The sequence below is a fragment of the Bidens hawaiensis genome, unplaced genomic scaffold (assembly GCF_021521415.1).
Source record: "Bidens hawaiensis isolate Kalapana, Puna unplaced genomic scaffold, B.hawaiensis_p1.1 tig00027067_1, whole genome shotgun sequence".
NCBI lineage: Eukaryota > Viridiplantae > Streptophyta > Magnoliopsida > Asterales > Asteraceae > Bidens > Bidens hawaiensis.
This window is the reverse complement of record NW_027494362.1, coordinates 124,661-182,952: the sequence shown is the minus strand read 5'-3', so window position 1 is coordinate 182,952 and position 58,292 is coordinate 124,661. Positions and strand designations below refer to the sequence as shown.

Genomic DNA, 58,292 nt, shown 5'->3' with positions numbered 1-58,292 from the left:
ACTGCCCAAGTCAGCCCACTTATTTCGATATTTAATTTATTTATTTCAGTAACTGACGAATTGAAAATTTTAAATTAGTTATTATTATGTCTAGAAGGTTAAAAGTGCACATTAAATTTTCCTTAGACGTTTCTAAAATAACGGAATATTTAGAATTAGTTAATGTATGATGTGATTTTAATTACAAGTGTGTTTACACTGCCGTGTAAGACAAAACCGAGCGTGCGTGAAACGAACCGACCGCTAATGATTCGGTTCGTTTCATGTTATCAAGTTTATGGGGCCTGGTTGTCTCTAATTAGGATCCTGATAATGGGATTAACTGGTTTCGACATGTCACGGTAAATATTTTCTGCCTAATCAATTAATGTTTCTTAATACAGTTCCTTTGGACTTTAGTTGGTTGGGACTGAACCGGCCATTGGTGGTAATTCCCGTCGAGGACCACGTCGGGTTGACTTAGGCCGGTCAATCTATTTTCTTGGGTTGAAAAGAGATGTCCACCCTTACGAGTTACGACTAACTCGTTACAATGGTGCATTAATAAATTCTAGTAGTGTGTCCAACTTTCAAGATTTGTAATTAGTTTTGATGTATGGTGATTGTAATGATGTGTTCAACCCATTAAAAAAATGTAATATTCATCCTATTTGAATTGAAACACTTGAATAATCATACCTAAGGTCGATACACCAAAAGATCAAAGTATCACATTTATTTTTAGTTTATTCGATACACCAAGCTCACTAAGGCCATGAACTGCCAAACACAACGTTTCATTATTACAAGTAATTATTCTAAATGACTTTGGTGCCAACTCTCATAATGTAACACTGCATCATCAAAAGATCACATGCAAACATTAACAGTTTATAAACTTTTTTTTTAATTAAATTTAGTTTAGTACTCACGTGGAACAGTCAACAGTAGGACTAATTGGTATGCTGAAATTAATTCTACATTTAGCAGCAAGGTCCTTGGCAAAACTCTCGTTAAATGCATACGCAATTGCTGTTTCCTTGGCACAACAGCATGCGGTTTGCCTATCAGCCTTACTCGGGGTAGCGTTTTGAATCCTCTGCAAATCGTTGCAGCAACTGAGCGGCGGGATCCCACCTTCCTTTAGGAAGTTGAAGCATGAATTAAGCAACTTGTCAACAGCAACACAAGTAATGGCTTCGTTTGGCTGCACCATGACTAGCATTGCCAACACAACTATCACAAGTCCTTTCATCTTTGATGGTGCACCACACTCGAGGCGGGTTATATGTTGTATATGCTATTAAAATTATAGCAGGTGGTTGGGGTGAAATTAGATTGCAACACACAAAGATAAGGATTCAATAAACGGTGTGACGTTACATTTATGTGTTTTACTCATGGAAACGTGACACGATCGCAATAAGTTTAATGTTGGTTCCATATGAAGTTGTATATCGATTGCGCACGTGACGTGTGTACCTAGTCTAAAAATAGTTAACTAGTGATTACGTACATTGTTGCATTAATTAGTATGGGCAAATGTTGGTATGTCGGGTTGACTTAGGCCGGTCCATCTATTTTAACATATTAGCTTCTTTCAAAATTCAAAATAACAAGTCCTAATACAAAACATCATAATAGCTAAATTCTATGCAAGCCTACTATCAAAACATTGCCCGTGTGAAATAAAATTAAGCCTACAATTAAACTACTTGAGTTCAAGCTTAAACTTTTAGCTCGGTATACTTTCGAGATCGAACCCAAACAGACTTCAGTTGGCGAATGACCCAAGTTAACTAAGAGGGTTATTGGTTATTGTCTTATTGAATATGGGAGTGAGAGCATGGATTTCATTACAACTTTAAACAAGTCGTTTGGGTCAAAATGAGTCATTTTATAAAATGGTCAATTTCGTTTGACTCAGAATAGGTTTCGACAAAAGATGGATATGAGTCAAAACGGGCTGTTTTAATAAATGATCCATTTGGTTAGGTCATATGAGGTTTAGACCAAAATGGCAAATACAAAAGTATATTTAGAAAATCAAATATTGGTCATAATTTAACAGATATAAACAACTAATATTTAGTATGATATGCAAATCCTATGCAAGAACAAAATAACAGATTTCAAGTAATGATATTCATTATATGCAGCCCCACTCTCAAAACAACGCCCGTATAAAATAAAAACCAAACACCACGTTAGCACAAGATCATGTTAGTAGCTATGAATTGATAAAATGACAGGTCAGTTGAACCAATCATGTTGGTCAACACCGAATGGACCAGCCTAAACGTTGAATGCAATCTAGCTTAAAGTTACAAAACCATTTCAACCCGAGGCATTATTGGTCGGAACCCGTTGACCAGAAACAATTAACACCTTTTTTTAAAACAAATCGTTTTGACCCAAACACATACCGTTTGACCCGTTACCCAGCACAACCACCCCCAGGCACCCACCCATTGATTAGTGCAAACGCCTGGTTATCCAACAACAGCACTGTTGGCCATGTTTATTTCAGTTTTTACATCCATGATCACCAGTTCTATTTCGGCAACTCGTGTTAATCATATTTCGTTTTGAGTCTAGCACTTGTTTAGCGACCATACTATCGGTCGGTCAGATTTCTTAAGTTTCGAACAATGGAATAAATGAGGGGTGGTGAATTAATGTTATCCACATTCCTATGCAAGTCTATTATCAAAACACCAATGATACCCAAACTCTGGTAAAAACAAAGCAGCAGTTTTCAAGTAATACTACTAATAGTATCAAAACAATACCCATAAGAACTAAAAACCGAACGCCACCTTAGCACAAGATCCTGTTAGTCATGCAAACAACTCTTATTCAAAAATTAGCAAATTGGTCTCATATTTTGTAAGACTGATCTAATTCTAAACCAAGAACAGAGAATGAAATGAAATTTAACTGCAAGAACAAATGTCAACTCCAAAACGAACATCTTTAGAATTTACCCAAGTTTTTCACTTTCAGATAGCAGATTATCCAAACAGGTCGTGAAATCCATCATCCACTAATAGTCATCATCATCAGAATCACAGGTTTCATATAAATCATAATGAATATATGGTAACCCGTCAAGAGGATCATCAGGAAGTTTGAGATGTTTAATCTGTCGTGAACATCTTTTCCCCAAGTCTCCCTTCAGATCAATGTACAAGCACCGACGCAGGTCAAGCAATTCAAGGTGACGACAACCATCCAGAATGGCCTGCAACCCAATGTTTGTCATGCAGTTCCCAACGAGTTCAAGGTGAGTCAACTCAGGTAAGTTTTTCCCAATTGATACAGCTAACTCATTCTGAATAACAAGAATTCTATCATCATTACTGCTCCATGAACTCGATATAACTGCGCCTTGGTTGACTTTGAGTGTTCTAAGTAAGGGGCAATATCGTCCAGCAGCTTCAATATCTTTTTTCCAAATTTTTGATGACACAATGTTGAGCTCCTCCAATAATGGCATTTTCTTGAAAGCGTCACTCCAGATTTCTTCAAAGAAATGAAAATACAGTACACATTCTAGACGTCTAAGCCGACTTGATCTGTTAATATCAATAATTTGATTGTTAAGAGACATATTTTTCCTAAATTAAACATAAACGAAAAGTCATAACATACCTATCAGCAACAAACTCAAGCAGATGGTTATCACAAAAACCAACGGTGGTTAAATCAACCAATTGGCCTTGGCTTCTATGCACAGCAACCTTACACATGTCGCGGATTTGCATCCTTCCATACCCACCTGTATATCTGTCCATATAAACCACCCTCCACATGGCAGGGTCCTTGATGATTTCACGCCATGCGGTGCAGACTAACTGTGCGTTATCAATTCGGTCAATCACATCAACTCTTTGGAGTATATTCCTTGTTATATCTGCTGGAAGCTCTAACCAGTTCCTTGTTGGTTGCTTCACTCGCCATTCCTGTTTGGGTTTTTGAACTGTCTCGCGCTTTCGTCGATTTGATTTTGATTTTTTTGGCATTGTCACTTTAGCATCAAAAAGCAAATCAAATCTTAAACCACTCCATTGAATTTATGCACATAAATATATGATGCTATAATCACCTATTTAACAAATCTAAAATCAAATGCCCTAACAAATTTGTAGTCATAACAAGAACACGCAATTGGCATAAAAGTAAAGCGGAAACATTAAATTAAGTGACAAAGTAGAGCAAATAATGTCACAATAGAAAAAAGAATATACAAGAAACTCTAGAACCACTGAAACTTGTAAAATCAAAGAAGTCATCTATATGTGTTAAACCACAGAACAACAGAATCGTGTTGTAGAAGTGGCGGTGGGGACGGGACTAGCGATTAATTGGGATTAATCGGAATGGAATCTTTATATATAATTTTCAATTTTAATATACTTGCACACACATTTTTTATATGTAATTTATACATATACACATTTTTTAATGTAATGTTAATATATACACACATTTATATAATTTTATATTTATGTATATGTATATGGAATCACCGGAAAATGGCCGGAACTGCCAGAGTTGGCGGAAATTGGCCGATTTTTACAACAGTGTCTGTATGATGTTGCAATCACTTGTTTAATAAAATTTCATGGAAAATCAATAAATGAGAGATTTTATAAAACCCTAACTAAAACTACTGAACATCGAAAATCAATCAATGAAAACATGTATGAACTTAATTATGAATCAAAGTAATTAGGGAAAGTTGAAACGCCGTAACAATTTGCAGGCTCCGATTGGCATAAGAGTAAATTAGATAAAATTATGAAGTGTTGGGAAAGAATAAACCCTAGAAATAGTAATAAAGCAATTTGAGCAGCAAAAGATAACTCACATTACAAGAGAGAATCGTCGTGGGAGATGATTGTGGAACAAATTGGTTTGAGATGGTGATCGGTGAGTGACTAATATCAATTTATATATTTATGCATACGCAGAGAATGTTTTCTATACGATATATTATTTAATTTAATAGTTAGTTTTAAATTAAACTAGTGATTTACCCACGCGCAGTGCGGTCGGTAAAGCCCGGGTGTTGTAGCGGTGAGTCAATATGAATTCAGTCGGTAATAGCTACGTTCATTACGGTACTTGAACTAAAACAAAATGAAAATAAAAAAAAAATAAAAATTGAGGGGAGCCAATTGGGTGGCGTGGATGACAGTGGCGAGTAAACGCGAATTCAGTCGGCATTAGCTACGTTCGTTAGGTACTGGAACTATGAAAACAAAAATTAAAAATAAAAATTGAGGTGGGCCAATGGGTGACGTCGGTTGATCCTAAGCGCTGAGGCCTGAGGCATTGGTTGAACCCAATCGTTGCAGCGGTGAATCGGCTCGTATTCAGGAGTTGTGGTATGAGTCGGTAAAACAGGGGTGCTTGTGAAAATCCGAGCGTTCCAGTGGTGGGTCAACGCTACTTTTGTCAATTTCGTTTACATTTGTTACGGTACTGTAACTAAAATAAAGTTCAGTAAAACCGGGTGTGGGTAAAACCTGAGTATTGTCGTTACTAGACATTGTGCGGTGAGTCAATAAAACCCAAGCATTGTTAGTACCAGGTGTTATGACGGTGAGCCGACGCAAATTCGATAAAACAAAAAACATAATGTTTGTTACGAATTTGGAACTAAAAAACATTGCCAATAAAAAAAATAATAAAAAATTGTTGGACCGTTGAGTTCGTGCCACTTGGCACAATCAGGGCTTTGCGTGTTACGTGATAAATAGTATAGGGGGTTATTAGTCAACTGTTAGAAAGTGTGAGGATTATAATTGTAAATGCTCATTGTAATACAGTTTGTTATATAGACGAACAAGAAGATAATGAAGGTATTGATTAGTTGAATGAACATTCTTTCTTAGTTTCTTCTCTCTAATTCTCTCATTGCGACACCAACCATGAACTTTACTATATATAGATAATATGTGTGTAGAGATTAATATTAAGATATGTATACATTGGATATAAAGTCTCGTTTAAGACACTGAAAATCACAAAAATGCAAAAAGTGGGTGCTGGTACAGAAAGAGCTCGGTATGGTTCGGTGATCGAAGGTAAATCAACCCAAAATACCGATAAATGGTAGCACCGATCCCGAAAAGCGTAAAAAGCGGGTATCGAATTGATACTGAAAATGGTCCGATACGGTATAGTTCACCCAATATCATTTGTTCATCCTAATGTAACATGACGTCTTTTTTGAATGATCCAATCTCACAGTAGACTATATTGTAGATTTTGAACTAGAATTACTAGTGTTTGTGAAAAATGATAATCGGTAAAAAAATATAAACACAATATTATTTTTCTATTAAAACTTAAAAGTAGTTTTTATTAATTTTTAATATTTACCTTCTTTTATATATTAACTCTTTATGTAAAAATTATACTTTCTTTCTCTTTACTTTATATATTAGTCTTTTCAAGTATAAATTTTCGAATGATATTATGTTTGGTTGATAATAAGTCTTTTCAAGTAAATCTTTTTAAATGTATGTCTTGTTGATTACAATGGTGTCACCCAACTCAGTTACAAACGTGCATTGCAATGGTAGGCTATTGTAACGAGCTTTTAACTGCATAAATACCCTTTCTACATTGTACCGACACGTATAACTCATTACATTGTGCGTCTAACTTCCACTATGTTGCTACCAAAAATTACGTGCAGTTAAATTGAACCAATTATTCCCCTTGGCACTACTGAAATGAAAACATTTTAGACGTATTTTAGCAGTTAGAAATTCAACAAAATTAAAATAAAACTAAGTGTAGAAATGAAAATGGCTGTGAAACGTAGTCGATTCTCTTCAGTTGAGAAAAGGAAAAAAAACGAAAATAATAATAAAGGTTAAACCATCATAAACCACGACTACGACTAGTTCCAAGTTCTAAATCGTCAATTTGTGGGTTAAGATTATCCAACCATACAAATTGAGAAAAGCTATATTGCAACAATGATTGCACAATTACAATGTATGCATGTTGACAAATCCTGTTTCATTATATAAACACAAGACAAACTGTGTGAGGAAATGATAAAGAAGACAAACCCGTGTGTGGTCGCTTTACTCGATTTGGAATCATCTAATTATACAGCAAAGTTGATACATATTCCTTGTTTCTTTCATAACTTAAACAACATAACAACCCATACGTATTCTAATCTTCCTTGTCAGCAGACACACGTGCAGGTTCTCCGTGACCAACCGGCAAGGGTTCTTTTCCAGCAGTTGCAACAAGAAACACAACAGCAGCCACAAGCACAAGAATATACACACTTCTCATGCCAAAAAGGGAAGAAATATACCCCAAAACCGAAGGCCCCATTCTCTTCTCTATCACTTTCCCTTCTCTGTATCTTTCAAGAAATAGTGTGATTTGGGATTCTTGATCCTCCTTCTCAATGCTCTCCGAATCAATAACCTAATCAACTCAAATGGTTAATTTTTTTTATCACTTTATAAACTTTTTAGGGGCAATTGATTCACACGGGATTCCACGTGCCCCAAGCTACTATTTCATAAGAAAATATCATATATACCTATGCAAAACAAAAAAAATATCATATATGCCCTTACAAAGTAGTTAAATATACCCAATACATTAAAAAAAATAATTAATGACCATTTTGCCCAGCTCCACCCCTTGTGGTGTGGTGGTAAACGTGTTGGTGCTACCCAGCAAAGATTGGGGTTCGAGCCTCACAAGAGGCTAAAAGTGGAGGGAACAAATACCATTTCACCCTCGCTTTCTAAACTTTATTTCATATATGCCCATTTTTAACTTCGAATCCTCAATTTTTTTAACTATCCATTTTTAGCTCAAATTTTTAAACCCTTTTTTAACTTAATATATATATATTGTTTACCCATAAACAATAGCTTTCTCATAATATTTATATCTAACTTTCTTGCTTTCTTTTATAGCATACATAATTACATACATGATATAGAAACGACACAATTTTCGTTTATAAAAATATATAATAGAGAACAAAACTATGAAAATAGTCAATAACTATTAGTTTTTCACAGGTATCAAAATAAAAGAGTAGGGTATATTCAAATCACATAATGGAAAGGGGTAGAATGGTCAACTCATTAAAATTGGTCATATATGATACTTTTAGTTTTGGTTGGGTATGTATGATATTTTCAATGTTTGTAAGGGTATATGCCAAATTGATCCAACTTTTTATGAATTAAACTTACCGAGAAAAATACATCATTTCCATCCCAAACGACCATCTTTGGCAATGGAGTTTTCCTACCAACTTCAAAATCCTCAGCAAAATCTTTCCACTGGTTATAACCCACATATGCGAATACAAAATCACGGTTTGCGGATGCAGCAGCTCTCAATAACTTAATTAATGTTTTGGATTCATAATATGTCTCATCCTCCACAATTGTCAAAACAATTTTCCTTTTATCATCATTTAATAGCTTTAGATTGTCTTCGGTCATTGGCAGGGTCAATGGCAATAGACTCTGCTTAATAAATTCTTCCAAAAAACTATCTGCAAGTTCATAAACACATTGCAATATTTGTAAAAAAAAAAATTTAAGATTTATGTGATATTGTATACTCACAATGAGATAATCAAATGTGATAATACAGGTTGAAGAAAACTGTGTTTGGATAATAATAATAATAATAATAATAATAATAATAATAATAATAATAATAATAATAATAAAATAATAATAATAATTTAGCACATTCTAGCTATTTAATAATCTAGCATATTGATTGACCAAATATAACATTTTACCAAAAACAGGACTTAACGAAACGAAAATAGGAAAAATGGTTTGTGAGATGGGAGTAAAGGTCTAAAATTAGGTAGAAAGAAAGGCAAAACAAGTCATTTCCTTTTACCCTAAGATAATAAATAAAGATGCATCACTATTTAATTGGACTCTATAACCAGATAAGCAGAAGTATAGTTTGTTATTGATTATTGCGACTTCAAGTCGCAATAATCAGATAACTAGTTCCTGAAAACAACTCAAGTTTGTTTTCAATTCATACACCTTCTGAAACCATTTTACTTAAAAAGATTATTATTAGTGTAATAGTAAGGTGTTTGTAATCATATTTATCACAATAACTACTTATAGAAACTTTAAACTTCCCCATTTTTCCCACCTCCAAATCGCAAAGCGACATTAATAAAAAGTGCCACGTCATCTGAAAGTCAACTAACCTTCAAACGGACCATAAAAGATACTCTGTTCATTGAACTTTGGATGAAGAGCTAACAAAGCAGGCGCCTTATCAAAATCATATAAAGCCATGGTATTTTCTGAGAAATCTTTTGCCACCGAAAACCATGCACTTTTTTTATATTTAGCTGCCAAATTTGAAATCACTGACTCATCCAAACCGAAGCCTATGAATATAGGGAAAAAGGTCCCAGCTGCTTCAACAAACTCAGTGATACCAGAATCAGATTCAATAACAGTAACATCAGGAGCAACAAACTTGCTGAGGTAGCGGACCAGTAAGTCTGATTTTCTGGGGCCGTTATAATCTGTCGGAACTCCATGCGTGAAAAGCTTCAATGTGGGGAAGCCACTGTTTCACAACATAAAATATCTTCTACTAATATTCAAAAGCATGTCACAACAAAACAAACATTGACCAGAGGTCAGGCATATTGGTTAACGAGTTTTAATCGAAGAGAGGTAAACTAGGGGTGTAAACAAGCTGAGCCACTTGTTAGCTACTCAAGATCGGCTCGTTAAAACCTCGAATTAAGCTGAGCTTAAACGAGCTCGAGATTTTATTGAGGCTCGTTTAATCAAGAGCCCAAACCGGCTTGCAAGCCTAAACGAGTTTTTTATTTGTATAGTTTTATTAAATATATTAATATAATAACTATTACTATATATAAAATTATGATAAAAATAATCAAGTAATATAGGTTATATTATATATAAAAATATACATGTAAATAATTATAGAAATATATAAATAAAACAATTAGGTAATTAATAAATAATGAACTAGCAAAGCCCAACCCGAGCTCGAGCTTGAAAAAACTACTCAGGAGCACAGGGCTCGAGCTTTAGAGATAGAGCTTTCAATGAACTGAGCTCAAGCTCGCCTCGGCTCGTTTACACCTCTAGAGGTAATCTATTGATCCAGTTCGGAAGGAGTTGGGTCAACTGAAAACACTTTCTGTAGGAAATTCTTTATATTTTTTCATGAACTGGTCTATCAATATGATTACAAGTAATAATGATCTAACACAATTTCTTGAATAAAACGGTCTTAACAAAATCTATGTATAAGTAATTCAAGTTAGACACCTTTTTACCAATTTGATCCGGTCAATACATATGACCTGCTGCCCTCTTAGCTTGGCTTCTTTTTGTAAATAAATTTTTTGAAAATTTTCACCTCTAATATTGATTTAGGTAGGACCAGTTAAGGCAATATCATTTTTGAATATAAAATGAATTGGAAATGTAATGAAGGCACGAAACATACTCGATTTTATATTTTGAAGCAATACGTGAATATTTGTCGGCATCAATTTTTGCAATCACAACAGGCTTCTTCAATCCCGAAAGTATAGAAGCTGCTTTATCTAACTGAATGAAAACAATACAAGTTCTTAAGCTTTCACCACTCAAAACTAGTTACAAGTCATCAAAATGGCACTCAAATATAAAATATAAATAATGTCACAAAATGGGTAATCCAAATGATGGGGACAAAACAGTTCTAGTCGGTTTGACCAAGTATAATGTCTTTCACTTTAAAAACCGGTTACCTTACCCTTCTACAAATTTCAGAAAACAATAAGAAGTTATTTACGAAATATTATTATACTTTTAATTGCTACTTTTTAATGCTCAATATGGCATATTTTCGTAATTTTACGGGATTGTGGTTTCCCATGGGATTATTCATAATATTTGTGCATATACCCCTCAACTATAAGAAACAAAATTAGCAGTTTTTGTTTCTTCAAAAGATTGGTTTTTGTTATTCTTAATTTTTACTGTTTTTGTTTCTGTTTTTTGTTCTTTGGTGGCAATAGCAGTGTGTTTGCGAGTGAGTTGCTTTGTGGTAGGGGTGTTCATCAAGTCGGTTTTCGGTTTATTCGAATTTGAAAACTTGAAAAGTGAATCCGAATTCAAATAAGTTGACGCTGACACAAAGTTATGGTTCTGTCACACATAACCATTGAGATCTCGTAACTTTAATAGTTTCTAACAAGTAGACACAAGTTCAATAAACCACAAAGGCTTACGCATGCTACTGCATATATCACCGGGAGTTAAATAAGGTAATTCAAGAGAAATGACAAAGTTAGATGTGGCGTGGGACCGACAAGATATGACCGATAGCTAGCTCGATAAAGCTTTTATCGTTATGTAGTGAGTGTAATTGGGCGCTTGAACTATGAACGAAAAAGAGGATGTTTGATCATATTAATATAATGTTTTATAATTCAGCTGGATAATGTTTTATAATTCATCATTATGATTGTGTATATAAATAAACATATTAATTTTTGAAATATATTTTCTAATAGATTAGATAGATAAATTTGTGTGTCCAATTTCAAAATTGATTAATTGATCAATTAATTCCCCTAGATACAAACTCAACACTAAAACATACTATAATTATAATGTCAATACCGAAGCATATACCTCGGGAGAAAGACGCTTGCAGTGGCCGCACCAAGGAGCATAGAAATCAAGGAAGATGAAGTCAAAGGAAGAGATTGCTGAATCGAAGTTGGATTCATCCAGCTCCAACACCTTCCCATCTGCTGCTGTAGTAGTAAATTCATGGCAGGAGATCGAGGGGACGAGTGCTGCAAATATTATTATTGATATTAAGAGGAGGACACCAGACATCTTCTTCCTTGTATTTGTATGTATACTTCCAGTTCCGGTGTTATTAGGGCTTTTATTTAGATCCAGAATCTGTCAACCTTGGACTGACTTATTATTTGAATCATGAATGGATATTTTTAGAATCCTAAAATGGACCTTTCTTAAAGAGACAAATATATAACTTTTTATAATTTGGGGTATTGGGAAAAGATAATAAATATGATTGAGCATCTCGAATAAAGTTTGGGGGAATACCAGATTTAGGAAAATATTGAATGAAAAGTTCAAATTTTTTTGAAATATTGGAGCAAAAGTTCAAACTTTTTTTCTCAAAAAACAGTCTTTTATATTTCCTGTCTTTTCCGTCCAAATTTTCAAATTCTAGAAAAAAGATATATTTTACAATTATACCCCTGGCGACAGACGTTTAAGCCGGCGACGGAAGCCGGCGGATTTCGACCAGAGATCGATACCGACACTCTGTCCACGCCTATCTCAGGTCAGTATCTTCGGATTAAAAGAGGCGACTATCCCCGACGTCGTATCTCCGTCCGTCTGTATCGTCATCGTATCCGTCTATCTCCGGTCACCGTCCCAGACATCGTATCTCCGGTCTTCGGCGTCGTATGTCCGGATAGGCGGATAGACGGTCTATCTCCGGATACCGTCTGTATCGCCGTCGTATCCGTCATCTCTGGTCACCGTCCGTCCGTATCCACGTAAAAAAATTCGTATCCGCTTTCTCTGCCCCGCTGTCCGTATCCGACACTATGTCCACGTAATCACACAGCCAGTTCATATCCGCCTATCTCCGATCGGAATCCGACGGCTTCCGTCGCCAGCTTAAACGTCCGTCGCCAGGGGTATAATTGTAAAAAATATCTGTTTCCTATAATTTGAAAATATGGCGAAAAATGTAGGAAACATAAAAAAACTGTCTTGGGAGACTGTTTTTTGAGAAAAAAAGTTTACAAAAAGTTTGAACTTTTGCTCCAACATTTCAAAAAAATTTAGACTTTTCCTTCAATATTTTCCCAAATCTACTCCATAACTTTCTTTAATTATTTGGTCTGCTTCCTCATGTTTGTTATATTTTCCCAATGCGTCTGGATAGTCCAAATTCTAAAAAATCCAAGGAAAAAGGGGGCTATTTTGGACTTTCTCTCTCTAAAAAAGGCTATTTAAGGAATTTTCCCTAATAATAATAATAATAATCTTATCGTATCTTATTTTACCATATTAATAAAAGAAAATGTTGAAGCTTAGGTGTCAAGCCTACGTTCTTCTAATCATAATCTCTCATCTCGTTCATTTTAGCTATACATGAGTTATGTGTTAAAACCATTTTGTCAATTGGGTTATCACATAGTGTAGATTTATTCATTATTAAGTTAAGTATCATTTTAATACTTGAGATTTGACCAACTACGCAACTTTGGTACCTTTTTTAAATTTCTTACAAATCATGCTAACGTTTCCAAAATCATGCTATTTTATTACAAAAGTGGTTCAGTATAAACAAACCGAATTTTTGCTAAAAAAAAAGTAGTTCGGTTCTTTTATTTTCATTAAAAAAATGGTTCGGTTTTTTTTAAAGTAGCACGGTTCATTTACTTTTGTTAAAAAAATGTTTTTCGGTCCGTTTATTTTTGTTAAAAAGTAGTTCGGTTCGTTTATTTTTTTGTTAAAAAATGGTTAGGCTCGTTTAATTTTTTGCTAAAAAAAGTGGTCCGGTTCATTTTGTTAAAAAAAAGTGGTTTGGTTTATTTTTTTAAAGCAGTATGATTCATTTATTTTTGTTAAAAAATGTGGTTCAGTTCGTTGATTTTTGTTAAAAAAGTAGTTTGGTTTGTGTATTTTTGTTAAAACATTGGTTTAGGTCGTTTACTTCTGTTAAAAAAAAAGGTAGATCGCTTTATTTATTTTTGTTAAAAAGTAGTTCAATTCGTTTAGTTTTGTTAATAAAAAGTAGTTCAGTTCGTTTAGTTTTGTTAATAAAAAGTAGTTCAGCTCATTTATTTTTGACTACAGGGTTAACTAAATGAGAAATAAAAATATTATTTTATACTTAACGGAAAAAATAAACGGTGCTAACGAAAAATACTAAAATAACATGATTTTAGAAACGTGGATGTTGATTTGCAAGAAATTTAAAAAATGTACTAAAGTTTCATAGTTTATCAAACCTTAGGTATGAAAATGACGCTTAACTCTTCATTATTTAAAAGTGTGTAAACGTCACATTTATAATCACCTTTTCAAAAAAAAAGTTTATGCTAAATAGAATCAACTGTTAGGTTGGCGGTTTTTTTTCAGCATTGTAGAAAATATATATTTAGTTCTGCATTTATATTGTTTAATGGCATTGTGCTTAGAGGTGTTCAAAAAAACCGGTTACGGAACCGGTTTGGGCGGTTAACCGGAAAACCGGTTTTTTAAAAACCGGTTTTTTTAAAAACCGGTTTGACCGGTTTACGTAACCGGTTTACGTATCGGTTATACTTTTTGGAGCCAAAACCGGTTTTATAACCGGTTATAAAAAAAACCGGTTTTTTTAAATAACCGGTTATTAAAAAACCGGTTAACCGGTTTTTAAAATAACCGGTTTATAGCCGTTATAAAAAAACCGGTTAACCGGTTTTTTAATAACCGGTTAACCGGTTAAACCGGTTTTCGAACGTTACCAAACGGCTTTATAGCCGTTTTTTTTTTTTGCCCGTTTTTTTAGCCGTTTTTTTGGTTTTTTTACCCCCACAAACATCTATATATAGTTTAGGTTGGGTATTGGTTAGATCACACTTGATTATACAACTCCAAAAGCTCTAAACGTTTATTTCATACGCGATTATAACTCCAAACGCTCTTCTTTCGTAGTCGTTTATTTCATACTCGAGTATACCACTCTTAATTCGTAGTCGATTATCATGGCCTCCCAAAGTGCTGCTTCATCGGTCAACATGGGTGCCTCGAACACGGGAGAAACCGTCGTTCGGGTCATCCCCACGAAACGAAACCAAGATATTTGGCAACATTTCGACCTATGCGAAATGTCTAACGGAACCCAAAAAGCTAGATGCAAACATTGTTTGAAGTTTTATAACAAAGAAGCAAACTCCAGTTTAAGAGCTCATGTAGAAAGGCCCTCTTGCAAGGTCTTGAAGGACGAATCCGGAAGTAGTTCGCAGCCGGAGATGACGAATCAAGGAACGGTGTTTACGTACGACCTTGAAGCGGTACGTCAACAGTTTGGCAACTTTGTGATTCAACAATCACTTCCTTTCAACCACTTCGACAACCCTCAATTCACGGAGATGATGCAAAAGTATGTTCAACCACGCTACCAACACGTAAGTCGTTCGACCCTTAGAAGAGATATGCTCAAAGCATGGAAAAACGCTAAATCCGAACTAATTTCATACTTTTCAAACTTACAAACTGGTGTGAACTTAACAACGGATGTGTGGTCGGTACCTAATGGTTCGCCCGACTCATACATTTGTGTGACGGCTCATTGGGTTGACCCCCCGGTCGTGGCAAATGATGAAACGAACCGTTGCGTTTCAATTGTTTGATTACCCGCACACGGGTAGAAATATTTTTAAACTCTTGGATAAAGTCATTCGACAATACAAGATTGAAGATAAAATCTTTTCAATATCGTTTGATAACGCGTCCAACAATACGGCCGCGGTTGGCCATTTAAAATTAAAGTATAAACCTATTTGTGATGGAGCGTTTTTTCATAGCCGATGCATTGCACATATTATCAACTTGGCCGTGCAAGATGGGTTAAACGTGATCGAAACGCAAAGAAACAATTTTAAAAGAATGTTACGAGATGTTTTTAGCAACAATAAAACATTTTCAAGATACAAAAAATTTTGTGATGAAGCTAATTGTCAATGGTTGGGGCCCAATTGGGATTGTCCAACAAGATGGAACTCGACTTGTGATATGTTTGAGAAAGCCATCCAACAAAAAGAATCACTAGTTGCGTTTCATCAAATAATGTCAAGTAGGGGTAAATGTGCACCGTACGATCCTAGAAACTGGTTATTGATTGAGATCGTTACGGAGGTTCTTCAAATTTTTAAATCTTGCACAACTAGTTTATCCGGGGTTTACTATCCAACAAGCCCCATTGCTTTACCAAAAATTGCTGTCATGTGCACAAAGTTGACTGAAATTCATTGTAGGGGTGCACCTTATTTTGATATGGGTGCAAAAATGAAAGAAAAATTTATAAAATATTTTCAACAACTACCCGCTGTTTTGACCTGTGCGGCTGCGTTAAACCCTTGCATCAATGTTGGTGGTGTTGAAGCTTTAATAGAAAAAATTTGTGATGAGCTAGGGTTAAACGACGATCAAAACCCCTATTATAGCCAAACTTTAAAGAATGATTTCAACACCACATTGGCAAACATGTATGATGTTTACCTTACAAAACACGGGTCGTCTTCCCAAATTCATGACTCGTTAAGAGCTGTTGCCCAATCCCAATCCCAAACCGACCTTGAAATGGGGATGTACTACATGATTTGGGAAGACGCCGGTAAACGTCAAAGGGTAAACACCCCAAGCAGTGAACTTGGAAGGTATGGTGGTACCAACTTTGTGAAACACATGACTCCGGATGAATTTAGAAGTCTTGATTTGCTGGCTTGGTGGAGAGGTAAGGAGGATGAGTTTCCGATCCTCGCCGCCATGGCCAAAGATTTACTAACGGTCCAAGCTTCCACGGTAGCTTCGGAGTCTGCTTTTTCTGTTTCTGGCAGGGTTATATCGATTAGGAGGACTCGACTCACTCCAGCAGCTGTAGAGATGTCGATTTGCTACAAGGATTACTTGGACTCTTTAGACAGGGCACAACATCAACGCTCACTCGAGGGGGAAATGGACTATGAGGCGGCCTTGTATGAAGACGAGGTCAATCAAGGACACATTCAACCAATGACCGATGAAGAAGCCGCGTACGACGATTACCTAAGGAATAGCTCGGGATCGGGTAGCGAAGAAAATGAGTAACAAACATCAACTTGTTAATGTAATCGTGTCTAAGCATTCTTTAATGTTTGTATTTTTGAGTTACGAATATGCGATAACGATTTAATGTTTGTATTTTTAATGTAAAAGCTATAAATGAAAGTTATGTGTTTTTAATCTTCCAAGCAAAGAATGCTAACAACGAAACCCTAAACCCTAAACCCTAAAGAAAAAAAAAAAAAAAAAAAAAAAAAAAAAAAAAAAAAAAAAACCGGTTAACCGGTTAGACCGGTTATTAAAAACCGGTTATAAAAAACCGGTTTAATAACCGGTTCTAACCGGTTTTTAAACCGGTCCAAACCGGTTTGGCCGGTTTGAGTTTTCAGCAATAAAAACCGGTTAATAACCGGTCCGGTTATTAACCGAACCGGTTTTTTTCTGGATAAAAAAAACCGGTCCGGTTAATAACCGAACCGGTTTTTTCAAAAAAACCGATTTGTGCACCTCTAATTGTGCTCTAGATTATTGTCTATATATACACATTAATCATCATCTTTTAAATATTGTTATACGAGAAATTACATTAAGTTTAATATTTTTCATTATGTGTAATACACGGGGTGAAACATAAAAAAATATACATTTTAAAAGTCATGAACTGAAAAAGAAAAATATAATTAATAAGTTTTACTTTGCACTTTAAATAAATTCATAAATATGTTGAGAATCACAATTGAAATAACGAAACTTATTTATTTTTATCATTTGATAAATCTCATGTAATACACGCGTTCAAAAGCTAGTAATGAATAAAAGAAATACATCGAGCCATTCTCACGGGGTGTTTGGGATTGCTTATTTTAAGTAACAGTTATGACTTATCAACTTTTGAAAAAACTTAAAAGGCGCTAGGTATCGTGTGTTCTTGTGAGGATATAAGTTATTAAGTTTTAAAGTTGTAACTTATGAGAAATTTATAATAAAGTAAAATAAGGAATCCCAAACACCCTCTTAGATAGGATGGTAAAATAATTAACGTGTAAAACTAAAGATCATGGATTCAAACTCTGTAGTTTGCAACAATTTAGTTGTTAGAAATGAAGATATGGCAAATCATTGATTATGATTTAACCAACTTAAATTTCAAATCAAACCTTTTGGATATCCTATTTAACATACATACCATCACCATTTGAAAACCATGATGTGATATGACTGATACCTAATAACTAATAAACCAAAAACTTGATTCTTCTGTCGAGTCATTTCTCTCTTAACAATGTTAATCATGTCAATCATAAGGCTGAGGGGTGTGGGGGGCGCGAGAGAGGGCGCGAGTGGGGGCTCCAGCCAATAATATTGTGACGTGTGGCAGAGAAATAAACTTGATAAGATGGGTGTTGGTTGTGGTGCTCGCGCCCCTGGCCCTGGTGTGGAGGGGCGCGAGAGGGGGCGCGAGCGGTTTTTTTTTTTTATTTTTTTATAAATGTATTAAAAAAACGTATTATTAAAAAAACTCATAAATTATTTAAAAAAACACCCATTAATTAAAAAAACACATTAACCCAAACCATACACACATGTATGATATGATATGATACATACATATATATAGAGAGAGAAGGTAGGTGCATATATAATTTGGCAGAGAATTTTAGATAAGATCTAGTGATCAAGAGAAGCTGCTGATAACCCATAACTCAACCCCACTCTATCTCAATCTATTCTACACTTTCTTTCTTTATTTCATAGATAGATACACACATATATATATATATATATATATGTATCTATCTCTCTATAACCACCATCTTCCTATATATCTCTCTTTATGAATCCTAGGTTTATTTTTCTTCCCAACACTTCTTCTTTCTAAACAAAAACAAAACAACTATATATATATCTCAAACAAATAGATACACTTGCCGGAAAAATTTTATTTTTTTAATAAACTTAAAGAGCCAACGGCTCTATTTCTAAGCCCCAACGGCTCTGCACGCATCCCCAAGCCAACTTTACGCCCATTTTCAGCCGTGACTGGCCTTGCGCCCGCCTTGGTCTGCGTGCTCGCGCCCCTCTCGCGCCTCGGTGGTGTGGTGCTCGCGCCCCGGGGCGCGAGCGGATGGGCTCACGCGCCCCCTCTCGCGCTCCACACCCCTCAGCCTAATTATGAGTAATTTTTTTTCTGTTGACATGTTAATCATGTTTGCCGTACCCATCTGAAATGCTTTTTTCTTTAATACACGTGTCAACTCACCTCCTAAAAATTCACTAATAAAAGAAGGCTTAAAGACGTAACAAACATGCCAGATAATCACTTAAATAAATAATTTAGTACGACTTAAAACAAGTTTGGTCAGGTCAAAATCCAAATAACCTTTTTTTAGGTTCTATAACAACTAATGATTCTCTGCGCGCATTTTGTGAGCTGCCGACATGAATTCGGTCGATGCTAGTTAAGTTTTTTTACGGTACCAGAATTAACTAAAACACATGGTTTTTATTGTGTGTATAATAATGATTTCCGTTCGGTAATAATTAGTAAACCCTGAATTTATTGTAAAAGTATAATAATATGTTTTCAACCTTCTGCTAAACTTAAGGGAAAAAAAATCGAGTTCTATGTCGTCATGTCATTATAAGGGTTTTTTTTTTTAAAAAAAAAGTAGTGAACACCAATCAATACCTCTATTATTATTTTTTTCATTGTCTTTTAATAAAAATAAAACAAATAAAGCCACCCACCAATCATTGACCCAACTTATTTCCTCATTAGGCATTTTGTTGAAACGCCACTCACCCAAAACAAGCCCAAAGCCCCCCGGGAGGGGTACTCAGTAGAGGTGGGCAAATAAACCGGTTAACCGAAATGATTTGAAAATCGAGTAAAAATTGAACCGGTTTGAAACCGATTATGTAGAAACCGGTTTTGAACCAATTGAAACCGTAGGTTCGGAACCGGCTTGTAATGTTCTCTATAAAAACCGATTTCAAACCGGTTAACCGAATCAAAACCGATCAAAACCCGAAACAAAACTGATGGTAACCGGGTAATAAACTGGTTTCAACCCGAACCAAAATAACCATAAACCAGTTTTGACTTTTGTTAGGCAACCCGAAAATGTATAAATAAATGTGTGTGTATTTGTATATTTAGAAGTTTGATTTCACATTGTTTGCTACAAGAAAACATAAAGAGTGCTTAACCGAAGAAGAAATCAAAGTATCAAACAAACAAACAGATCGATTCATTTCACATCTTCCAGTTTTATTAGGGTTTTAAACGATGAACGACCATGATCTTGATCTTGATCCTAAACAACAAGACTTGATAGCCTCCTATTTCTTGGACTTATGGAGATCCAAGTCCAAATTCGCAACCATTAAAAAAACAACCACCAATTCAGAAGACCAAGAACCAGTCCCGACGGAACTGGACACTGTGAACAGCTCCGGCGGGTTCTCGGTTGTGTTACCGGATAAGCTATCGGTTCAGTACCCGGGTGTTAGCCTTCACGAGTACGATGTGGGTGCTGTGCAGGCCAATTGCCCGGCTCCGGTGAAGCGTATGGTGTATTACTTTGAGATCCATGTCAACAATGGTGGGGTTAAAGGTTTTATTGCTATTGGCTTCACTCCCCAGGGTTTCAATTTGCGCAGACAGCCCGGGTATGTGTATGTGTTCTTGATTTGGGTTTATGTTCGTTCGTTTAATAAATGAGCGGAAAATGATTAAATGAAAGAACACTAGTAGAGGCCATGTTTGTTTAATTGTGTTGGTTATCGTTTGATGATGTGCTTGTTTACGTCTGTTTGTGTTCGTTAATGTTTGTTCATTATAGGTTTTTGTATTTTTAATGACTTTTCTAATATTATCATATACGTTTAAGTAGGGTACTAGGGTTGTAAATGAACCGAATATTCGGCGGGAAGGTCGTTTATGCTCATTCGTTTAATTAATGAACGAACATGAACAAGGGATTTCGTTCGATTAAGTAAATGAATGAACATGAACAGAGGCGATGCTCGTTTAATTTTGTTTGTGAGCGTTTGATAATGTTTTCGTCCATTTATGCTCGTGAATGTTTGTTCATTAGATGTTTTTGATATTTTCTTAATGACTTTTCTAGTCTTATAGATTTAAGCAAAATATATGAGTATAATGTTGTTAATTTATATGTAAATTAACATTACCATATGAATATGAATGTCAGAAAAAACCAACACAAACTTGGTAGCCTGATCACCAAACGTTGGCATTGACCGTTCTTAGTTAGCCAAGTAAAGTGAATCATTGTTTTTGTGTTTGATCGTTTGTGTTTGTGAACCGTTCACGAACAAGTTCATTTTCTTAATGAACAAATGAACGAACATGAACAAGAAACTTCTTCGGTTAGGAGTTCGTGAACCGTTTGCTTGCTTGATAAAAGTTTAACAGACAAACATGAACAAGACCTTGTTTGGTTCGGTTCGGTTCGTTTATAGTCGTATTCGGTTCCAATAAAAGCTTAACGGACAAACAGGAACAAGGGTTTGCTCTGTTCGGTTTGATTACAGTTAATCAGTTATACTCTTGATAATTCTTCAACTTCAGACAGATTGTAGTGATAAAAATCAATGAATTCGACAGGTGGGAAGAAAACAGTTTTGGGTATCATGGGGATGATGGGCGGCTTTATCATGGACAAGGTACAGGGGATGTGTTTGGGCCAACTTATTCGGCTGGTGATACAGTTGGTGCTGGTATTAACTATGCTTCAGACACCTTATTTTTCACGTAAGTTTCTTTTGTTTGTTTTATTCTTCATATTCTTTGTTCGTGAAATGAAATTGAAGCGTTTGTAGGAAGAATGGTGAAGTTGTTGGAACCACAGAGAAAGATGTAAAAGATCGTTTATATCCTACAGTCGCTCTGCACAGTCAGAATGAAGCGTAAGCTTAAAATCTACTGGTCAAATTGTTGAGTAAAGTTTGTTTGCCATTTTTCTAAAATAGTTTGCTGTGTCGTGTTGTGTTGCAGAGTGAGTGTGAACTTTGGGAAAGATCCATTTGTTTTTGACATCAAGGTAACATATGCTATTCAATATCCTTCCAAGTATTGGTTTGTTCAAAGTAGTAACTTATTATCATTTTAACAAGTTAGTTTTTGTGGCTGGTAGATGTACATAGTTGGTTTTTAGAATTTCAGGGCTGTTAGGTTATGTGTGGTCCCGTTTTCACATTCAAAGAGCCAAGTAAAATAGACTGCTAAAAAGTTACTTGGAATAATGACAAACAAAGAGAACAAGAAAAAGGTTAAAACTCTGTTTAAGTGGTTATCTTTTAACACTTCACTATTTGTTACTTTCCCATATACTCCAAGATTCTTCTTTAATTTTAAGAGCATACACAGTATGAGGCACTAGACGTTAGATGTAAGATATCCAAAATATGAGAGGAAAGAATAATCTAACTGAACAACACGAGTAGGTTATTTATAATTACAAAAAGTTCACACATGTTCTTTCTCATCCCAAAAAGTTCTCTTAATCAGCTCGTGAAATGGTACAAGAAACCATCATATGCCAGTGGCATTTTGTTCTTGTTCAAAGATTTTATCCTTTGCTTCTAGTTATTTCTCATAATTTTCATTTTCATTTTTGTTAAGTACTTAAGTGCTATGCCAGCTGTCTTTAAGGCTCCTCAATTTTTCATGTCTTCTTCCTTGACAACCTTATTTGTTTTTTGTTGTGAAATTATAAATATGGAAATAGTTACAATGTTTATGGTGCTGTAACATGTTATCTTTTTTGTCTTTGTATAGGCATATGAAGCAGCAGAAAGGGCGAAGCAGCATTCGTTAATCGAAAGTATAAGTATACAACATACATTAAGCTACGGGTGCGTGTCTTGCTACTTTCATTTATATCAAACATTGAATTGGAACTTTTGTCTATTCCAACCTCACTGCAAGAAATTATTTTAACTCATCATATGCATATTTGCTTGTTATAGGAGGGTCAATGCTCTCAATATATTTTTTATTAAATGTGAAAATTTGAATTTTTGAGCGGCTTAATCTTGAATTCCTGATATCTTTTGATATCTAGAGTTTGGTTCATGTATCTGCAATAAGACTATCAAAATTTGAATTCTTGACTTTTACATAATCTGTTCTCAAACTACCATTTCATGTTCATAAGTCATTGTCCAGTTATATGTTGATTCTTTGAAAGTTTGAGGACCATTGTGCATGTCTGTTACGTTTCTTTTGTTAGAAAATGAGTTCTTGCTGCTAAAATGGTGTTTTGGTTGTATCAGAATTGTTCGCTCATACCTGCAGCATTATGGTTATGAGGAAACCTTGAATGCTTTTGATGCGGCTAGTCAAACTTCAGTTCCTCCTGTTTCTTTTCATAATCATGGTTCCTTCGACACCTGTGCTCTAAACCATAGAAAAATTCTTCGAAAGGTACTATCATATTACATATTTTCATTTTCATTTTGTTGATGTTATACTAATGTTGAACGGATGGTGTAAATTAATATCTTTTCTATTTTAAAGTTAATCAAGGATGGGAAGATTGATGCTGCGTTTGATAAACTACAAGAGTGGTATCCTCAGACTGTTGAGGTTAGAATGTTAGATATTGGTGTCATTAAAGTTATTTGAATTTTGAATACTAGCTATTGATTCTCATGACAAGTTGCCTGCAGGATGACACATCAGCCATTTGCTTTATGCTACACTGTCAAAAGTTCATTGAGCTAGTTCGGGTAAGTCATATTTCTATTCTCATTTTCGGTTTAGGGTTTGAAACATTTAATTTCTTTTCCAGGCTGAATGTCTGGAGGAAGCTGTGGATTATGGAAGGACTCAGCTTAAAAAGTTTCATAGCTTGGAACATTGTCAAGATCTTGTTAAGGTAATAAATGTGCTATTTACTCTAAAACAAAAGGAATATACATATATGCCCCTACAAACTTGGAAAACATTATATATGCCCTTACAAAGTAGTTAAAATATAAAATATACCCAAATCATTTTAACTGTTTAATAAATGACCATTTTACCCTTATTGATTTAAAACTTTAAAAATTTTTATATGCCCATCTTTATCTTCAAATTTTTTATCTACCCAGTTTTAGCTTAAGCTTGTTTTTACGTATTTTTTACTTGATTTAATTTTTTTAAACAAATATTTTCATAAAATATTAGACTCGATTATCATATGATTATACCTAGTTCGATTATCTGATTCAAACATACAAATTCGATTGTTCGATTATCTGCCATCGAGAGAACAAAAGAGGAGAGATGATTCGGTTTGCTTACTTGTCGTTGATGGCGATCAAATTCCAAATAAAAATTAGGGTTTAAACAAATATAATGGAAAGGGGTAGAATGGTCATTAAGTGAAATTCATTAAAGTTGGATATATATATGATATATTTAGTTTTGGTTGGATATATATGAACTTTTTCATGTTTGTAAGGGTATATATAATATAAGTGGGATTGATTGTTTGTAGGACTGTGGTGCTTTGCTGGCGTACGAGGACCCGAAGAAATCATGGGTTGGATATCTACTAGAGGAATGGCAGAGAGAGAATGTGGCGGATGCAGTAAACGCCATAATACTGTCTACAAATCCTGAGGTGGAAGACCGTTGGAGGTGCCTGTATTCGTATCTTGAGAGGCTTCTTAGGCAGCTAAGTGCGTGTTTTTTTGAGAAACGGGTACTCAATGGAAATGAAGGGGAGGTTTTTCATCTCAGAAGACTGCTTCTTGCAAAGAACCCTCTACACCATATTCTTTGATTCTTCTCAAATGCTGTGTACATTTGTCATGCTTTTTCGGTATTGCTATCAAGATGTTTTTGGTTAATATGATTGTAGTAAGTCATTAGCAATGAGAATATTCATGCATGTATACTTGTCCCAAGAACACAATACACATCTCCGAATCATTGAATCATTTGAGTAAACTGACATTAGGTTGAGATGATGACGACTTCAAATTATTGTCCGGACAATAACATTTCGTTGATATGATGATAAGATCAGGTTAGTTAGGTTTATTGATTACATGGGTTTGTGAGTTTGTGAAGAATGTTGTCCATCTTTTGATAAATTGTGTTATGAACTCTCACTATTATAACTGTTTTTCATTTATTCAAGATGAAAGTTAATTTGAAATAACCGTAAATTTTGGTAAAAATAATAATTTTTAACAAACTGGTGTGAACAAAATTGAAATGAACGGGTGTGTCTATAATAGCCAAATGAATGCCAATAATTAATTTTAGTTTACAAAATTACTATTTAACTGCAGCTCTATGATTGATCAAGGGAATTTTTTTCCAAATTGGAAATAGATATAATGTGTTCCTATAAAGAGATTGTATTATCATTGTAAACAAATGTATTTAGTTTATTCAGTTTGATTTTTATTTTGTCAAAAATTCAGTTTATTCAACACAAAGTAGTTTAGAGGGGTATAATAGTCGTTCTAGATAGTTATTCAGATGCCTAACCAAACAAAGCATTTACTGGTTCAGAGAGTCTCTTAACCGGACAGACCATGGTTCAGCACTTAATGGCTCAGCACTTGCTAAACAGCCCCTAAAACTGTGGTAAAGTATTTTGGGGCTTCGGGCACGGAGCATAGATTTTTCTCAACTTAAGGTTGTGTAGTGAAGACAATCAACCAACAACCACATCAGCATTAATGGCCGCCAACACCACTACGCGGCAGCCAAAATAGGGCGCTAGTGGGGGAATTTGTCAAAGCTTTAACGGGTGAAGATGGAATTGAAAGGGTGTCCACTTCCAACCAATAATATGCACACATACTAATTTTAATTATTTTTTTTCTTCAATTTATATTGTACTAATTATAATCATTACACCCTTGTGAAAGAGTAGTTATGCTAAAGTCTTACTACCTATGTGACAATGACCGATCCCTTTTAACATGTCCTAGTGTTAAATCCATCGCACATAGTCTAAGTTACTCTGCATTAAAATGTCTAAATTAAGAAAATTAATAATTTGATAACTCAAAATTTCTTAACTTGTATGCATGTGTCTACATTGGTAGATTAACAGTAAAGGCTTTCTCATAAAGTATAAATATATAAACATTATAGAAAAAGTAGGATAGTTGGCCCAATTCGTGAAGGGCAATCTCCGATACAAGAATAACTTGATAAACAAAATTAACAAGACGGAAAACCAAAACATGAGATCTAATACTTAAAAAACATACATTTGGTAGTTAATGCCTCCTAACATTCAGCCCCTAACAGGGAGGATGCTTAGTCATTTCAACAAATAAACAAAACTAAATAAGCTTAAAAAGGCCAATGCCTGTTACATTAAAGAAAGTGTATGATTATAGCAGGCTCTCGATGTTGAGCTCCACGAAGGAGCATGGATCGGGTATGTCAAAGTTTGCCAGCACCTGTAACCAACAAATTTATAGTTTATATTATGTTGTGTATACAGCAACCTAAAGTCATTTTGTTGCCTATTCAACCCAACCCAACTTCTAAAACACAAATATGCAACCGATAAGTTAGCGACAGTGAATAGATAGTACCTGTGGATGAACAATGCCAAAAGTTCCTATCCGTTTTCCTTTGTAAATGATGCCAGCTTGTCTTCCTGAAAGAAACTCCGCCTCCTACAAAATTGCATTATTTCATTAAACACTGAATAAAAAGGTTTTAATCATGCTAGTGGCACGTACATGTGAGCGCTCAATGTGGTAACCAGTATTGTCCCCAGCCGATACAAACGGCGTGCCTGTTACTTCCATGATTCTGTCTACCAGCCCATGTATCAACTGAACACAAAAGAAATGAAATTCTAATTTCACTATCTATATTATGTATTTGAATATGCAGAGATGAAACATAAACAAATATCTGAAAACATAAGTTTACCTCAAAACCAGAAGTGGCACCACAGTAAAGGGCTGCCAGTTGACGATGATTTGTGGCTCCCACATCTTTAGATTCGTCCAAGACAGTTACATCTCCAACTTCAAATATCTAGAGGTCCAATGACAAGTAAGGAAAAGATAACCTAGGTAGAGAAGAGACCATATGATTTCAAATTTTACCTTGATAGGCTTGGGATGATCTTTATTGTGTGCTGCGGTTTTTAGCATCCCAGCCATCAGACTGCACCTTACCACCTGTATCATTCAAAAGTTACACATGTTTTTGCCTTGTATAATGCAGTGTAAATAAATTGTTATATGGTGTCCATTCTGTTTGTAGAGAATTTGAATGTTTAAATTTGAGTAGTTAAACTAATGGATGCTTAATTTAGGTAATCATGTGTTTGATCAAATCCTTCATGACTAGACTATAGTTTCTTTTATAAAACTTATTAAAGAAATATATGGGCTATCTGTCCATGATTCAACAACACGGTCAAATGATATCATAATTTTCATGTCTGTTAGATTGTATGGCATTTTTAAATCTCACTTGATCTTCATATTAATTTCCTGATTCAAAATCCAGTCATGAAACTACAAAATTTATCTTATTCGATTAGGATATGTACTGGTTATGAACAATTCCCGATTAGGTCAATTATGATCAAACGGCTATCAGACTGACAGAAAAGACGAATCCTAGAAAATAATGCATCATGTCAAAATTGTAACAAAAAGCAGGTTTTATTTATTAAATTGTATCAAATGTGAGTTTTTAAGTATGAGAAAGTTTCATTATTTGATGCTTCTTGATTTCAATGCTAATGACGTGTTCATAATGCTTCCCTGAAACTTTGTTATAAATTTAGCACTTGTAAAAGCTCATGTTGGTTGATTTAAATTAAAATTATTCTTAAATTTATTTCAAATATTCTTAATATGTCACCACTTAGCATTTGTGAAAGCACAGATTTAGCATTCATGTTTTAATTAGTATAAGTGTATAACACATAATTAAAAAGTTGTGTAAAAATTAAAAACCTTCAGAAGTTCATTCTCATCTTAAAAGGTATCAAATTCATTATAAAACTTTTAAAACTCTTAATATCAAAACAAAATAGAGCTTCACATAACTTATGATTATCAAGTAACTGGCTAAGGATTTAATATAAACTGTTACCATTAAAGTTAGCAAAACTATAAGATCTTCCCTTTAAATATCCCTTGAACAATTTAAGCAACCCAAATTGTATTTAATTTACTCTTATGCCTACCTAATTTATACTTTGCTCAAATTTTAAAGAAATGTCCAATTAATTTTATGGCATTTATTACCCAACCAACATTTTTTTTACCTAGTCATAACTTAAAATGAAAAAAAATATTTGTATGTATGGGTGGGGTTATGTAATGCCAATAATACAAGATATCTGATAAATCACAAAATGATAGTTATATATTGTTGCTAAACATAAAGAATAGAAGTGGAAGTAAAACCTCAAAATCTGCAGAGCGAGGATTTCCAATGATAACTGCAGTTGATTTGTCATCTGTACGGTTCAGCATCGAGAAATTCTCTTTGTAAGAGCATAGAATCCATGTCAGCACTTCTGTATAGCCACACAATGCGATCTAAACAGAAAAAACACATACTGATAACTCACATAAAATGATACATATACCAACATTGATCTAACAAAATATGCACCTCTGTTCTAATAAGATCACTGAACTGATACAGAGGCAAAGGCTTCAAAGATGCAGGTATATGCTTCTCTATTCTATTGAAACCATAAGCAATCGCCACGTCCTTTGTGATTTATTACAGTAAAACAGAAATTTAATGTCAGTAAAATTAAAATTGAGTCATTGCTACAAATGGATATGAAAATAATAACAGATACCTCTGCAACATCACATGCATGAAGAACATCACTTCTGGTTGGTGGAACAGACACCGTGAAAGTACAATCGTTATCCTCTAACACAGATTGTTTCACATGTAACTGCATTTTGTTCAACAACCCGGCAACCTTGTTTGCCTCTAATGAAACTCCAGCTATACGATTGATGTATGATAAAGACACCTTCATGTCATAGGCCGATAATTCAGGGCAAATATAGGATTTCCCATCAGAATAAGTTACTTCCACTGGTTCAACATCAAACTTCCGCTCACAGTACATGGAAAACATCGTAACCTGCAGTATAAAAATTGCAGTCTTATCATTTTCTTGTGGTTTAACTGCCTTTATTGAGCAAAGTACGCAAACAAATTTTTCAAAACTTTACCATTGTGTTCAATACAATCTTGGCCTTGGTCAAATCAGTGGCCGTGCATTCAATGAATACATTCTTAGTCTTCAAAGAAATAGCAGAGTGTGCTCCATTAATTATTGGGGGAAGAGACAATACGGTTCTGCAAAAATTTCCAATAGGTTACAAGGAACTATACTATAATATATCATAAGTGTTATCATGTTAAACCTTAGAACATATGTTACCAATCCAAAGCAACTTATTTTGTTACTGACACCTAACCATTTACAATTCTTCTAGTGGCAACAAATTCATAGATACTAAAAAATAAAAATATAATGTAAATGATCATAACTACTAAATAATAAAGGTGTAATACCTGTTTCGGTCATAAATAACAGGGAAAACAGGCGAATCTTCGATTATGTGCAAGTATTTCTCAATTTCAAATCGGACTGCCATTTTGTAAGGAAAAAAAGGCATTAAAAATGAAATAAAGAAATGTAGTCGGTCAACAACCAAAAAGAATTTCACGGATTTATATGTATACACACACACACTTTAAAATACATATACATATATATACCTTGTAAAACTCCATCAGCTTATCAGCTTTGAAAGTTTCCACCTGTAAAAGAAGTCATGGCCACTGCATAAGCAAATTTCTTACTACAAAACGAACTGGAAATAAGCAAAGTAACAGATAATGGCATCTGATAATACAAAAAGTTGTAACTTCCCAATGTTAAATAAGAGTTTTGTCTTGACATATTGGTAAATGAATGTAGATATGAGTAACTTTATATTATGCATATCAAGTTAAATAATGTTCCTTTTTACCTGTTTTAGCGGCTTAAACTCTATCTCTGATGGTGGCAAAGCCTGCACAAATTGACATAAGGAAAAAAAGATCATTAAATGATAATAATGTTACTGGAATGGCCTTTTTAAACTTGTAACAAGCACATCACCAAAAATCCAATTGTATTTAACAAAATCACAAACCTCATATGTAAATGGGCCATCTATTGTGTCCAAATCATGCGTTCCAATAGCAACCAGAGTTCTTCGTCTGAAAAACATAAAGGTTGCCACACAAGAAAGAATCACAAAAATCATATATATACACATATGCATGTATCTTGCAGAGGGTAACAAAAGTAAGATTTATATATTGCCTGCATATATTCTGATGAAGCTTATCTTGGAGATCAATAAAGCTGTTATATTTAGCCTCATCAAAAGTTATCCCTCTCAAAACAGCACAAACAACAAACGGACGTATCACAGCTGTCTGTAACAAAATAAATAAGATAACAATTACACCCAAATACATGAAACTGAAAACATAACACACCAGTGTTTGTTTATGAGATGCATACCTCAGACTTGACATGCATTTTAAGCATAGATTCCTTAGCAATACCAGCAAGTTTGTAATTAGGTACAGAATCAACACCGCAAAATATGCGCAGTGACTGAACAAGTCCCTCAAGACAAAGCAAATCATATCTGCATTTTAAAAGGTATGAAATCATGAAATCGGTATTGAAACCATATACTGGATACCATACCAACTTTTTCGGTTTGGTACCGCCGTAGGGGTGCAAACAATCTTTTCGAACTTGAGCTGAGCCAGAGCCTTAAATAAAGCTCGCTTAGTTTGTATGAGAAGCTCGTTTAGGCTCGTTGAGCCTTACCAAGCCTTGCATATTTTTAAGTTTCTACCTCTTTTAGAAGTACTATGTATTAAGTTTTTACTGCACAACCGAGCTCAAACCGTGCTTTGGCTCATTTAAGGTGCTGCACGAGCTGGGGATGAGCTTAGGCTCGTTTAAGGTTTTTCTCAATAAATATAAAAATAACTAAAGACATAAATAATATAATTTATAAATGAATCGAGCCACAGTCGAGCTCGGCGCTTTTACACCACCGTACCGGTACCAATGAAAATACAGGGAAAAAAAGAGTAGAGATACCGAAAACATGAAAACCAGAGTACCGGTACTTGTTCGGTAAACAATGCTGATCCTTAATTTTGAAATAAGCAAGGTAAAATATTGTTGATTACTGAAGAAGATGATTGAGTAATAATGGAATAGGGTTACCGATTGGCAGGGACGTCAATTTTGTAGATGATTTCTTCATCAGCACCGATTTCATCATCTTCTTCCTTCAGATGCTTCTCCTTTCAAATAATCGCTTTCTCAGTTGTCTGGTATATCATCCATCATATTTGAAACATTATGCACATGTTGCTGATATACAATTAGGCTTGGTTAGGTTAGGGTTAGGATGTGCAAATACAATAATACTTACCACATCGTCTAGCTCGATTCCGAATTCGAAGCACAGTTCATCGAACTCATCTTGTGCTGACAACAAATATTAAATAAATATGAGCATTAACATGATATATGAAGAAATTAGGGCAAGTTGAGATTGGAATACTGACTGTAGGTGCGGCCTAGGGCTTGGAACAGAAGGTCTCGTGCAACACTCACGGTAGGCATGATGGAAGATCCAAATCACATATACTTTGCAAAAGCAACAAGATGATGGTGGCTCAATGTGTCATCGGATATTGAAGCGAATGGAGGCGGCGTTGAATGGCGTTAGGTAGGGTTGTAAACGACCTCGTTTGGCTTTCGAGCCTTGTGTAGGCTCGTCTCGTTATTGATTTCACATGGGCCGTGGCACAACCGAGCTCGAGTCTAGCTTTGGCAAATATAAAGTTATGCACGAGCTTAAGCTGAGTTTATGCTCGTTTAAGGGTTTTTTTTCTCAAAATATATAAAAATAATTAAATAAAAGTATATACTTTAGAAAATAAATAATAAATGACTCGAGCTCGTGCTTGAAATAATAACTCACGAGCCAAGCTCGAGCTCTAGTAAATCAAAAGAAGCCAAGCTCAAGCCTAGTTGAGCTCAGGCTCGGCTCAATGGCGAAGCTTGGCTTAATCAAAGAGGTGGCTGAAGTCATGGAAAAATATTTTGGGTGTGTCCGGACTTAATACCTATAGAAAGTTTCAGACAGTCACGGATATTTACACTACGAAGTGAAAAAACGGGGGTGACCAGGGACATGTCGGGTCCCCAATAACCTTCGCTCTGGCTTAGCTCGTTTACGCCCCCTAAATTTTGATCGTTCCGGTCTAATTAAACTAGAGGTGTGCACGGTTTCGTTCAGCTTGGTTAATGGCAATAACTGAAATCATAACCGAACACTTCTTTGGTTATCATTTAAGCACGTATCCAACTAATGTCATTACGCGACGGATTGATGTGAATTTTTGACAAATTTGATGTTTGGGTCTATCGGGACTGGATCATTTTGGTTCGAGTCATGGGTATTTTAACTTATTTGTTTCACATGTAAAGCAACCTTTTTTCTACTTGAGTATAGAACAAGTACACAACTTCTATTTTCTATATAAAATCCACCTTTTATGGCATCCGGTGCTAATGAAGCATATATAAAAGAGGAAAGTGAATATGGGGATGTTAAGCATGCAACCTTACATGCGAAATCATCAAAACTATTTCGTTTTGAATAAGAGTTTTCAAAAAAACATTGATTTTATTCTTTTAATGCTTATTTCCTTCCATTGTTACTGCATCCCCAATTTTGAGTCATGGTCTTCATATTCGAATATGTTGTCTCGTAATAGCGAATACTACCATGGAAAGGTTAAATTATGTTTTTTTTACGAATTCCTTTCGAGTAGAATTCATCGATTTGGATTATATATTTGTTATTATTAATTACTTTTGGTATGAGGAAAAGAAAATGCAAAAGTCTTATCTTTATAGGTAAGATTTAAAGATGATTTTTTTTTAATATCGATTTACTAAAAACAGAAAGAAGCAAAACCTATTCACAATGCTGCAAATAAGATTGAAAATTCAGTTACGATACACACGTGAAATTTCAAGTTAATATGAGGAACTAAATTTAAGGTTTTCTTAACTCCTAAAGCAACTAAAAGAACAAACAATATAAGTGAAATTCCAGGTTAAATTGACTTGATTCATTTTCTGAAAGTTGTGATGATTTTTATGATCGATGACGCTAGAGATAATTTTTTTGAAGATATGATTAAGAATTAGAGATGCAATATTAATGTTAGGAAACAAGTATTTAAAAGAATAGAATTAGTTTTGTAAACTTTTATTCAAAATGACGTAGTTTTAATAGTTTTGCATGTAAGGCTAGATACTTAATAGCCCCATATTCACTTTTCTCCGTATAATAAATGTTATTGATAATTGCGCTCTTATAAAATAGCTTAAGTGTGATTGTCTAATAAATTCAATAAATAATTCAGACGCATATATAGTGTTATGATCAAATACAAATAAGCTATAACATGCAAAACATATAACACGATGACATGAATGTTTATGGTAGTGCTCCACAAACATTTATAAGATGACAAGATTTACCATTACATTTTTTTCTCTGACAACATAAAATCAAGAAAAAAAACATGTTAAATAATTTGAATTTAAGTGCCTCCAAGTATATACACTTCAGCAAGCATATAAACCTCATCTAAATACAAATCAATAATCACAAAATAACTAACTACATGTGTAAAAAGAATTTTCACTCTAGTGAAAGCCTCTAGGCTATCATGCATATATATGTATATATACTACCTTGTTGAGTTTTTAGCAGGTGCTTGTTTACACATGCAATCTGGCATCGGATACGTAAAAAGGGAGGCACTCGGCTTCCTCACTTCACTTCCCTTTACATCGCTATGATGAAGCATATCCCGCAACTGCCTCTGAAAGCTCTCCCATCTGAAACAACATCCTCGTTAAATATATTACGCAACATAATTAAATATACAGCTGGCATGTTTTCATAAAACATAAGAAAAATGGTTACCTGATTTTCGGACTGTCAAACAATTGAGCTAACTTTCTCTTGTCGGGTATTATTGTTTTGGCATGCCCTTCATAGGAGAAGCGCCTATGACCGATTAAAAAGTGAGGGAAGTTTCCGCCCTGTGTAGTAACAAAAACCTCGCTGTATAGACATATTGTGTAATCAAGAGCAGCCAGTCGTGATGAGTACCCCTGCACTCGATCAAAATCTAAAATATTATATATTTATAATGGAAATGAAGTTAATTAAAAAAGTATAATAATACCATAAACGGAGCAAGCTCCTCAGGTGAAGCTAATGTCTCCTTGGTTTCTAAGCGTGGAAACATCTGTTTAAGTGGTGCCATGTATTTTTCAGCCTTGTATATTTTACCCGCTGCCACGTATACCAACGTGTTGTTATCAAAACCCATGCCCCTAAGCATCATTCCAACCTACATTCAGAATAACGGTAACATAAGTTTAAATAAAGAAAAAAAAATATGTCGTTTTTAATAATAAGAATTTGTCAAATGTATATAGAACTTGTTTGATTACCTCTAGGGGAGTTAACGGGCATTTTCCATCCATCCTAATAGCACCTGGTCTTATAACTCGGTTCTTCTTCCGGAACTTTCCTCTCCAACTTCTTTCACGAGCAATATCCATTTCCCGTTGTTCTTCCTCACCACCATCATACACACAACATGAAAATGCAACCATGTCCTTCAAAACAAACATTTTGTAATGTGTCGGTTACTTATAAAAATATAATCCGTTTACAAGTAAATTGGTGTACCTCTTCAAAACGGAGATGGACTGAAATATATTTGCCACCACTGCTAGAAGCATTCCGGATCATCTTATCAACCATTTTGGCAGCAAGTGTGCGTATAGGTTCTGAAAACCGAAGCGCCCCGAAATTTGATAAACATCTAAGGCCTTGGATTTCTGAAGGAACTGCATGAGCCAGTCTATTAGAGAATGGAGCAATGCGTACTGCCCTGCATAATCAATAACCAGAGGGACTTAACATTACAATTTTTCTTTGCCCTTAACATTAATCTCTGGCTTTTAGAGAGAATATATTATCATAATAATAAACCATAATAATAAATTGCCTCCAATACTAATGTGCCAAATTTACATACCCCAACTCCTGAAGCTTTGGCAGGACCTTCTGAAGGTAGTAAGTTGGACTTGACCAACCTTTGACCCTCAAATTGACAATAGTGCTTATGTTGTGGTCAAAACGCTCCAATATATCTTCGGGTAATTCTCTAACCACACTTACATGATGTCTCAGTGCGTATATGAAGAACTCCTCATCAAATATATCCCCAAACTTGCTGCAATAGACACCCGTTGTTTACAAACTTACATATATATCATACACCATCAATGCTGGGGCAGCTTAGAAATGTCAAAATTTGATGGTTTGACCCGTTTGGTTGAAACATAGCCCAAACTCATGGTAAAGAGTTGAATGGCCACCTCTTGTTGTGCTTCTAATATTGTGAGTAATGTATTGTTTAAAGCACACACAAAAGACCAGCAATAAATAAAAAAGTGACTCCGGTGCTATAATCAAAGCTTAATACTAATTTAACTTTAAACAAATAATCACATAGATCCGTTTGATAGACTCAAGTGAATAGTCAAAGGGGCTTATGATAATTATTAAAATTTAATAAGAAGTTGTTCTATTTTGGTCAAATAATCACATGTGGAAACTATATCGTATTTTCCATTAGTTTAGTGCTTGGTTTATAAAATTCCAATTTGGTACCTATAACCAATGCACTATTCCAATGTGGTACTTATAATGTAAATTACGTATTATACCACTTCATGAAGTGAGCTTGTGGAAATGTCATGCATGACCACTTGCAGGAGTAATAAAAATTAGCCGTCAGAGAAAACTTATATTAATTTGCAAAATAGGAGGCTCTAATAATTTGTTCAGTAATTAAGGCATTCTTTTTTAACTGAGGGGAACTTATATCACCTCCCATTATTTATACCTTTTCATTGTCCTTTTGGATGCATTTTATTCCAATTCTCATCAAATATGAGGTGCCGCATGCATACTATCATGATCAACTATTGTGACACACTTTAAACTAATTAATGCAACTTAAAAGAATAATTAAGAAGCCCGTAATCTACTATAAATGTAGAGCGAATACCAAAAGGAAAAACAAGAAAGATGAACAAGAAATAAAAGATGAAAAGTAAAAAGGTACCTTGAATCATGCCACACGCTGTTCAAATGAAATATTGGAATCACGAGTGTGGCATTCAATAGGCCTGCCACTGCCACCGCGTCACATATCTGTTACACTAAAAAATTCAATAATCTAATGTATAAATGTAACTCAATTTAAAGCTACTTTCTAATCACAGCATGAATATATTATTCTCTTTTATGGACAATGAATCCACAAATGTAACATGTAATGTAACACAAACAAAAGTATTGCAAGGTCAGTATTTAAATTTTAGCATTTCTTAGAACAAGTACCGATAATCGTTGTTGGTTCAGACCACCATTTGCTTCGATTATGAGGAAACCATTTGATTTTGGTAGTTCTGGAATCGTAGTAAACAAACACGTTTTTAGAAAGGATTAGAATCAAACGGCTTGAAAATGCCATCTTTAATTCATTTTTCTGGATCAAGTTAACTGAAAACTACAAACCTGCTTGAGAATTCTGAAGATTAATACTAGGTTTCCAAGATTGACGCGACTTCACGTTCCATACATTCATCATCTGTGAAGAACATTACAACTTTAGACCCCAAAAGCATAAATTTACGACATCTTCATAATCACTAAAGATTCAACTGAAAAGAAGCAAGTTGATGATATTTTTCATAATCACTAAACAAGATTAAGCTGAAAAGGATGAAGTGTAATTAATAATTATCATAAAAAATGTAGCTTTATTGATTGATAACCCATATTTCGATTAATCTATATCATAAGTTTTCAAAGCACATTGACATGTTCAACTTTAAAGCACTTCAAATCTAACACTCACACTTGCTTAATGAATAATCAGGCATGTGGATCACAATTTCCATGTGAAAAACATAAGGCATTTAAATAAAGAACATGAAAGGAAATTCATACAAATTGCACCTTGCTGGTTCCTCACGAGTTAATATAATACGCGTTTTCAAAGCAACCTAATTTAATAACCTAAAATCTAACACCGCGATTTTCCTAACAAAATAAAGCGAATGAGATGAAATGTATCAATGGCAATTAATGAACCCTAAACATGTTTAAAAAAAACACAACATTACATAGATAGCACATTACCAAGTCATTGCTTCGATTATTCTCCGCCTCTATATACGGCCACAAATGTTGAAAAACCTGAGGACTTCTATACGTCGACCCTAAAGGCGCCACTTTACCCGCACCTTTACTTCGCAAACCGACATCAAACCCCACCGTACCCATATACAACAGCATCGCCGACACATAAAGGAGCGGCGCAAACAACAAAACCCCTCTCCGCCGATACACCGCTGATATCACAACATAAACCCACCTCTCAACAAAACTCTGCAGCTTCACCTCCACCCCGCCCCCACCACCGCCCCGAAAACTGCCCCCTTTATGCCTACGGTATCTCGGGGACGAAGGAGGCGACGGCGACGGTGAGACCCCCCCGCTCCCACTCCCCCGACCTAACCGACTGTAACCGTGCATTTTGTGGGATCTTGTATACTAGATTAATATCTACAAATCCTACAAGTTTTTACAATCTTAATATATCCAGTAACCATAACTCAATTACACACATATGACATACATATTATACACAGATTAGCAATTTACTTACCTGTAACAAGCACTATGAAGATGGGTTTGCAAAATTTAAACTTAAAACCCCAAACCCAGATGAGAAAATAGACAAAGAATCAATGTTAGTGTTAGCTACAGGAGGATATAATAATAACAGGTGGAAGTTGAACTCAGAAGCTGCAAATGTTTACTGGCTTCTGATCTTCAATCAAAATGGGAAAGTACAAGAGTCTTTTGAGAGTCACTTTGGATGTTCTTAGTTTCTTTGTGTTAATTATTTTGACTTTTTTTTTTCTTTGGGTTTTTTTCACCGACATGGATGTGTGTGTCGGCAAGTGCAATACATAGTCAAAACAAGAATTAACACGGTAAATTTCTTGGGGTCTAAGCTCGGTTTTGAAATCAAGTTGAAAATTTGAGCTCGAGTTTGGTTTGGTTTTAAGTCGAGCTGGTTTGGCTCAATAGTTTAAAGGAACTTTAAGAAATACATTTTAAGTTACTATTCTATGGTTCTAAAAAAACATTTATATATGCACAGATGATGGTGTAAAAGTAAAATAATTTAAGTCAAACTGAGTGTAGCTAACGAGTCAATGACTCGGGCTTGGCTCAATTATAAACCAAGCCAATTTAAGGGAGCTTCAAGTGAGCTTTGAGCCCCAAGATTTTTAAACAACCCCAACTTATTGCATATATATAGAAGTAATTTGTCTAATGTTGGTTTATGTGGTGAATTTACGGACTTAGATGAATTAGTTGCAGTTGTGGTAATGTAGTTGGGTCGGGCCCATTAAGTTATTGGTCAAAATGTGTTCTTTTGTAAATTGTAAATGTAGCATGTACATGTTGTTTATTGTAGCTATACGTTTGTAACTTGTAAATTATAAATGTAAAATTAATGTGTAAATTGCAATTGTAAAATATTCAAATATAATATGTATTTGTTTATTATTAAAAATTTTCTTAATTTCTATAACTTTTTACACCAACCCACTTTACTACACTTGTTTATAACTTAGCATATAATAGATAAATCTTGAGTTGTATGGATCAGTGGTGGACATAGCTTAGGAGGAGGGGTAGCGGAGCGGTAGTGTTAAAAAAAAAGGTTTTGGTTGGTTTTCGTGTTTTCTTACTCCTGAAAAAAAAATAACGTTACCCCTATGTATTTTAAGTCCAGCCAATTTAATACTTAAACCAACACAAGCCCACTTGTATTATAAAGCCCAAACCAAAGAACCCACTAACTCAAATAATCCTTCTAAGTTAACAATAAAAAAAAGACCTGATATTGGATATTGGCATATTGTGAACGCAGGTACTCTGCTCACGGCTCACAACACACCACCAGTTCACCACGACACCACGGCGACAGCCGCTTACCACCACCTCCACCTCTAGCCACCTCGCCACCTTCTGACCTCACTCGGCCAGTCCACCTCCAGTATCTCCATCTTTCCGGTAAGATTTATTGTATTTAGGGATTTAGGGTTTATGTTTAAATTGGAATTAATTAGGGATTTAGGGTTTATATTTAAATTGGAATTGATTAGGTATTTAGGGTTATGTGTAAATTTGAATTAGTTAGGGATTTAGTTTTTATTTTTATGTGTAAATTGGAATTGATATTAGGTTTTTGGTTCAAATTTTGTTTTGGGAACTTTGAAGATGAGTAAACAACCTCTTATTAGCAACCTTTTTAAACGTCAAAGGAAAGAAAACGATGACATCGGTTCATCACCAAGTTTAAATATTATTCCAACTTCAATTTTAAATATGGTTGATAAGTTGCAAGAAAATGAAGATACCGGTCCAAGTTCAAATATTCCTTCGGCTTCAAGTCCTTCAATACGTTCAAAAATCAATTTGATGATCTTCCTCCGGATCCCACTGATAGACAACCTATTGCTAGTTATTATCCTAATCAAATAGATGACATATGAAGAGCATATCTTGTCAAAAAGGTTCTTCAACCACGAGGTTATGACTTTAAATGGACAAAATATTCTAGTGGCTGTAAACGTTTTAGTGTCAAATGGTTTGATAAATATGATTGGTTGGAGTATAGCACTAAACAAGTAACAAAAGCATATTGCTTATGTTGTTACTTGTTTAATGAAAGTGTTGATAATCAAGGTGGAAGAGGGGCTTTTGTTAGTGGAGGCTTTTGTAATTAGAGTAAACCGGGTGCCTTAAAGGAACATGTTGGCTCAATTTCAAGCTTTCAAAAACCAAAGAGGAGAAATTTACAACCAATGTGTTTAAATTTATTTGTTGTCGTGTTTTTTGTATTTGTTTCGTTAGCATTGTATGAAATATGAAAAAAAAAATTTGAGCGCTACTCGTATATTTCAAGTTTAGATCCGCCACTTATATGGATGTTACTAAAATAATAGAGAACTAAATTGATTTTAAGGTTATTATGTTATCTTGGTTAGTTGGAACTCACATGAGAAAAACAAGCATATGGATTGAGTTAAAATATGTGGAATGTGCACTCTCGTTTTATTACTATTTTATTAATTTAGGGTTATTAAATTCAAACAACCTCAACTTCCACTTGTTGTTTGGGAGCACTCCCAACTACCAAAATGTTTATCATCATTCTCAACTTATGTCATGTTTAAAATCAGGCTTAACTCTGTTAGTTTTATTGCTAATAATAAATGGAATATTAAAAGATAACAAAAGTTATAAGAACCTTTATATTTTGAATTAAGAGTCAAATCTATTATTACGTTTATAATTAGAAATTAATTTTGATTTACTAAATTTTTTAGTTACTCCTATACGGCTATACTATTGCAAATTAAGAATTAAGATATTTAGATTAACATTTGTTTGGCTTTCAATTTGTTAGTTGCAAACGTATTATAATCAATTAACGTAGGAATCACGATAAAGTAAAAGGAAATATACATATATTTATGTCTCTCATTCAATTGTTACTAAAAGAATTTGAATGTAGTTAAATAAAAGCCATCAATGAATAAATTAACTTACGTTGTCAACTTACTATCATCACTTTATAGGGTAGTTATAGAGGTTTTCCCTAAAGGTTTTTTTAATGAGAAAGTCTAGTGTTGGAGTTTTGAAATGAGAAATTTTGTTAGTATCTTTTACCAACTACTATGAGTGTTAATTGATTGTTCAAAAATAAATAAATTATAGTGTGTTAAAAGGAGAGGGGTTTCTTTTGACAACTTTGATTACAGAATGTAACCGAAGAATTATTATTATTATTATTATTATATGTATACTGATTCTCAAGTGACAGTTTACTAAGATAAGGTTACTTACTATTCATCAGAGTAAGCAGTTACTTTTTGACACGTACAGAAGGCAACACCCATCTCACGTGCTTGCGGTTACAGACAGATTCGTCACTGTTTACACCCCACCATGTTCGTTCTCTGTTGCTCCAACTGTGAAGCCCTAATGGTGAAACCCCTTTAATTAAACGTTTACGTTGTAGCAGGTGCTTAATTGGTTGCTTCTTCATCGTAGAAGGTAGTTTCTCAGCATCAATTTGTGATCTATGTTTGTTCATTACTGTGTTGATTATTGGGTTAGGGTTTTGAAGAGGTAGGTCCCAGCAGAGCCCAGTTGGACCCGCAAGACTCACCTAAAAGAGGAACGTCTGCGCAGAAACCAACTGGATCCGCAGGACCAACCATGCTCAGAGACGTGACGTCCTTACGCGCAGTACGCAAGCTGTTCCCGCAGGAAATGCCTCCCAATGGTGAAGGACTCCGCCTGTCCCCGCAGCCTCGGATACAAGCCATCAGGGAGGGCCACCCGCGCAGCAAGGCTACACGCACAAGGCACTTAGCTCTCAATCACTCAGTGTCACCAGAAGGAATGAGCAAAGCCGGGAACAATCCCGCACAAGGGCGGGAGGGGGAATACTCCCGCCCAAATAAGCCAGTCCGTACGATACGGGAAGATCTTCTGTACTGTACCTGACGAGGTATGGGAAAAAGATCTGACTAAAGATACGACAGCTTATTGACAATAGTATGGCGAGCAGCATGCTCCTGTACTGTGTCACTATTAGCCGCTGCCTACTCACCAACTACTGCCATACCACGTGCGTAGCCGGCAGTTGGTGGAAAAGGAATGGTACACAGCAGGCCTGGTCACTATCAGCCGCTGCCTACCCACCAACTACCAGCAGGGCACGTGCGTAGGCCACTGTTGGTGGAACAGGAACACTGTTGCAGCCGGCCACACCTCCTTGGAAACCTACATTCGGCTATAAATACCCCAAATGGTATGACCAACACATCTTATCTTATATCATCATATATACCTGATATCTGCTCTAGCAATCTCTTAATATACACTTATATTTAAAGAGCAATCTAGTCTGATTCTCACGCCGGAGGGTGGTCAGAAGGAGGAACCCCCCCTTCTCAGTGACAAGCTCACGGTGTCTGTTTTGCAGGTTATCAGAAGAACCATCTTCTCAGGGTCTAACCCCTCGTGGGAAACAGCTATCTAACCCCCAGGTTACCAGTAATCTGCCCGGGGTCCGGTTAGTGTTTCTTCATTGGCGCCATCCGTGCATAAAGCTAGAACATTTTTCTCCAGTTTTTTCAAACTTCTAAGATGGTTAAAGAAATTCCGGTTACCACAACCCCAGCTACTGGGGGGAATACCGGCAACACAGTTTTTACAAACACTACCCCGGCTACCCAAGCCGGGGCAAGTGAAGTAAATTTTACGAACACTACCCCAGCTACCCAAGCTGGGGCAAGTGCAGTAAATAATCGCTCACTGGGATTCACCGATACCCAGTTAGAGAAACGAACAAGACTCCCCCGCCAAACACTCGATGAAGTTAAGGCATGGGCGGAGGCACGTCAGAGGGAATTCCAAGCTGAGTTGGACGAACGCTTGCGTTCCGTCCAACAGGCTGACGAATTCGAAGATTACTTGGATGACTCGGAGGAATCCGACTCCGACGCGAACCCTCGCCATAGGGCAAAAGGGAAGCGTAAGGAAACGAATTCCCAACCGAGAAGGCATTTTAGACAAGCCTTCAAACCAAAAAGCACAGGTGGAAGTCCACGAGACTTCTCCAAAACATTCAGACCAAACGTTGCAAATGCGGGAACGTCCAAATTTGCAAGGGACATTGCAGAAGCAATCGCCCCAAAAAGTGCCAAACAAATGTCCAGCATAGGCACATATGATGGCATATCCGACCCAGATGATCATTTGAACAGATTCATAGCAGGGGCAACCGTCAGTAGTTGGACGGAACCTACATGGTGTTACATGTTCCAAATGACACTGGTCGGGGCTGCTAGAGCGTGGTTCGATCGTCTACCGGTCAACCACATCTACGACTGGGCAGACTTCCAACAGAAGTTTAGCCAACACTTTAGCCAGCAAAGAAAGTATACCGAGGAGCAATGGACAATCCTCAAGTGCATTCGAGAAAAAGATGAATCTTTGCTAGACTTCATAACTCGCTTCAATTCGAAGAAGCTAAGTCTGGGTAACATTAGCGAAGATCTCGTTCGCGTTGCCTTTATTCAGGGCGCGAACGACCCAGAGCTCATCCGCACCTTAACGGGTAAAGATGGCATGCCATCCACATGGGATGCCATCATGACAGCAGCAAAACGCTTTGCGGAAACGGAGAAGCAACTGGGTAGAGATCTCCCACAGAGCACAAACCTCTATACCCAGAAAACAAGGGAAGACAACGTCCTTACCGCCCGATTAAACAAAAAGCGAAAGCTAGGCATTTGGCAGTCAAGGGTAAACTTTGACACCTCATCCGGCTTGCAGCATCGGTTAGGCGGAAGGGATAACGAACAGTCAAACAGGAACTCCAGATGGACGCCGCTCACCAAAAGCGTCACCGAGATATTCGCCACCGAGGAGCTCCCATGGCCAAAGCCTCAAATAATCCGACATCGTCACAATGCTGATCGGAGCAAATACTGTGACTTTCACAGGACAAAAGGCCACAACACCGAAGAATGAATAGACGTGAAGGACATGGTCGAAGCATTCGTCAGAGATGGAACGCTCGCGCACCTCGTGGCGCAATGAACACTGAGCAGGCTGATGCGTGTAGAACCCCAGCTGGGGAAAACACGAATAAAATTCCAGCTTCAATGTGGAGACTACATGCTGCGTAAAGAACGAGATCCCGAACCAGGTGCGTATCGGCTCGATGGCACTCCCATCCCAACAACATGGAAGGGAGCTCATTTACACAGTTTGCATGTAAATCAATTCCAAATATGTAAAGAAAAGGCCAAGAGCCACTTCTAATGGAAATGATTCTCCTTAAAACATCGACGCTGATGATTTTACATTTATACTTTTATGAACTATCAACACTAATGCCGATTTTCACCGCATACATAAGTGTGAAAGTCGTTGCGTGGGGAAGGCGGCAAAACCCGCATAAACCCAAAAAACGACAAACCTTCACGCAGGTCAGTTGAAGGGGAAAAGTTCAGTCCCATTAAATAAAAGTGCCGGTCTATCCGCATGAATCATGAAAAAGGGAACTGAACACTAACCTATTGACAACCGCGCGTTGAACGGTTAATTTATTCAACACGGATATGCCGGTTTTCACCGCATAAATACGTGGAAAGTCGTTGCGTGGGGAAGGCGGCAAAACCCGCATAAACCCAAAAAACGACAAACCTTCACGCAGGTCAGTCGAAGGGGAAAAGTTCAGTCCTCCCATTAAATGAAAGTGCCGGTCTATCCGCATGAATCATGAAAAAGGGAACTGAACACTAACCTATTGACAACCGCGCGTCGAACGGTTCAAAACAGAATTTTTAACAAAAGGATGAGGAAAACCTACACGCAGGTCAGATAAAGGTAAAGTTTAGCCATCCTACTACTTGCAAGTGACGGTCCTACCCGCACAATCACGAAAGAGGAAGCAAAACTTCACACCTATCTACCACGTTCAAAGGTTAACTTATTCTAAACACTTGGAAAATTGCTAATTTAAACTAAAGTATGCAAGTCATATAACGTTTATAAAGCAAGGAATCCAATAAAAGAAGCGGTCTTACCCGCACAAAGATTTATATTTCATAAATATTCATTACAAGAATGGCCGGGTAACTACCCGCCTACAAGAAAATAAATCTATACAAGCTAAATCTATCCTAGCAGTAGGAAGGGATCTTCAGGATCAGGCTTCAGGGCCACTTCCACTTGGACCAGCACCATCAGTAGATCGTGGCAGTTCAAGGAAAGCTTTAAGGATAGCTAACCCATCATCAGCAGCAGCAATTTGATTCACCTTCTCCACCACCGGATGCGGGAAGGCGGCGTACTGATTCACTGCTTGGTCGTAAACAGCTTCAGTATCAACATTGTACAAAGGGAAGTTGGAAGGCGGGATGCCTTTCTCAACGAACCCTAGACCAAGCAGGAAGCCGACCTTTTCCCCATCCTCGTGAGAAGCGTTGAGGACTGCGCTCATAGCATCATCGTAAGAGGTCTCAGCAAAGACCCGATGCACAACCTACAAAAGAAAATATACAAGTGTCAAAACCTTTTCTATTTACAAAGAAAAGCGTAAAGACAGGAAAAGCTTACCTGAGACAACGCTTCTCGAAGAAGCCATTCCTTGGCAACCAGGGCTTCTTGGAGGGCAGCTTGAGCTTCGTTTTGGGCGCGATCGGCTTCACTCTTGTTGAGGTTGGCAAGCAACACTTCTTTAGCCGCAGCCTCTTCGACGCCCTTCAGCTTACGCTCAGCATGGTCAAGCACCCCCCTCTGGTCCTTGATTTCTTGGAGCTTTTTGGCGTCCTCCATCGCCAAGGCATCATGAGCCTGCTGGAGAGCCTCTAATTTGGCTTTAAGTTCTTCATTCTCCACGCGTAGAGGCTCAGCAACAGCTTCAGCCTTGGTGGCCCTCTCGGTTGCGTTCCTTGCAGTTTCCTTAGCCAGCCGAAGCTGTTCATTAACAGCTTGGGCAGCCTTGGAACAGGCCTCGAGTCGTGCCTGAACTTCAACCTCGAGGGCCTTGAAGGCCTTCTCCTTTTCCGCAGCTACGGCGGAAAGCCTTTGGTTCTCCTCCCGGACAGCCGCGCCTGAGCCACTTCTTTAAGGCGAGCTGCTTTTAACTTGTCGTTTTCACGACAAAGCAGCTCGACACGCGGCTGCATCCGGGCCAGGAGAACCCGAAGCTCATTGGTTAGCCTACCCTCCTGGTAGCTAGCCATGGCTTCCCCCAACGCACCACTGGGAGCAGCGTGACGAGCCCATTCCACGCCCATTCCACGCACTCCACAGCGTGACGAGCCCATTCCACGCTCAGCATGGTCAAGCACCCCCCTCTGGTCCAGGATTTCTTGGAGCTTTTTGGCGTCCTCCATCGCCAAGGCATCATGAGCCTGCTGGAGAGCCTCTAATTTGGCTTTAAGTTCTTCATTCTCCACGCGTAGAGGCTCAGCAACAGCTTCAGCCTTGGTGGCCCTCTCGGTTGCGTTCCTTGCAGTTTCCTTAGCCAGCCGAAGCTGTTCATTAACAGCTTGGGCAGCCTTGGAACAGGCCTCGAGTCGTGCCTGAACTTCAACCTCGAGGGCCTTGAAGGCCTTCTCCTTTTCCGCAGCTACGGCGGAAAGCCTTTGGTTCTCCTCCCGGACAGCCGCGCCTGAGCCACTTCTTTAAGGCGAGCTGCTTTTAACTTGTCGTTTTCACGACAAAGCAGCTCGACACGCGGCTGCATCCGGGCCAGGAGAACCCGAAGCTCATTGGTTAGCCTACCCTCCTGGTAGCTAGCCATGGCTTCCCCCAACGCACCACTGGGAGCAGCGTGACGAGCCCATTCCACGCACTCCACAGGGGTACGAAGGGTTGTTCCTCGGCGAATGTTCCATCGTGGAACATACACTCCATTGGAATCCGACACTGCAAAAACACAAAGCAGTTAGGAAAAGATGATAAAGAAAGAATATATAAAAATAGGCCAAAAGAACCCTACGCACCTGTAGGGTCAATAACAGGCCGATAGCCGCCGAACCCATCACCTGAACCCAAGGGAAATCCATCCAAGAGGTCAGGCAGATGGGAAGGTAGCAGAGATTGGCGAGAAGCCCCATGCGTACCTGATGGATCGGCCGTCGTTGCCGATGGCGGGGGCATGGTAGCAGTCGCCGCGGTCGCCGCCGCGGAATCCGCGGCAATAGTAACCGCCGGCTCGGTGAAGGATGCTGTAAAAATAGCACTCACAGCCGGCGGTGACGTCATCACAGCTGGAACAATCGGCTCAAAGGAGTGAGCAACTGAACCAGCGGAAGCAGGCGCAGGCGCCTGGGTCGACGCTTCAGGTAGGCTGACCAAGCCTACCGTCATTGGCTGGGAGATACCACTCTGCGCTCCACCCTGGAATGCGTCAACATCCACGCCTGCACAAAGAAGTGTTAAATGATATTAAGCTATGAAGATAAAAGCTAAAGGAAATTTGTACTTACGGGTTTTCTTGAGCCTGAAAGTACGGACGGGCGGGGATGAACCCGATGGAGCCGGCCTCTTCACGCCGGTCACCGTTGTCATCCTGGGCTCTTCGGTGACAGTTGTCACAGCCTCCGGAATGGTGATCTTGTCACCACCGGGATTCCCCGCCACCTCTTCGCTCTCGGTCTCCGAGTCAGACCGAGGCGCTGGATCGGCTGTGGAGGCCACCTTCTCCTTCCCCTTCCCGCCGGCAGCCTTCTTCTTCCGCACCAACGGAGGACCATCTGCGGATTCCTCATCAGAACATACGATTAGAGGAATTCCAGCAGAGGTTTCAACATTGAGGGGTCGAGGGTCGAAGAGCGCCTTACCTGGCCGACGGGCGCTAAGGATCTCATGGCCTAGCTGATAGACCTCCACGAACCGATCCGCCGTTTGTTCTAGGATGGGCAACTCGTTCTCATCTAGAGCGCGAGTACCCATCCGTGCGGGACCGTCAGCCTCCCGCGGGTTCAGGAGCGACTGCAAGTCGTTCCCCTCTGAAATAAACAGGAAAAAAGTTAGAAGAAATTCTAAATCAACAAAAAGAAAGAAAGCATACCGTAAGGAACAGAGTTCGAACCGTATTCGAGGACGATTGGGATCTTATGCGCATCCGCAGCCTTCCACACCCGGCTCATCCCCAGCATCACCATCCCGGACTCCGCAAACCGGTAAACCGGAGATTGGACCCGAGATATCTTCGAGAACCATTCCGCCTCCTGGTAGCTGGAGGTGTGAAGGCTTGGGAGAGCTTGCCCGTTCTTGAATTTCATGGCAATGGGGATGGCGCGAGCGGATATGAATAAGAACTCCCGCTTCCACGCGCGAAGACTGCGCTCGGTCGTGCAAATCTTCAAACCCTTGATTCGGGTTGTCAGGGTATACCACCCCTGGATGCACCTCCAAGTGTAGAAGGTCATCAGGCGGTCAACATAGGGCTCAACGCCCAAAATCCGGCACACCCACTCGAAGTGGCGAATCTTGGCGATCGCCATGGGGTGCAACTCGGTCAAATGAACACCGTGCCTCTCGAGGACACGGTAAACAAACTTTGTCAATGGGAACCTAAGATTCCCATACACAAAGAATGCAGCATATACCCCGATCTTGCCTCTGGGGGCATCGTACACCGTCTGATGGGGTTCAGGAAACTCAGGCTCGAGAGACTCGAGCATGAACTTCCTGACGACGTACCGATACAGATCGCCAGGCAGAGTACACTGGCACTCGCCAGCAGTACTCTTGTCATCGACTGCAGATTCGAGATCACGAGACATCTTGAGAAAGAAGAAGAAAACGATTTCGGGAGAATGCTTGCCTGAAAAGGTGAGTATTCGCCGGAAATCGCAAAAAAGATGAAGAGAAGAGTGAAAGTGTGGATTACAAAGAGCCCTCTACCCCTTTATATACTAATCGCAATTAATGCGTTGAAATTAATGCGGAAGAGAGAGAAAACGAAGGTGCAATGAAACTATGACACGTGGCAAAAAGCAAGCTGGCAACAGCAGTTGACAGGACGCATACCATTAATTTCGCGGCCACGCGCCCGAAAAAGCGTCTGGAATGACCATGTACTGTCACGTCACCATAACTTCCTGCACGATCTGACACAGTCAGAAGAAACCGTCGCACGACGTTTCAGAGTTTTGGACTGTTCTTCTTTCCACCAACTCTTCGAATTTCAAAATTCAAAATTCAAAAAGATCAAAAAGTAAGCGGGAAAATATCCCTTACCTTGGCAAACAAGTAACCGTAAGACGGATGCGGGTACAGTGTTAAGGCAAAACCCTTCACATACCTAGCACCCGCAGGGAATTGAAGCCAAGAAAACCTTGGCAAACAAGTAACCGTAAGACGGGTGCGGGTACAGTGTTAAGGCAAAACCCTTCACATACCTAGCACCCGCAGGGAATTGAAGCCAAGTAAACCTTGGCGAACAAGTAACCGTAAGACGGGTGCGGGTACAGTGTTAAGGCAAAACCCTTCACATACCTAGCACCCGCAGGGAATTGAAGCCAAGAAAACCTTGGCGAACAAGTAACCGTAAGACGGGTGCGGGTACAGTGTTAAGGCAAAACCCTTCACATACCTAGCACCCGCAGGGAATTGAAGCCAAGTAAACCTTGGCGAACAAGTAACCGTAAGACGGGTGCGGGTACAGTGTTAAGGCAAAACCCTTCACATACCTAGCACCCGCAGGGAATTGAAGCCAAGTAAACCTTGGCGAACAAGTAACCGTAAGACGGGTGCGGGTACAGTGTAAAGGCAAAACCCTTCGCATACCTAGCACCCGCAGGGAATTGACGCCAGGAATACCTTGGAAGTAAAGTAACCGTAAGACGAGCGCGGGTACAGTGTTAAGGCAAAACCCTTCACATACCTAGCGCTCCGCTGGGAATTGAAACCAAGAAGGATCTTCTGGGCAATGCTTGCGGAAACGGAAATAACATCCCCGCATAGCGGGAACGTCGAGAACTACGTTGTTTGAAGCTCCAGGATGGAATTGGTGGTTTTAACATAATTGATCACTATGTTCAAAACAACCAAAACCTCATGGAGAATCCACACAAGTGGGACTCAACGCTCCTGACTTGCGAGGAGGTTACAGACCTACCCGCATCATACCCAAAGACCAAGCAGGAAACTCGGGAATTTCTGCAAGTGACAAGGACTTCCGCGGGAGGAATCCCCATGGAAAACCTTAAAAAACCCTTTTCAAAACCCACTGCTTAAGTCCAAAAGTTCACCTCACTTTATTAAACACTCATGAGAAGAACATTGGACTGGGGGGACTTGAAGAGGTAGGTCCCAGCAGAGCCCAGTTGGACCCGCAAGACTCACCTAAAAGAGGAACGTCTGCGCAGAAACCAACTGGATCCGCAGGACCAACCATGCTCAGAGACATGACGTCCTTACGCGCAGTACGCAAGCTGTTCCCGCAGGAAATGCCTCCCAATGGTGAAGGACTCCACCTGTCCCCGCAGCCTCGGATACAAGCCATCAGGGAGGGTCACCCGCGCAGCAAGGCTACACGCACAAGGCACTTAGCTCTCAATCACTCAGTGTCACCTGAAGGAATGAGCAAAGCCGGGAACAATCCCGCACAAGGGCGGGAGGGGGAATACTCCCGCCCAAATAAGCCAGTCCGTACGATACGGGAAGATCTTCTGTACTGTACCTGACGAGGTATGGGAAAAGGATCTGACTAAAGATACGACAGCTTATTGACAACAGTATGGCGAGCAGCATGCTCCTGTACTGTGTCACTATTAGCCGCTGCCTACTCACCAACTACTGCCATACCACGTGCGTAGCCGGCAGTTGGTGGAAAAGGAATGGTACACAGCAGGCCTGGTCACTATCAGCCGCTGCCTACCCACCAACTACCAGCAGGGCACGTGCGTAGGCCACTGTTGGTGGAACAGGAACACTGTTGCAGCCGGCCACACCTCCTTGGAAACCTACCTTCGGCTATAAATACCCCAAATGGTATGACCAACACATCTTATCTTATATCATCATATATACCTGATATCTGCTCTAGCAATCTCTTAATATACACTTATATTTAAAGAGCAATCTAGTCTGATTCTCACGGCGGAGGGTGGTCACAAGGAGGAACCCCCCCTTCTCAGTGACAAGCTCACGGTGTCTGTTTTGCAGGTTATCAGAAGAACCATCTTCTCAGGGTCTAACCCCTCGTGGGAAACAGCTATCTAACCCCCAGGTTACCAGTAATCTGCCCGGGGTCCGGTTAGTGTTTCTTCAGGTTTCATGTTTTACGGCTGTTTTTCCCCCGACACGGCCATGAAGATAAAAGCCCATCAGTGATTATTTCAAGATGGTTACATAAACAGTAAGTTTTTAGTTTTCACTTTTCGATTTCAGAGTTGTAAGTTGTTTAGAAAGATGATGTTGTACTTACTAATTATTCTTGCAGCTTGCATTGTTCATTGTTTGTTTCAAGTAGCTTTCTTATCAGGGGGTATTTGTGTTTGTGTTACGGTAAAGGTCAGTTGTCTGTTATTTACGCTAACTTTTTAGCATATTCCTTTGTTTTTAGTTAATTATCTTTTGTGGCAAATGCACAGTTTAAAAGCAGGTTAATGTTCTTCATGGTCTAAGACGTTTAAAAGCAACTTGGTGTCTTACAAACAGAGCTACTGGTAAGCCTAAAGAAACAAGTTGTTGCCATTATTTATCCTGTTTAAAAACCTCAAGCTGTTGGAATGGAGCAGGAGGCTCTCAAGGTACCAGCTGTTGCAGAGTTGTACAATAAGCCTAATGAGATGCTAGGGTGAGCCTCAATTGTTTCTTTATTCATAATGTTATAGATGTTTAGAGTTTAGATCACGTTAAATGTTATTTTCTTATTACTCTTATTAGTGAATTAATAAATTAACATAAACTTATATTTGCTCGAAGGTTTGATGTCTTGAACGTTTGCATTAACAAGCCAAAATAAAAAAGTTGGATTCCACTATTTTAAGTCAGGCAGGTTTCTTATTTCATTTCAGGTAATTATTTAGCTAAAGATCCAATAAATCATAAAAGCAAATCATTTAACTAATAAACCAAACAAAAACTTAATTATTGGCATATCTTTTTTTAAATGTGCAGCCAGCTATATATAGTAGCACATTGTCATCTTTTGTAACTAGACTTTGTTACATAGAAAAATTTGTATGTAATTCCGCTTTCATTCCTAACGGGTCATTAAGCATCTCAATTTGGTATATTCCGGGTCACCAGAAACAGATTCGGTTTCTCGGTTTTCAGATTAGTAACCAATAGGGTAGTTTAGGTAGTTTAAAAATGGGTCTGCTATGAATTTGATATCGAGTCTGATTTTATACGAACGGTATTTTAGCATTTCTGCAGTATTTGGTCTGAAACAATTAAGGATCATGGGTGTATCACAGGTTTGTTTTCATAACCGGTTGTTTGATTTGTGCAGAAGTTGAAGAAGCCAGGTTAAAGCCACTCTTTGGAAGCTTCTCAAAAGATAAGAGAATGACATGATTCATGTATTTGACTTCATTCAGATTTTGGAATGCATTTGACGTGTAATGAAACCTGTGTGAACTTTTAATATATGTTTTCCTCACGGCAAACTTAGCGAACTTTCAAATGGCAATCAAACTGCGTTTCCCCCGCAACACACGGAGGTAAAATGGCCCGTGTTCATCGACCGAATAAACTACACCTTAAAATATTTTATATTTTTACATCATAAGCTATACGAGTGCTACCATTCTGTGCGTTTACTAATTTATTTTTTGGATTTAGTGTCAATACCGGTACAAACTTAACCGACACCAATTGAATTCGTGTAGCTTTGATCGTAAGTTGTATGTGTAACGATATTCTTTTGGTTGTTTACAAAATTATTTTTGATAACTGATTTGTACTGAATTCATGTCTCCTCGCCGCAAGTCGGCGGGATTTTTTTACTAGTTATCACTAAGAACAACGTATTTTTATATATCCCATTTGATTAATTTTTTTAGGCCTCTGGAAAAAAAAAACCCTCAACATCCACTCTCTTTTTTTCCTTGCTATTAGAGCTTTTAGTCACTCCTCGTACCTTATGCGGTTGCGCCAAGCATCCAATGATATCCATCCAATGTCCGCTTGTGATCAACACATTCTTACATGCATTAAAAATTTTAAATAGGCATAAAGAAACTGAGTAGTGATCGTGCACCAACGTGAAATCGACATCCTTCCCTAACCTCCTCTATATATAAGATACTAGTTTTAGACCCCGTATATTATACGGGATGGATCAATGTTTAATTAAAATTGATAAAATAATGCAAATAAAAAAACACAGTTAAATGTAAACAATAAGTACATAATTATGTGTAAAAATGTACTTACATATATACTATCTATATTGCATGTAAAAGAAGTTTTTAATCAACAATTTATAAATTGACAAAAAAAATCTTTTCGAATACAACATTTGAAGTTTTATCAAAATATTCGTATCTCTATCTAATAATAACAATTTTAAGCTTTATCTGCTTGTTACTCAGGATAATGCAACATACAGTTGTTCATTGGAAAAAAACTGGGCATCAAAGGGCCAAAACCAACCGTAGAAAGAGAATGTCACAGGCTCTTATTTATCATCATTTGAAAGCATACGACAGGCAAAAATTCTCTCATTTGGAAGTTGAAAGGAAATTTTTCCTTAGAAAGAGCTAAAGTAACTATATGTATCAGAAATAGTCAAACTGTCTCATTTGAAATTTGAAATTTGAAATGAAATTTTTTATCTAAAAAAGTCAAATAACTATAGGTATAGAAGTAACTTGCTCATTTGGAATATAACTTTTTTGTTTAATGATGTATGTCAAATATAAATACCTACTTTACCTAAAATAGAGGAAATTGATTTAAAGCCATTAAGTCTTAACTTACAATATAAATCATTATTGCAATCTAACCATTTTTCCGCTATATTATCATTTTCACAATCCTTTCAAAAGAATGACAAATTCTAGTAGGACTTATAATATAATTGATGCTAAAGAAGATAGTATAAAAAATTGCAAAATACAAGGACAATACTTTGATAGAAAAAAGCTCTCTCAGGAAAACATATTAATAGATACAGGTGTAAGTGAAAACTATATAAATTGTAAATTTTGTAAGAATTTTACCTACCCATCGGCACCATAGATGAAAAAACCTCACTACCCGACCTAAAACCATTTTTTGTCATGTATAGAACTTGAACCCAAAAACTAATATTTAAATGAAACTTTTGACATGTATTTTAATTTTGATATGAAAAAAAGTAAATATTTTAATCTGATTATTGTACAATAAGGGACTCATTATAAAAAATAAGAAGCACCAAAACAATCCACAAAAATTACAAACATATAACTTTTACTAATAAAATATTTGGGCTGTGAACATTAAAAACAGTTCAGATTATCAAATCTGTATTATTATGTATTAATCTTAATATTTAGTCAAATTAATCTTAATCCTAATGAATATAAATTAAGAAAAAGCACACGTATATTAATTAAACAAATATTAAGATGCTTGATCAAAACACGTCTTATATTTACTAATAAAAGTTCATGACATGTAAATACATTTATTGTGTATTAACACGCACATATATAACAGTGTCAATACTTTTGAAATTTAATTTTTAGTTATTATCAAGGAAATTTGTTTAGAATGAAATAATTATTCTTCGAAGGAAAGTAAATCAATATATATTATAAATATAGAAAGGCTAACCACATAATATACATATATTTGTATTAGTTTTCAATAGTATAAGGCAATTATATGTATTTGATAACCTAAATAACAAATTGTTTTTACCTATGAATATATCTAGAATTAAGGAGATTAAAGATTAAGATTTTAGGAGGGAAAACTTGGTCATGAATTAATATGAGACTCACATGTGACAACCAGGATTTTCTTTTATTAGTAAAGTAAGATTTTTTGATATTCCTATAAATATATGTTTATGATATTACAATATAAGTGTTACGTACTAAATAGTAGAGGGATTTGGATTGTAATAGTTGAATAGTTTAGAGTCTATTATGTAGCATTGGATTAACCTGATTGTACATAAACAATCAGATCATTAAGAATGAACCGTCGATAAATTGGGATTGCTTCTTCTTCTCGATCTTAGTTTCTTCTTCTCCTTATCAATCTTTTGCTTGATTACCAAATTGTTCGTAACACTAAGTGAATGGTATTTTGAGAACTTGATCGGTTGTAAGAATTTTAAGAACCAATATGAACTACACAATCAATTAAGTAGGTAAAGAAGTTGTGGCTGAGATGAAATAAAATTAAAAAAACACGAGAGCGAAAATAATATTTTAAAGTTGTGTAATGATTCATGTGATACACACTTTTTGTTGGGGGCGCTTATGATATTCAGATTTTTATATAAAAACAAACCGCCGTATAAAATCATACGTTGTGGTGTGGGCGCTAATGCTATATGGAACTTCATACGTAAAATAACAATTACTAAATAGTTAAGTTTTAATAATTTTTTTTATTTAGACACTTAATTTTAAAATTAAGTATATGTTGATAGTCATTTTTATTTTGGTTGGGTGATAAGATGACTAAGATATAAAATAGGTCAAAGACCCAATGTTTCAATCCTTATAAAGTGCAATATTTAATCGTTAAAAAAAAGTTTATATTAATAAAGTAGTTAATAAAGTTTAAGTGAGTTTTTACTAAAGTGATAAAATATAAACAAAAATGAAATAATTAATCTTATGTGACATTCTTTTAATTACAATATATAACAGTTAATCATGGTTTTTCCTCATGAAAGAAAAAGATGGTGTGCGGAAAAGGGCCATCATTAAACATGAGGTTTCTAGTTGCCTAGAAGCTACTTACAGAATGTGTATCCCTTAAGTTTAGGGGTTTTCTACAACCACCCCCCGTTTTGCTAAAAAACCCCACCAATATGTCCCGTATAGCTCTATACGAGACGTATTAGTTGGTTTTTCTAGAAAAAACCATCAAATTTGTCTTGTTATGTTTTTTTTATCTTGTTATCAGAAGGGGCGTGCAGCCCTATACGCCGCCTCTGATATATTTTTTTTAATTTTTTATTTATTATTATTATTATTATTATTTATTGTTGTTATTAACATAACCGGGGTTCTAAACATCCGTTTGGATGGATTCCAGCGGCATTAAGTTCGTTTTTACTTATATTATCATATCTCAAAGTTTCAGGTTCTAAAATGTCGTTGGAATCGATCCAAACAAATGTTTAGAACTCCGCTTATGTTAAATTAAACGTTTAAGCGAGCTGGTATTGACCAGAATCTGAACAGCGAGTCGGAATTCGGGTTTTGGTCAGTAGCCTTAAAATTTTGTTACAAAAATAAAAGTCTTCTAGAGCAAAAGTCGGTTCTGATCAGAAGCATGAAAAATTGACTAGTCAAAGATGTTTGACTTTAGCCTATAGTTCCCGAAAATACGATTTTTAGCCTTTTTAAACGATTTTAAAGGTTTCTAAGGGACATTTGGCATAATTGAAAGTTATGAAATTATAAAATAAGTTAAACCAAGTTAAATACCAATAAATACAAGTTTTAAATAGTTCGAAAGATCCGAATTACGATCCCGAATCGGTTTAATGAATACAAATACGAAAACTTCGAGATGTTACAGCACCCTCATCGGAATTATAACAGTAATAATAATAATAACAATAACAATAACAATAATAATAATAAATAATAATAATAACAACAAAAATAATAATAACAAACAATAAATTAAAAAAAAAATACATCAAAGGTGGCGTATAGGTCTATACGCCCCTTTTGATAATAAGACAAAAAACATAATAAAACAAATTTGATGGTTTTATCTAGAAAAACCAACCAATACGCCCCGTATGGGGTGTGGGGGTGTCCCTAGCAGAACCCTAAGTTTATTGCTGCATTTACAGTATTTTATTATGGCATTTGATATTTTATTAATTAAATATACTAAAGTAATAAATTGGATGTGGTTCAATGGTAGAGCACTCACTTTACTAGTAAGAGGTAGGGGGTTCAAACCTCACTATCACCAATTTATATGGGAGATATGAGGGATGACCCTGGCTTGCCAGGGTTCGAGTCCTGATCCCACCCGGTTTTACCGGCTCCTCGCTGTCGTACCGTTTGGCGGGCGTGGGCGTCGGGTTTTATCCGGAGAATCCCTCAATAGGTGGACCGCTAGGGGCTCCGTCCGTCCAGACTCGTGGCCGGCTCGGGTGTAAGGCCCCGTTCCCGGTAACCTTACTTTGGCGTTGGATTTACTCATAAACACAGTTCTAAAATCAGAGTTAATTAAAACTTTCGCAGAATAATTAAAACTTCATGCATTACATTACAAAACATCAAATCATGTCTTAACATACAAGTTGTTCTTTGATAAACATTAACATAAAACAGTTATGACACTTCTTCATAGATGTCAGTCTCTTTAGCTCATGCCATGTATCCCTCCTCAAGCCAACTGCCTCAAACTATTTGCCTGCGTGCATACTAAAAGTCAGCTACACTGAGTGAGTTCTAGTTTAACAAGTTACAGGATTATTCTTGCACATTTGTACCCGTAGGTACTATTCTTACCTTTGTCTTGTTCTTGTTTTCTTTCATCTTACGTTCACATTACTTTATTTTTTCATTTACAAATAATTATTATTACACATTCTTTTATTTACAAACAAACATTACTTGTATTATTCTTGCATTATTTTTACACTTTCTTACAAACATACAGTTATTCTTACATTCTTGCACATATATTATCAGGGTCTGCCACCCGACCTCTTGCACAGATATTATAAGGGTCTGCCACCCGACCTCTTGCACCGATATCATAGAGTCGGCCACTCTATTCTTGCCCAGGTATTATAAGGGCCTGTTACCCTGACTCTTACTATTCTTGCCCAGGTAATATAAGGGCCTGCCATCTTGACTCTTGCAATCAAGTTAAGTTAACAACTAGGCACATACAATTTCTTACAACTTTCTTTCATTCTAGCATTAATTATTCACATTAACCATACACATATACATATCACTAGTCTTACAAGTATGCACACAGCCCCGAAAACATTTCAAAGAGAAATGGGGCTATAACTCACCTGAAACCGGTTTCTCTCGCTGTTAATGGTAATGCCCTTCCTTAGCTGTGCACGGCTAACTATACAACACATTACGCGTGTCAATTATCCATTACTACTACTTCTTGCATCTAAGTTAATGAAACCCTCAACTAACGGGGGTCCGGGGGCAGCGCCCGTGGTAGCGGGGTCTAGGGGCGGCAGCCCCTAGCAGGGTCCAAGGGGCAGAGCCCTTGGCTGGGGTTGAGCTGCCAGGTTAGCTCGGAAAAATTTTATTTTCGATAACAAGTCCTTTATCAAAAATGCATCAGAAAATAAATCGCGTAGAATTTCACATGGAATTTCGCTTCGCATGGCCATTTCGCTTCGCATGCTTATTTTGCTTC

At 37.0% G+C, this 58,292-nt stretch overlaps 4 protein-coding genes and 1 pseudogene across 5 annotated transcripts; 1 reads left to right on the top strand and 4 right to left on the bottom strand.

Annotated features, from left to right (window-relative positions):
* Window positions 1-2,897: 2,897 nt before the first annotated feature.
* LOC143574639 (putative F-box/LRR-repeat protein 23) lies at window positions 2,898-4,010 on the bottom strand. Its single transcript, XM_077059213.1, has 2 exons — window positions 3,634-4,010; window positions 2,898-3,557 (listed from the first exon to the last, which is right to left on the bottom strand). Exons 1-2 carry the CDS (start codon window positions 4,002-4,004, stop codon window positions 3,026-3,028), a joined length of 903 nt encoding a protein of 300 aa, XP_076915328.1. The 5' UTR covers window positions 4,005-4,010; the 3' UTR covers window positions 2,898-3,025.
* A 3,070-nt stretch (window positions 4,011-7,080) lies between these two features.
* Window positions 7,081-11,906, bottom strand: LOC143574638 (protein disulfide-isomerase 5-2-like). Its single transcript, XM_077059212.1, has 5 exons — window positions 11,697-11,906; window positions 10,522-10,625; window positions 9,233-9,603; window positions 8,235-8,542; window positions 7,081-7,446 (listed from the first exon to the last, which is right to left on the bottom strand). The coding sequence occupies exons 1-5, from the start codon at window positions 11,904-11,906 to the stop codon at window positions 7,183-7,185; spliced, it is 1,257 nt and encodes a 418-aa protein (XP_076915327.1). The 3' UTR covers window positions 7,081-7,182.
* Window positions 11,907-20,157: 8,251 nt separating this feature from the next.
* LOC143574632 (ran-binding protein M homolog) lies at window positions 20,158-24,875 on the top strand. Its single transcript, XM_077059206.1, has 10 exons — window positions 20,158-20,540; window positions 21,502-21,648; window positions 21,717-21,803; window positions 21,892-21,937; window positions 22,675-22,751; window positions 23,172-23,322; window positions 23,416-23,484; window positions 23,568-23,627; window positions 23,690-23,776; window positions 24,383-24,875. Exons 1-10 carry the CDS (start codon window positions 20,158-20,160, stop codon window positions 24,668-24,670), a joined length of 1,395 nt encoding a protein of 464 aa, XP_076915321.1. The 3' UTR covers window positions 24,671-24,875.
* Window positions 24,876-26,144: 1,269 nt separating this feature from the next.
* On the bottom strand, window positions 26,145-31,586 carry LOC143574623 (phenylalanine--tRNA ligase beta subunit, cytoplasmic-like; annotated as a pseudogene). The gene is made up of 18 exons (XR_013142630.1): window positions 31,516-31,586; window positions 31,380-31,435; window positions 31,169-31,275; window positions 30,443-30,572; window positions 30,239-30,354; window positions 30,066-30,132; window positions 29,901-29,942; window positions 29,647-29,688; window positions 29,440-29,515; window positions 29,094-29,220; window positions 28,706-29,002; window positions 28,510-28,611; window positions 28,299-28,433; window positions 26,979-27,053; window positions 26,800-26,907; window positions 26,604-26,699; window positions 26,454-26,537; window positions 26,145-26,315 (listed from the first exon to the last, which is right to left on the bottom strand). The product of XR_013142630.1 is annotated as a phenylalanine--tRNA ligase beta subunit, cytoplasmic-like (transcript).
* Window positions 31,587-33,663: 2,077 nt separating this feature from the next.
* On the bottom strand, window positions 33,664-37,661 carry LOC143574624 (O-fucosyltransferase 9-like). Its single transcript, XM_077059202.1, has 10 exons — window positions 37,266-37,661; window positions 36,639-36,711; window positions 36,462-36,529; window positions 36,184-36,272; window positions 35,089-35,286; window positions 34,737-34,941; window positions 34,496-34,663; window positions 34,225-34,392; window positions 33,960-34,150; window positions 33,664-33,871 (listed from the first exon to the last, which is right to left on the bottom strand). Exons 1-10 carry the CDS (start codon window positions 37,659-37,661, stop codon window positions 33,721-33,723), a joined length of 1,707 nt encoding a protein of 568 aa, XP_076915317.1. The 3' UTR covers window positions 33,664-33,720.
* Between the last annotated feature and the right edge of the window lie 20,631 nt (window positions 37,662-58,292).

Bases quoted from the DNA above. Each gene is read 5' to 3' on its own strand.
- LOC143574639 (XM_077059213.1), bottom strand. From the start codon at position 4,004: ATGCCAAAAAAATCAAAATCAAATCGACGAAAGCGCGAGACAGTTCAA. The intron at 3,558-3,633 runs GTATGTTATGAC...TGATATTAACAG, and splicing joins CTTGAGTTTGTTGCTGATAG to ATCAAGTCGGCTTAGACGTC.
- LOC143574632 (XM_077059206.1), top strand. From the start codon at position 20,158: ATGAACGACCATGATCTTGATCTTGATCCTAAACAACAAGACTTGATA. The intron at 21,649-21,716 runs GTAAGTTTCTTT...AAGCGTTTGTAG, and splicing joins TCAGACACCTTATTTTTCAC to GAAGAATGGTGAAGTTGTTG. The intron at 22,752-23,171 runs GTGCGTGTCTTG...TGGTTGTATCAG, and splicing joins CAACATACATTAAGCTACGG to AATTGTTCGCTCATACCTGC.
- LOC143574624 (XM_077059202.1), bottom strand. From the start codon at position 37,661: ATGCACGGTTACAGTCGGTTAGGTCGGGGGAGTGGGAGCGGGGGGGTC. The intron at 36,530-36,638 runs GTTTGTAGTTTT...CTACGATTCCAG, and splicing joins TCTTCAGAATTCTCAAGCAG to AACTACCAAAATCAAATGGT. The intron at 36,273-36,461 runs GTACTTGTTCTA...TTAGTGTAACAG, and splicing joins TGAACCAACAACGATTATCG to ATATGTGACGCGGTGGCAGT.
- LOC143574638 (XM_077059212.1), bottom strand. From the start codon at position 11,906: ATGTCTGGTGTCCTCCTCTTAATATCAATAATAATATTTGCAGCACTC. The intron at 10,626-11,696 runs GTATATGCTTCG...GTTTTCATTCAG, and splicing joins GCAAGCGTCTTTCTCCCGAG to TTAGATAAAGCAGCTTCTAT. The intron at 9,604-10,521 runs GTATGTTTCGTG...GTTGTGAAACAG, and splicing joins GCTTCAAAATATAAAATCGA to TGGCTTCCCCACATTGAAGC.